Source organism: Magnolia sinica, chromosome 2, assembly GCF_029962835.1.
Source record: "Magnolia sinica isolate HGM2019 chromosome 2, MsV1, whole genome shotgun sequence".
In the NCBI taxonomy this organism is placed as follows: domain Eukaryota; kingdom Viridiplantae; phylum Streptophyta; class Magnoliopsida; order Magnoliales; family Magnoliaceae; genus Magnolia; species Magnolia sinica.
In genome coordinates, this window is record NC_080574.1 from 21,450,672 (window position 1) to 21,511,619 (window position 60,948).

The 60,948-nt window shown below is 39.2% G+C and overlaps 4 protein-coding genes across 13 annotated transcripts; 3 read left to right on the forward strand and 1 right to left on the reverse strand.

Moving 5' to 3' along the window:
* Window positions 1-10,646: 10,646 nt before the first annotated feature.
* Window positions 10,647-12,250, forward strand: LOC131227220 (1-aminocyclopropane-1-carboxylate oxidase-like). Its single transcript, XM_058222976.1, has 3 exons — window positions 10,647-10,748; window positions 11,130-11,365; window positions 11,662-12,250. Exons 1-3 carry the CDS (start codon window positions 10,647-10,649, stop codon window positions 12,248-12,250), a joined length of 927 nt encoding a protein of 308 aa, XP_058078959.1.
* Window positions 12,251-16,964: 4,714 nt separating this feature from the next.
* On the forward strand, window positions 16,965-23,041 carry LOC131236589 (tRNA-splicing endonuclease subunit Sen2-1-like). 9 transcript variants are annotated; one of them, XM_058233864.1, is made up of 4 exons: window positions 16,965-17,174; window positions 18,966-19,092; window positions 21,886-21,929; window positions 22,015-23,041. In XM_058233864.1, exons 2-4 carry the CDS (start codon window positions 18,993-18,995, stop codon window positions 22,648-22,650), a joined length of 780 nt encoding a protein of 259 aa, XP_058089847.1. In that variant the 5' UTR covers window positions 16,965-17,174; window positions 18,966-18,992; the 3' UTR covers window positions 22,651-23,041. The 9 variants fall into 9 exon arrangements, with proteins under 9 accessions (XP_058089847.1, XP_058089855.1, XP_058089850.1 ...); XM_058233869.1 differs by lacking the exon at window positions 16,965-17,174 and adding exons at window positions 19,661-19,705; window positions 19,880-19,996 and having other exon boundaries at window positions 18,969-19,092; window positions 21,886-23,041; XM_058233867.1 differs by lacking the exon at window positions 18,966-19,092 and adding an exon at window positions 19,875-19,996 and having other exon boundaries at window positions 16,980-17,174; window positions 21,886-23,041.
* Window positions 23,042-32,269: 9,228 nt separating this feature from the next.
* Window positions 32,270-38,877, forward strand: LOC131236592 (RNA polymerase II transcriptional coactivator KIWI-like). The gene is made up of 4 exons (XM_058233875.1): window positions 32,270-32,506; window positions 32,606-32,711; window positions 38,243-38,265; window positions 38,520-38,877. Exons 1-4 carry the CDS (start codon window positions 32,384-32,386, stop codon window positions 38,577-38,579), a joined length of 312 nt encoding a protein of 103 aa, XP_058089858.1. The 5' UTR covers window positions 32,270-32,383; the 3' UTR covers window positions 38,580-38,877.
* Window positions 38,878-39,988: 1,111 nt separating this feature from the next.
* LOC131236591 (NAD-dependent protein deacylase SRT2) lies at window positions 39,989-59,754 on the reverse strand. 2 transcript variants are annotated; one of them, XM_058233873.1, is made up of 11 exons: window positions 59,553-59,754; window positions 57,255-57,297; window positions 56,864-57,119; window positions 56,618-56,683; window positions 48,206-48,251; window positions 44,819-44,979; window positions 44,597-44,726; window positions 42,934-43,098; window positions 41,587-41,714; window positions 40,387-40,486; window positions 39,989-40,292 (listed from the first exon to the last, which is right to left on the reverse strand). In XM_058233873.1, the coding sequence occupies exons 1-11, from the start codon at window positions 59,592-59,594 to the stop codon at window positions 40,236-40,238; spliced, it is 1,194 nt and encodes a 397-aa protein (XP_058089856.1). In that variant the 5' UTR covers window positions 59,595-59,754; the 3' UTR covers window positions 39,989-40,235. The 2 variants fall into 2 exon arrangements, with proteins under 2 accessions (XP_058089856.1, XP_058089857.1); XM_058233874.1 differs by having other exon boundaries at window positions 57,255-57,320; window positions 59,553-59,748.
* Window positions 59,755-60,948: the final 1,194 nt, after the last annotated feature.

Here is a 60,948-nt window from a genome sequence, read left to right on the forward strand (position 1 = left end):
ATGTCGAAAGTCCGATAACCGCAAAACTATACTGTTATGACCGCATTACTGGACCTGACAACTCCCTCAGAAATCAAGTCTTAATTGTGTTTAGAAATGCACAACTTGAGCTCGGAGCAAAGTGTGTGAGAAACATGAATATCTTTATAAATAAAATTCGAATTTAAGTAAACTGAGTCGTGTCGCTTGCGGGCCAAATATAAGGATTCAGACCGTCAGAATCTGACCTAAATACACCTTCAGATCAAGAAAAATTTCCCATACATGGTAATGTACTTGTGACCCTGATCGAGTGACGTGACCGTTGGACTGAAACTGGTCCGCCACGGTCGATTTGTAAACCTGATCGGAGCGAAAACTCAGCCTGACTTAGATCCAATGTCAGGAAGCTTAAGTTCGTCCGCACGCAGAAAAGGGGGCTCCAGAAGTGATTCGTTGGATCGAAACAACCGATCTTTGGACATAACCTAAGTATACCATGGCCCTAGGGCCATTCCCATCAGTTATGGGCCTATATAAGGGCCTTAAACCCTCTTTCTTATATTCCATACGAATTTTAAACCCTAAGAAAGAGAGGAGAGGAAAATGAAAGGAAAGAGAGAAAGAGAGAGAGAGAGTTGGAGATTCATCCTGGGATTTGATCCCGTTGCTCCACGCACTTAGCCACCCTATTTGTATCACAAATTCGGCGTTTCCGACAAAGTACTTGGGTAAGAAAACCTAACCCTAATCTATTTTAGGATTTCAGATAGTGTAAGTTATGAAATATCTAACCTAATTCATGATATAGGTTGTCAATCCGTCATTGACAAAGACTAAGTGTCTAAAACGAATCCGTTACGTATTTATCGGGGTAAGGTGCAGACTATAAACGTATAGGTTATGGTTTTCAAGGCTTTCAATGTCGGTTAATGATTTATTACTAACGTGGGTGCTATTTCACATGCCAAATACGATGTTTGTTTCACGTTTCAGATATATATGAAGTATATTGAGTTTCGTGTATTTCATGTATTTGTAGAAAGGGTCGTATACGTATGGAATTTAAAAATGTGTTTACCATGATTAATTGCTGTGTGTTTATACTAGTTGTATGTGTAACAACTCCTTGGCAAAAGGATTTGCCCCAATACATGTTATGGCCAACATATGTCATGTATGGTAAAAAGTGTAGTCAAAGTGTTTGTAAAAATGTCCGAATGAACTAGTAGTTAGTAAATTATACCTTATATGATTGTTGAGATATGATTCTCAACTACTTTAATTATGTGTATGATTTCCTCCATGTATTTATACTATAGTGTCTGTTTAGGTATGGAATGTATATGTGTGAATTCATGTTTAAGTTGTATTTCTTAATATACTCAAATGATTGTATGAATTGAATTATTGATTCATTACTGCCTTAATCTTCTTGTATGATTATCTGCTGAAGTTGAATACGCTTGGGACTATGATATAGTCCAGGCAATCGGTAATAGGCCCTGATTTGGTGGCTGAGGTTGTTTTTGCCGCACAGAACGTGTTCGATGAGTCTGAGCCGTACTTCAGTTGTCGACAGTGGTTAGGCCACACGCAATGCTAGTGCACTTCATGTCGATCAATTCGATGTGCGCTCATACCAGTCGAGCTTGTTAAGTAACCCGATTGACCCGATTTATGTTCACCATGTATGGACGCTACTACTTGAACCTAAGGTACCAACTTACCACTGAAAATTCCATTAACCTTGATACCTCGATCCGCTAAGTCTCATGAGCCGGACATGGTGGTATGGGATACCGAGGTCGAGTTATCAGCCTACGCTGGGGTGACGAGCCTCCCCGTAGTGTCCAGTGAGCAACACAGTCTCGTGAGCTGAATACGGTGGTATGGGACACTGTATTCGAGCTGTCGGCCTACACTGATAAGGTGACGAGCCCTTTGTAGTAACATCGAGCATACTCTAAGACCGTGTAGAGGCGACGAGCCTTTACGTAACAACAAGAGTACATACTAGGCCTGCACTGATCAGGTGACGAGCCCTTTGCAGTGACCTAAAACTGTAACATCGTATGAGATTTACTAGGACTAACGACCCTAGAATGGATCATCGTTGGGAATTGATATGAGAGAGGTACCTTAGCTTGCCAATTTTGATGTACGAAGAAGGTCTAATAAGAACTTGGTAATTACGTTCATGCACCGCATTACGTGTGCGTTTGGCGTAGCAGGTCAAGCACTGAGGAAGGGTTGCATGCCGCGATCGTGAGATGAAGTCACTGAGGGAGAGTAGGCGAGGGCATGCATCATTATTTCATATCATTCTTGCATTAATCAGAGTATTTAGGGATGTTTGATTGTGCTGCTTTATCATTACTGCTTGACTGAATTGATAACATGTTAACCTTTGCTTTATAGCTCCACTGAGTTGATCACTCACTCCCACGTTACGGGACGGTGTTTTAAACACCAACTAGACCCTGTTGTAGTTTCAGGTGATGGCGCAGCCTGCGAGGCGGAGCTAGACTTTGAGGATGATGAGGAGGCATTCTCATACATGCAGTATTCAGGCGGGTTTACGTAGACCGTTCTGAATCGACGGGGCTTCAGGGCTGATACTTTGTAGTGGACCACCACATTTTGACATTTTGTATTTTGAAATAATACTTGTAACTATTCAACCTGGTAACATGATCATACTTGGAAGACTCACAATCACTTACATATTTTATATACTTATCACAGTCTTCCGCTTACGTAATATAACTATCTTCAGAGTATGATATGCTATTTTGGTATAATCCCATTCATATTAAATACACTAATACAGACAACATTTAATCATCATTATCCATGTTGCATAAGTGATGCGTTGGAACTTGGGAGTTGGGCCGATGCTCGACCCCCGATTTTCAGGGCGTTACACAGTGTCTCACAACAGTCAACATGCAACAACTATTACAGCACATGCAAAATGGTCAGAAACTGCCAATAACTGCTAGTTTCTCCCAACAGCCAGAAACAGTCAATTAGATTAATTTCCCTGGACCATAGCTCCCTGCCACCATTGCCTATATAAGCTGGGCCTGAATGGATTTCCAAACACCGCAACACACTCCAGCAGACCTATTCAAACCACATCTTCTCCTAGAGAACTAGAAGTTTCAGCAAGACAGTAAGGCTCATCTGAACCATTGCCTGAAGAAGAGACCAGCGGTGTGGTCTAGAATAGTTCATCTGAACCATTAGCTAAATAATTGACCAGTGTAGTGGTCTAATTCATGTTTCTTCTTCTCATTTTCTATCTGGGATTTTTCTTTTTATTTTTGCCAGAAATTATGTAACAGAGTTCCATTAGTGGGTTTTCATGTTTGCTGAATGCAGATCCACACCAGGCTCGTCGTATCCTAAGAGCAGTTTGCCTGTAACTTTTCAACATACTCAAATTACTTGAGGAGGGACAAATAACACTCTAAGGACAACATTCTATACGTGCTTCAGCCTCTCATGATTTCAGATTATTTTGGTTTCCCGCTTTCATATTTTACAAAAAATATCATTTCTGTATAATTTCTCAACAACAATAATAATAATGATAATAATACACCAACTTAAACAGACGACAGTCCATTGTAGCCAACCACTTTTTTTTTAAGTAGAAAGCTTATGTTAATAATTAATAATTATGATGTCTAATTATTTTAATAATTAATTATCATGGGTTGAAAAGTACTAAGTCTTTTAGTACAATTATTAATATTCTATCTTAGAGATCCAAAACCAAATGCTTGTGGATGCACTGCACACGGTTTTTCCTTTTTTTATTTAAAATATTAAGATGTGGGCCCATGAAAATAATTAACATCACCAAAGTAAACGGCTGACTTCTCTCATTCATCCTGATAAAGAAATTTTGTTGGTCCATCGCAATAGATTGCGTATGTTCCGTGGCCCATTTCAGGAATCCAGAACATTGGTTTATCGGGTCTCAGTTCTGGATTGTCCATGCCTGAAAATTTTCTCAGATAAGAAGATCCTGCCCATTAATTTTGGGACCTTTTCTTTCAGTTGAATGTGGAGAATGCTGTGATTGCTCTTAACCGCCTGTTCATATGCGACTGATCAAAAGGTTACTGTTATCTTGTCAAGGGGACTTGTGGGGCATGGTCCATCTACGGTGAGAGAAACCAGACCAGTGATCTCGTGGATCATATAATTCCCCGTTTGGGAAACCTCACCGATCAGGTGAAGATCTGTTAATTACATGGCTAGAATCATTCAACAAGCAAGAATTTTCTCTTGTAGGCCATCTAAAGTATGGATGATAAGATGGACGGTTTGGATGCAAGGGAATATGCTAAGGTGAGTTGCAATTAACTTGGTCAAAGTAAAACTACAATATTACACCAACCTTGTGAGGGGTAGACGTTACAAAACAGTTTCATTATGCTGCCCGAGAGGTACAATGATAGACCGTACCGGCTTCGGTGGATACCCGAATACATGGAGGTGGGTGGGATCCCTTACCATAGGCCCACCTTGATGTATGTCCCTCATATCTAAGCTGTTTATAAGTTTGGAAAACTGATTTTAGGGAATGATATAAAAAATGTAGTATATCCGAATCTTATGTGGACCAAGATACAGTAAACAGTGGTAATTGACGGCTAAAAGCTTCCTGTGGGTCACAACAGTTTCGGAACAAGATGACAATTGTATGATCTATTCAGCCAGGTCTTTGTGATCCTATCGATATCTTGGACGGAAAGTAACCCATGAAGCTTTTAATAGTAGGGATTCAATCACTGTTGCTTCTTGTGGTATGGTCCACTTAAGATTTGGATTTGCTTCATTTATGGAATCACTCCCTGCAATGAGCTTTAAAAATGGATGAACAATGTGGATGTAAGGCATATACATTATAGTGGACTGCACAATTAGAAATCCACTCGAACTGCGTCATGAAGAATTTGCAAATGAATATAAATTTGAAAATTAATTAAAATAATCTTCAATTATGATATAATAAAGGTGTTGACGCTAGATTTAAAATGCATATATGTTTTAAGTGTCTCGGTCACTTTTTGGTTTTTTAGGATGAAAATACTCCTCCATGAATCATCTTATCATTCTTCGGTAGCTTTTCACGGAAGTTAAGAGGATCTTTTGAGAATTGAGTGTGAGCCTTACTAAATCAACGATTGAGGCTACCTCTCGGCTAATTTAATTCGTTCACTTTAATCGGACATACATAAACCCGTAGTATTGTTATTTAATTTTTTAAAAATGGTGTTGTTTGTGGCCCACAAATACATTAATATTGTGCGTCCAGTGTGCCCCACACAAGATATGGGATGGCTTCAATGGGTGGGTCCCTTATATGGGAAGGCCATTTAGCATGTTCTTTTACTTTCTTTTTCTTTTTTTCTTTTTTTCACGTAAGGGGACCATTTTAGCCATTAGGACCATTGCAACTTCCATAGCACCCACTTTAGCAAGTTGTTCTTATCATTCTTTCTATTATAATGGCTTCTGAGTATTTTCTAAGATTTCTAGTTATATTCTTTGACGTAGAAGTTATGATTGCTAAAGATAGGTTTATGTTAAGATAATAGTAACTTTATTTTGTGTATTATTTTTTATGGGTATTAGTGGTGGAAGTTTGTCAAAAGGAGGAGGGTGTGGTGGTTCTCTTTATAAATGTTTTTTAATTTAAATTTTTTTTTTGAATGGCAAAAATTTATAAAAGAGGTGAATTTTGTAATAAAAGAATGTTGTAATAAATAAATTTTGAAATGAAAATATATTATAATTGATGAATGTTATAATAGATGAATAATATTGTAGTGAAAGAATGTTGAAATGGATAAACGGTCATAACTGTCATAATGACTGTTTTTGTTAAGATCAACGGTTCACAGTCCTTAATAAAATTTGAGCTCACTTTTGGCAATAAAATAATGTCCAAATGAGATGATTTCATAGTCATTTAAAAGTTCATTAAATTATCTTTTCAACAAGTACAAGATTACCAAAATCAGACATTTAACGAGGGAGTTATGACAGTTTTTATCGAATCAGTAATCCGTAATGTGTATTGGTGATCCATAGTGAATATCGACGATCTACAGTTAATATTGGCAATTCATAGTAAATATCGGTAATCCACAGTTAATATCAGCAATCTTTAATAAATATCGGTAATCCACAGTGAAAATCAACGATCCACGGTTAATATTGACGATCCTCATTGAATATTGACAATCCACAGTCAATATCGGCGATCCACCATACAACATTCTTCCATATCAAATTCTTTCACTGCAACATTCATCCATTTTAACATTCGTTACATTCATCTATTACAACATTTTTTTCATTTTAAAATTCATCCATTATAGTATTCTTCTATTACATAATTTACCCATTTCACAAACTCCCACCATTCATTAAAAAAAAAAATTTATAAAGAGAACCACCACACCCTCCTCCCTTTCAGAAACTCTCCCCATTGATACTTATATAAAAAAAATAACATACTAAAGCCACTATTATCCTAACTTAAACCTACATTTGGTGATCATAGTTTTTATGCCGGAGAGCGTGGCTGGAAATCTTCAAAAAAAAAAAAAAAAAAAACTCAGAAGCTCGTTAGAATGAAGGGAATGACGCCAGATGCACGTCATAAGCTCATCGGATGGGCATCATGGAGGTGGCAATGGTCTTAACGGCTATAATGGTCCCCTTCCGTAAAAAAAAAATGAAGAAGAAAGAGAAAGAAACAACTAAATTACTCTTACCTGGGTGGTAGACTCCCAGGAGTTTCAACACCGGGTCAAGGGTTCGAGTACCCACTAGTGGTGAAATCCCACAGCGTGCGTGTGTGGGGGGTGTGTGTGTGTGCGTGTGTAAAAAAGAAAAAGAAAAAAGCGTTCCTGTGCAAGGGACTCATCTATTAAACCATAGTATATCATTGTGGGCCCACTAGATTATCTTGTAGTAGATACAAGTCATACATATGAAATATGTTTTAATTTTATGTCATCTGCACAAGTTTAAGGATGAAACTCATCATAACAGAGGAAACAGTTCGGAATTAACTCACAACGTTAATACAGTTGTGGGCTATATACAACTCTTTTTTTAATAGCCCTATTTTAGGTATATAGTTATTTAATTAAAATGAATGGATTAAATCAATCGAGAGATAACTCCAATTATTGATTTACTAGGGCCCACACCCTATTCTCAAAAGTCCATCTTAACTTTCGCAAAAAGATCCGTTATACGAGGAAGCGGCGAGTAAAAGAGCATTTTTATTCGAAAAAAGCTAAAATGTGCCAGAAAACTAAAAAAATTTAAAAAATGTGGTGTGAGCGCTTTTATTACCTTATAATTGATGGTTATTTTAATTAATAACCTGTAGAAATCACTCTAAGGGTTTGATAGAATACAGGCTTGTGTATTGCAATACAGTACACTGAGGCTTTAGCCTTCGAATCTGGTTATCTTCTAATGATCCAAACCGTTTATGTACGGTGGAAATCCACACAAAGAAAGAGCTTTCAGTCGAAAAATTCAGCACTTCAATGGTTTAGCTCTTTTGCTTTGAATATGAACGGCCACTTTATCCTTTGTATAATCAAAGAGTCTAATCATTCGAAAGAGTTTTTCAATCATCTCCTATCCATGGTGAGCCGTATCAAATAAACGGTCTGGATCACCAAAAGAAACCCAGATCCAACGGCTAGAGTGCCAATGTATCTTGTTGCGATTGGTCGGCACGTATTCGAGCAAACCTCATCACGTAAACGCGTAACACGGATAATACTCAAAATCACCGTCCCCGGTCCCTTACCCGGAAATCCTGACATGGGGGAATGTATTGGCCACGTTGCCATGACAGCCTAACACTATAGTTACAGTGTTAGTTCACCACCACTTATTCAGTTACGGTCCCTCATCCACCGCGCGCTTGGCGCTCGTTCACGTCGCTTCAGACTGTCCAATTTGTAAGGCCCGTTGTCTATAAAGCACAGGACAGAAATCACACTCATTGAACAGTGATGATCGCAACCATCCAAATAAGATTGTTTTATTGGTATGAATTTCTGATGAGACCTGCAATTTGGACGGTTTGGATTTTTCTAATGTTACCGTCTGTGATGGTGGATGAGACACCACATATTAAGAAAGATGGATATGAACTAATTAAACCTAAGAAAGAGTGTGATGAACTGTTTCTGTAGCTTCGCGCAAACCAAAACGCTAATAAATTCTGGACGCGGATTGCCTGCCAAAGCTAGGTGGGGCCACCATGATGTTTGTGAGAAATCTACCCTGTCCATCCGTTTTTTTCCGATCATGTCAGGATATAGGTCAAAAAAATTGAAGAAGATCCAAAACTCAAGTAGACCACATGACAGGAAACAGTGAGGATTGAACATCCACCGTTGAAACATTTGTGGACCACACAAGTTCTGAATCAGGCTAATATTTTTGTCTTTCAAGTTCATCTTAGCAGGAATGAACTTATGAACGGTATGGATGGCATATAAACATCACAGTAGACCGGGAGGTTTCAATGCCATTTCCCTTCCTACTTTTTCCCATTGTTCGGCGCACTTGAATTTTGTATCTGCCTCATTTTTAGGCCCTAGCTTAACACGATATTAAAAAATGATGAACCGAGATGGATTTCTCAAAAACATCACGGTGGGCCCCACTAATATTTCTATCATAACTCAACCTCACAACCACACGTTTTTTATTTCGTCATCACACCTTCCAATGGGCGGCGACCCTTTGTTTTCTTATTTTATTTCACCATTTTTCAAATGGGCTAAACACCCTCCCAAGGGGTCGCCCTCCCCACTTGTTATTTCTTTTACATCCAGGGTTGACTACAAGTGGCAGCATGTGTATGGTAATCCGGGCCATTCATCCACTAGGTGGTCCATGGCCCAAAAACCACACCAATGCCAAGGACCCGAATCATCCCAGTGGCTTGCAAGTGATTGGGTAAACAGGCCAGATGTCAATGATGGGATGGGTACACAATTGTTTGATCAGTTCATGGTTGTGGTTCATCCATGGTGGGATCCACATGATGAACGGTCCAGATCGATGTAAAAAAGGCCACGTGTATGGTAGAGATATATAACCTAAAAAAGGAGTTGACTGACAGTGGAGAGTATTATATCAGGAAGAATGAAAGCTGCTTATCTCCAGACCAATTACTTAGACCTGAAATAACGCCTACGATTCAGTGATTGTTTTCTTTAGCAATATGAAAGCATGTTCATGTGGAAAGTCAAGGGATTAAACCACAAGTTATATCCAGCAGTCAATTCAAGTGGGCCACCAGGCAGATGTTTCCTAACTAACATGGTGGGCCACCAGGCAGATGGTTTCTAACTAACATGTACATATCAGCTGAAATTTTAAATAAGATAGCTATAACTAGTCAGGGGAATGGTCACATACTTTTGAACTTGTGGGTCTCACTGTGATGTATGAGTGCCATCCAACCCGTCCATTAAGCCTAGATCCCACAATCTAGCCTGATTCATATCTCATATGGCCCACAAAAAATGCAATGAGGGTGGCAATGGGGAGGGTGACACCCACCGTAGACACTACTAGATGAAATGTGGAGTCCACCATGTCGTTTATATTCCATCCAACCCATTCATCGAGTGTGTCACAATAGGATGAAGGGACACAAGAATACTCAGGCAATTAAAAAACTCAGATGGGCCACACCACTTGACTATTTAAATTTTAGGCATGATTGTACATAATCTCTCAGTGGTATTTTTCACCTTAGTTTTGGATCACGATGATTCTTGGGATGTGCAATGAACATGAAGGGGCTTATCAGATGCACGGTTTGGATTCCACATACACATCATTGATTGGGACATACATGTCAAACAAATGGTGATTACCATAAGTTTGAATTGTATGTGATCATTACCAACTAATCATTGTTTATGTGTTTCTTCTTGTGCATGTACATCCTCATGTAGACCATGGTGCATTATACTCCGGCACAAATCAACTATACACGTGGCATACATCGTTACCGATCCAAATTGCATGCCCCATCATTTACCTTGCGCATTAAACTCACTGATTGGACAACCCAACCATTTGATATTTCCTATTGAATCAGCAATCTTGATCATTTTCCTTTTAAAACAGTCGTTTGAAGGCAACCATTGATCATCTATATTCGTGCCCCATCATTTAGACGGTCTGGATCAATGTACGGTGGATATGTCCATGAGTATGATCTACCATAACAATTAAATGATAAGATAGCTTTAAGTGTGGTTTATGAGGTTCATCATCTCCTTCTCCTGTGCATGATTTACAGAAAGAAAATAGAGTACCAAAAGATCAAATCACCTGAAAGGCTAAGCTTATGTTGTGGGCTTCCACAAAGCCATTGACCTTGCATTTAAAAAAAATATATATATGAAATGACACCGTCCAAACAGCCAACCCTAACAACTTTCTTTATTCTACAAAACAAGGGTTGACATGCAAGATGGTTTGTGCTATAAATACCCCACACTCATACCATGGACAAACACCTCAACTAGTTTTTCTTCTCTCTACTAGTAGTAACAGTACCACCACTAATACCATTTTCTCCAATGGCGATTCCAGTTATCGACTTGTCGAAGATTGATGGTCCAGAGCGGGCCGAGACGATGGCCCGCATCGCAAATGGATGCGAGGAATGGGGATTCTTTCAGGTAATTTAGTGATCATTCTTTCATCCATGTCGTTGATATATATCGAAAGAAATGTAACGGCCACCTGCCCATCGTCTGATTCAGTGTCGATCATCAAGTGGGTCCCTCCCAGTCATGTACTGTGGCCCGAAAATTTGGCCGGCACAGTCATCTGGTGGACACTGGCCTGTATATTGGTCCATGTAACTCACCAGGTGGGACCCATGTGACGGAAGGGGCCTCGCTGCCAGTGGCCGGGGTGAGTTGGATCTTGAGGGTAGTTAAGAGCATTCCTCTTAGATTAATGCTCTCATGTGGAAGATTTTTTTCTTGTTCTTCTTCCTTTGTTTTACTAAGCACTCATCTGATAAGAAAATGAATTGTTTTGCCTTGTTGTTGCAGCTCGTAAACCATGGAATTCCAATGGAGCTTCTTGAAAGAGTGAAGAAAGTCTGTGCTGAGTGCTTCAAGTTGGAAAGAGAGGAACGATTCAAGGACTCAAATGCTGTCCATTTGCTGAATGGCTTGTTGGAAGGAAAGAAGGACGAAGCGGGCCATCGATTGGAAAACATCGACTGGGAGGATGTGTTTACTCTTCAAGACGATAACGAATGGCCATCCGAACCAGTGGAATTCAAGTAAGTAGTAGTACCCTATGGTATGCAGCATTCCAATATTTGCTTAGTATAAAAAAGTGTATTAATATACTGCAATCACTAGTAGTGAATTTTTTATGCAAGCAACCATTACAAACCATACAATAATTGGATGGTTGTCCAACTTCTTTGGGTGTGGGACCCACCAAATCACAATAGTGTTTGTATAGAGCTTTGAGTTTCTTTTCATATATGTAGACATGTGCATGAATGTATAGAACTTTGAGTTTCTTTTCATGGATATGTTTTGATTTAAAAGACTATTTCACTTCTAATAGGGTAACAATGAAGGAGTACCGAAGAGAATTGAAGAAACTTGCTGAGAAGATCATGGAAATCATGGATGAGAACTTGGGTTTGGAGAAGGGATACATAAAGAAAGCATTCAGCGGCGGTGATGGACTAGAACACCAGCCATTCTTCGGCACCAAAGTGAGCCACTACCCACCATGCCCCCACCCAGATCGAGTGATCGGCCTCCGGGCCCACACCGATGCAGGTGGGGTCATCCTACTCTTCCAGGACGACAAAGTGGGCGGTCTCCAGATCCTCAAGGACGGCCAATGGATCAACGTCCAGCCATTAGCCAACGCAATCGTGATCAACACCGGCGATCAGATAGAGGCCCTCAGCAATGGTCAGTACAAGAGCGTGTGGCACCGCGTGTTGGTGACCGATGACGGGAACCGGAGATCGATCGCGTCTTTCTACAACCCTTCACTCAATGCCACCATTGCACCTGCACCACTGCTGGTGGGGGATGAACAAGCATACCCAAAGTATGTGTTTGGTGATTACATGTCAGTTTATGTTAAGGAAAAGTTCCTCCCTAAGGAGCCTAGGTTCCAAGCTGTGGGGTCCATGTGAAAGGTGATGAATTGGACGACATTTTATGCGATGATGTAGCTGTTTGTGTGATTCTATCTATGTAGATTTGAGTGTCCAAACCACCCCCAAAAAGGCATCAGATGGTTGGATTCCTTCTCTTGTCATTAGGAAAGGAGGGTGAGTTTTATTTGTAGTTTGTGATATGCATGAGATTGGTGTTTGTACTTTGCAGTAGCTTGTAGTATTGACTATCCAAATATTTTGATTGAACCTTTGCTTTGTAACCTAATTTTTATGTGGGTGTGTTGAAGTGTAATGGATAATTAATTCTACCCTTTTTATCTGAAGGATTTCTTGTGATTTTTACCGTCCCACAAAATTACCAGTTTGGATTGTCTGTTTTCAGGGGACAGGGATTCTTATTGGGCCACCTCTCCTTTATGCTGATGTCAATACAGTAAATTTTAAAAAATAATAATAAATAAATAAAAGAAAATGGTTTTCCCTCACTGATGCCAACACAATTTTAAAAAATAATAATACATAAATAAATAAAAATGGTTTTCCCTCACTGATGCCAACACAACTACTCTCTCATTTTACTATGGATTTCATCTCCAGCACTGGTGATTGGCGTTGAAATCCTTTTACATTTTCATTCCTTCATCTCTGCGGCTGAGATACTAGGCGTACGTTGGGAAAAAAAAAAACACCTTACCTTAGCTCTTTGCCTGCAATCCGCTCTCTTCTCAAACAATGTTCCTCTAAATCCTTGAATGCACATGAGTTTTCCATGTCAACCCTAATTTTTCTTCTACACATTCGTTGTCATGGAGCAAATTTCGATTGAAGCTTTAAATCTGCATCCATCCCTGCCATGCTAACATGTTTTTCTTCTTCTTCTTCTTCTTCTTCTTCTTTTTATTTATTATTATTTTTAATTATTATTTTTAATACACATACCCAAGCAGACCACATTGGTATTGTACTCAAGCCCATCACCTCAGTGTTGAAACCCACAGGGTCATCACTGAGCCATGAGTAGGGACCCACAGATTAGGTGCGACTCGATCTAGCCATGCTGGTGCAGCACTGACCGTGGGGCCCACCTTGATGTATGTGTTGTATATCCATGTTGTGCATCAATTTTCCTAGCTCATTTTAGGGCATGGTCCAAAAAAATGAAGCAGTACAAATCTTAGGTGGACCACACTACAGGGATTTAATTCCCATAATTAAAAACTTCTTAGGAGCCACCAAAGTTTCGGATCAAGCTGCTATTTATGTTTTCCCTCCATCGAAGTCTTCGTGACCTTATCAACAGATTGGATGACTTATAAACATTATGGTAGATTTTGTTTGTGCAATTCAATCAAATACAAGGTCACATATGTTAGTGAAGGCTCATATTCGGTCATCGTATATGATTAAGATAGTGTTGGCGTGTTAAAGTCGTACTTGACTCAAGTTCGATTAAACATGTTCCCCGTGTTGAGATAAACTGATTAAGACCAAATCTATGGGATTGACTGTCTTTTCAGCCACCGATGGTTATAGCAATCAAGTGATCTTAAAATGTAGATGTGTAGTCCTTCTGAATGGATTCTTTTTACCTTGTGTTAAGTACTTTTTTCTTCACCAATGACAGTAAGCTTTGTGTTTTTTAATAGAACAAAGATGAATAAAAGATTTAAACTAAAGGCTAAAAATGCCGATTTTATTGATGTGTATATGGAGCTCAGTACAATCAGCAAATAAAACAAATAAGCAAAGAAATAAACGAAAGATAAATACATGTAATCGCTTGTTTAGACAAACAATCAAGACAAATTGGCCAGTAGGATAGGACAGGGGTGTGATCTTCCAAACAAGGACTCGGTTGAACAGAGGATCCAGCGATAGTGAGTCGTGGATATTTATATTACTCATAAGCGTACTATGATGGTGCTGGATAGTAGCGATCTTAGCTTACCTAAGCTTTGAACGTTCGGAAGTGTTGCTGAACAAAAGTGAAAGAACTAAAAACTAAGATAAAGCAATGTAGCATTGTATAGATTGATTGCTTTTGGTGTAGGCCTGGAGCTCTTTATCGCATGCCTTATATAACTTTGAGAAGTGGCAAAATCTTTGTTGAGTTTCCTTATTGGTCTAGGATTCTTGACAATCACGATGCACAATTGTTTTTCTATCATCCCTAACTTGATTAAAGAGATCTTCGCAGATTAAAAATATTTTCAAATCTCTTTGCCAGTGTGACTGCATGCAGAGATCCGTGGATCTTACAGGATTAGTTTTACTGGACAAAAATTCCTCACGGTGTCTTTGGTTTCCATTCACTCTAAGAAAAATCCTCTTCTCGAACCTTCATAATCATCGCGAGAGTACCGATTGTCCTTAGGATGATCTCCTATTTTATAAGGATTGTATGAGACAGTCTTGCCGAGCATATTCAGATTTGCGATAATATCCCTTTCTTGACAGGTCTTTATAGACTTGTCGACCACACTACCTTGATCACACGTGCCACTCATACTAGGAATATGTGTCATTTGTCATAGTGTCTTTTTTACAAACATGTATATGACCCTATGTTGTTTTACTTTTAGCAGGTGACGCACCATCAAAAGATATAGGCAAAAGATATCCTTAGTACGTGAGTAGGATTTTATCCATCATTTACCGCATATTATCAACACATGGTGGTATCTACTCATTAGTCTAAGTGGATGCACCAAAACAAGTGTAAATAGACTCTAAGAAGTTTTTAATTTTTTGGCATTAATGACTACCATTTCCTGCCGTGTGGTGCACTTGAGATTTGTGTCTACTTTATTTTTTAAGACCATGCCCTAAAATGAGCTAGCAAAATTGATTGGCATCATGGATATGCAACACATACATGGAGGTGAGTCCTCTCATCATCACCACACCCACCAGTTGAATCTCAATCACACTTAATTCGGAAAGTAAGGGATGGGGATTGGGTACTTCCTCCATCCTTAGTTAGGAACATACATGGGTTATAAGGGGCCCTTGTGATGTATGGGTTTTATCAACATCATCTATCCATTTTGCATCAGCATATCATTTTAGGCTACAAACCCAAAACTAAGCATTTTCCAACGCTCAAGTGGATCACATAGTGGGGATTAAACACCCACAGAAGTTTTAGATCAAGATGATAACTGTGTTTTCCCTTAATTTCTTTAGGCTTATGTGAGAAAAAAATCGAAATCAAATAAGTAGAAATTAAATCTAAATTTTTAATTTAATAATAATATAAAATATAATAAGAATTAATAGAATAATAATATAAATCACTCAAATTTTCCCTTTATTCAAGTCCATGTGACCTTTTGAACAAGTTGCATGGCAATTAAGCATCATAGTGGGCCTAGGAAAGTTTCAACGGTGGGTACCATTACCGATACTACTTTTTGTGGTGTGGTCCACTTGAGCTTGGATCTCTTTTATTTTTGGGCTTTTACTCAAGAATGATATGAAAAAAAAGAAAAAAAAGAAAAAAAGAATGGACAGTGTGGATAAAACCCATCAAGTTAGCCCTTAGAACCCCTATCCATAGCTAACTAGAGATGGGTCGGGTAGTCCCCAATCCGGGTCGAAAGTAAGTTATGAAAAGGCAACGGGATTCGGTGAGGTGGGCCTGACATTTTTTAGGGCCAGTTTGGCCAGGCAGATTGGAAGGGATTGGATGTTATTGGAAGGGATTGGAAGTTAAATCCCGAGATTGGCCAGGCGTGCCAAATAGACTGGGTGATCTGATCCCAGGATATAGCAATCCCATGGATCTTAAGACAATCCACCGACAACACCATCATTACCTTTAAATCCCATCCAATCCACCCTAATCCGTTCAAATTTGCCTAGGACATGTTTGGTCCGCGGGATTGGAAGGGATGGGAAGGTTTAATCCCGGGATTGGCCGGGCTTGCCAAACAGACTCGTTATAGCAATCCCGGGAAATAGCAATCCCATGGATCTTAAGACAATCCACTGACAACACCATCATTACCTTGAAATCCATGCCATCCACCCTAATACCATTCAATCCCTTCCAATCCACCCGGCCAAACGGGCCCTTAGTTCCCATAGACCCAGACGGTACGTGAGATCGCACGTGCAGATGTCAGGGGCAACGGCATTTGCACTGGACACGGATTGGGTCCTGCCCTTGCCAGGACCTAGCCAGAGACGGACTAAACAGGGGCTCCGTGAGTTCCTCCATGATGTATGTGCTATATTGAGGCTGTCTATCCATTTTAAAAAGATCATTTCAAGGCATGAGCCCAAAAAAGAGACAAATTAAAGGCTTGAGTGAACCACCGGCAGCAGGTATGACAGTGACCCATTGTTGAAACCTTCTTAGGGCCCACTGTGATATTTATTTGCCATCCAATCTGTGCATAAGGTCACACAGACATGGATGAAGGGTAAATCTAAATAGCAGATTGATCCAAAACTTTTGTGGCCCTCGAGAGGTTTTCAACCCGGCGTCCAATCTCCACTGTTTCCAATGGTGTGGTTCATTTGAGCCCTCAATCTATGTATTTTTTATGATCATGCTCTAAACTAATCTGTCAAAATAAATGGACAGTGTAGATAAAACACATACATTGAGGTGGGCCCACAGAGCCATGCCCGGACTGTCCACCTCTAGCCAGGGGTAATCCCGGTGCGCCGGGAGACAGGGCTGTCAATGAGCCGGGCATGGCCGCATGGTGTAGGTCTCGACCTAGATTTTAAACTGTTTAGGACCAGGCCGTCGGGCTAGCCCTACTCAAAATCCTGAATTTTCAGGCCTGAGCCCGGCCCATTGACCTCCCCCGTCTCACTCTCTCTCTCTCTCTATCTCTCTCTCTCCACAATAACGACATAGCCGGTTCCACTTCCACAACGTCTTTAGCGAGCTGCGACAGCGAACAGCCCTCTCGAATCACCTCAGGTATCTCTCTCTTCAACGTTGAATGTAATTTGGGGATTTTTTATTTTTCAATCCCTAAGTAGGGTTGTGTAATGGTGAATGTTAATGGGGATTTGTTTATTTTCGAATACCTAATTGGAGATTTTCGGTGTTGAATTTCGAAACCCTACTTAGGGTTTTGCGATGGTGAATCTAATTGGGAAATTTCAATTTTCAATCCCTAATTAGGGTATTGCAGTGTCGAATCCGTAATTAGGGATTTGCATTTTTCAATCCCTAATAGAGCCTTGCTTCTCATTTTAATTGGATTTCTCTAATGTATTTGGTTTTCCTTTTCTCAATTCTTATGATCATATAAACCTAATTAACAAAACTGCTGATTCATTTTTTCTAATTGCAGCTTACATTTCTTTCAAATCCAACTTGAAATTAATGTAATTGCAATTTAGAACCCTGACCCTTGATGTGAATGCTAAGGAAGGAACTTGCAATTCAACTCAATACTGCATCTAATTCCAAGCACATCCTCAAAATTGCTTCTTTGAAAACGGCAACCTCACCTCAAGGGTGCAATTAGATGTTTCACTAATAATCAAATCCGGAACATCATGACATGAGTCAGGATTGCATCCATACAAAAAAGGTTTTAGGGGCCTATTTGGTAGACGCCTAAAAGTGAGTTCATCTAATTTTATTTAACCATAATTATTTATTAGAGACGATGATTGTATTATCAAGATTATTTTAATCCCTACCAAAATGAAATATGATCCCTAATACATAATCAGGATGAACTCATTTTTAGGTATCTAGCAAACAAGCCACAAGTGTTCTAAACATAATCATGGACTAATATTTGTTAAAAGCTAGAAAAATTTCACTAAATCAAGTGCTACAAAATACGAATATAAGAGTTAGGGGTTTTCCTCTGTAGTTTATTCAATCTGAAGATTCTGTCTTTTTTTTTTTTTTTTGCTTGGGTAAATGAAGACTTCTTCACTAAGGTAATTTTGTATTATCATGGCAACAATCCAAGGGAGGCTTTGCAAGAGTGGAGGAATACTATTTGCGGGCCATTCTCTCGGGACTGGGCTGTGGTGAGATCTTGTCATGTTAATCGTATCATAGAAATGGTTACTAAACCAGGCACAATGGGGTCCATTTTGTTGGCATTATTTTCTTTCTAACCGGCCACTTGCAGACTGTTATTGGGTGTTTAGGATCGAGTTGATTTTGAGTTTATTTTGAATTTCTACCCTTCTGGTATTGTTTGATCTTTTAGATTTGGAAACCATGTTGTCTTTTTTAGTTTGCATGTTGAGACAAATACATGTGCAGTATTTAGGTGGTTAATCATGCGTGCAAACAGTGAGTGGGGCACATGTGTCCAATAAATGGGCAGCTAAGGACAACCAACAGCCAACATTCAACATACATGCATAGCCCACCAAAAGAACTGACAGATTTTCAGACTTGTGGCACTCTGAAGCCTGTTTGGTACATGTATTTGGTGTTTGAAGATGTACTTGCAATTAGCATTTCTCCCCTCATATCCAATGGAAGTTTTTAAAATACCAAAACCAGATGTGTTGTAAGTAGTCTACCATCTGCTTCTACTTTGTGTATCCATATAATCACAGCAATATTGTGTGTGTGTGTGTGGAGTGTGAATGTTATTTTTTATACTTTCCTATTTTGTTGTATACGTTTTATAGGCATTATCTTCTGTATTTATACCCATTCATTCTGAATGGAAATACATATAGCCTCCATCTCCATCTTTCTGTATTTTAACCCACTTGTGGGGCCCAGATTGTAGCGGACGTGGCTCTCTGGAGAATGGATGGCCCAGATATGAGGCAAGTGGGTGGACGGGAAAGTTCGGGTTGTGACAACAGTCACGAAGATTCAAACGGTCCAAATCAGGTTCTGATACCATGTAAGAAATCTTCCTCACTCTGTCTCCCACACATCTTCCTTGTTCTTGTCTCTTCCTTACTTCCTCAGATCATTGCCTCCGGTTAAACCGCCGGATTTTTTGCTGGGATCCACCCCGAATATGATGTCATTCTCGCCTTATAGCGAGCCTTAAACAAGCGCACCTCTCTCAGTCTCATCAGATAAACACTCGGGTTCAGGCCCAACATAAAAAACTTTGGGCTGTACTATTATGGCCTGTCAAGGGCCTGGGCTGGACTCATGCTTGTGTTGAACAATGTGGGCCGGGCTTGGATATAGCTTGGCCCGGCCCGTTGACACCCCTAACTACTCTTTCAGATTGATTTAAGCATTTTCCCAACTGGGAAAGTTTCATAAAGGATTCCTCAAAAGGATGTTTTAGATATGTGGATTTCAATTTGCATATTGGGTGGACTTAAATAAATTTGTCATTTTTTAAAGTTGTTGTATCCCACTTATACATAGCGTATGTTCAAAACAAACTGGACCATCTATCTCATGGACCCCATTGTGTGGAAGGACTGATCTTCTTCCCTTTTCTTCCAAAGGCTTTTCTAGTGGTTTCCTCCGTCTTAGAGCTATATAAAGTGAGAGTGAGTCTTTCTTTCTTTATATTTTTTTATTTGCCTATGAGAGAATGCTCCTCTTCTATTTGCTTTGGTAGCCTTTTTTAAGAGACGTAAGGTGTTGTAGCCCAGCAGCATGCATGCTTTCTGTTTGCTGGTTGAGACGTGGGTTTAGTGTACTAATGCAGTGTGGCAGACCAGGTTTTTCGATTGAATGTACCATAGAGTTTTGGAAGTGGAAGTTGTAGCAACATCAGGATTCTCGTAGTATTCATATTGATGGCCTGGTTCACTTCCTCATTATGAAGTCTAAATAAGGTGATAAAGTGTTTTTTTTTTTTTTTTTTTTTAACATTTTCCTTCCACATTGAACTAAGTATTGCAATTCAATATGATATTTGCATCGAAACGCATCCTAACTTCTTTGTTTTGGATTAAAGAAGGGAGTTTGACTTGTTTGGGGTGTCTTGCTATGCATGTAGTCGCCATGTGAATTTAGCTTAGCTTTGTTTTATGGTTGTGAATTGGTTTAAGCTTTCTATTTAGTCAATGTTGTGATTATATGGCTAGAGAAAGTAGAAGCAGATCATCGACTATTCACTACATCTGGTTTTGGTATTTTAACAATTTCCATTGATATGGGGAGGGAAATGCTGCTTGCGAGTACATCTTCAAACGCCAAATGCAAGTGCCTCACAGGTTCCAACGTGCCACACACATCTGAAATTCTGTCGAGCTCTGTGGGCCCCACCGTGTTGTGTGACCGACATCCATCCCATTAATCAGATGCACCCTTCCATGCTGAGCCAGTAATGGATTGGCCTGATTTTCCCTTAAACCATCAATCTTGAAGGAAGGCAAACAACTATGCTTTACTAGATTCAAACAAGAGATATCGTGCAATCTGAAGATATCTTTGGCGCATGGTCCATCCAGAGCGAGACCCATCAAGTCAGCACTATGGATGGAGTAGTGGAGCCTGACCAATGAGGAATGAAAATGTCCAAAACCTCCTCAAATGTGAACTGATAACCATCTTTGTTTCCATTGTTTGTTGCAAGCCATTGGTCGGATGGTTTCAATTGTCATGCAATTTTGGGTCACAGCCATCCATGGGTCAATCATTAAATGAGCAATTCAGCCTGCCACTTTATCTAATACAATCACCCATACCACCATCCAGTCACCCATATCATACAGCCTACAATTACGATATCTTTGTTGAGGAGTTATTGGTGTCTTAGTTTGCTGCAGTGTCATAGTAAGGGCCCGTGCAGTCCAAATTGAAAGATCTTAATGGTCCCCATTCAACAGGTTCAAAATTCTTCCTAGAAGACCATTACGATTATGGTGTGCCCGGCGGGCTGTTCCAAGTGTTTTACATCCGTTCTCATCATTGTTCTATGTTTAATGGTACCTTCTTTTATTGGTTAGGTTTATTTTTTTCTTTGTTAGCTAGGGTTTAAAATCTCATTAGGAGGCATTGCAAAAGGCTTTCTTTGAAAACTACAGCTCTCCCTATAGGCCATCGATGGTGAAGCGTACCCTACCAGAAGAATTTATGGGTTGATGCACACCATCCCAGATATGAGGCCAGGATATCACATTTTTCCTTGTAAAATGCTGTTCTTATGCTGTGATTTCTCATTAAATTACCAAGTACTAAAATTATGTTAGTTATGCGGTTTGCATATCGGTGCATGAGTGTGTGGAATGAAGAAAAGTTATAAAAATTCTCCTCTGGGCACCATACAATTAACATGGCCATCCAACTTGTCGACCTAAAAGCTGCACCAACCAGATGATAACAACACTGTAATCAATTGATATGTTCCCAGCTTCAGGCCATAGTCCATCCATGTTGGTGCACATAATTTGTGTGGTCCAATCATCGTGAACATGCCATATGTCTGGTGCATACTGAACGATCAACCATTCTTGGCCATAGGGTCATATAATTCCTCTTTAGCAAAAAAAATAGCTTATTTGAACTTTTCTTTCTTTTATCACTTCTTATTTGATTTCAAACGACTCATGGGATTAATCTTTCTTCAGTAATCCTATTTCCTAACTTTAATTGTCTCGTGCGCTTCAGAAAGTTTTTCTTTTTCGTCCAACTCAGATTGAACAATTTTGATTGATCATTAGCATTTGGAGTTTTTCTGAGAACTAACCTCATCTAACCAAATGTCTTATGATTTCTCAAGGTTTGGCCCAAGTTTCCTTGCACAATGGAGTTAACTGGACCAAGGTGGAAGGGAAAATGTTCAGCAGCAATTGCCCTTTCAGATCCCATGTCAAATATAGTCTCACAACTTCAATCTTCTCTACTGCAGTCGGTATCAACTGTGATACTCTCCGGGTGCAATGTTATTCTCGAAGCTGGACCAGAACAAGTGGAGCTACTTAATCGTGCATGCTTTGGCCAACCCATTGTCACAGCGGAGAAAGATAAGCAATGGTTTCAGTTGGGTTTCGAGGAATCCTTTTACATGTTCCATGAGCTCAAATGTATTGTGATTTTAGGTGAAGACAAACATCCCAAGAACATAGAAGAGATATGGGAGTATATGAAATCAAAGAGAGAGATTTTCCCTGATTTATACAAGGCTTATTCTCATCTCAGAAGGAAGAATTGGGTGGTTCGCCCAGGATCTCAGTATGGTGTTGACTTTGTAGTTTACCGTCACCACCCTGCCATTGTACATTCCGAGTACGCGGTGCTTGTTCTCTCAGAAGGAAATGGAGGGGCAAATGATCGATTGAGGGTATGGTCTGATTTAAACTGCTCACTTCGACTCTGCGGTAGTGTTGCAAAGACATTGTTAGTTCTTACCATCAGGAAGAACGGGGACAAAGTGGCCTCTTCCTCGTGTTTGGAACAATATAGTATTGAAGAGCGCACCATTGCTAGATGGAGGCCAGAGCAGTGTCGAGAAGATCAAATGGTAGTTAGAACAAGAAATGAGTAAAAACATTGTTTTTTCCCATTTTAAGTTGGATTCTCATAGTAGTCACTGTGTGATCATCTGACCAGTGAGTTTTATTTCCTAGAAATAATTGTTTTGGATGAAAGCGTTTACCTGTGTAACGTGGACATGGACATGTGTATTGATGTCGGTTGGACATGAGCTACCCTGGATATGGGCATGGGCACTAGCTATTGTATAGGTTTATCCACCTAGTGGATTCTGCCGTGTCTTTGGTTCAAAAGCAATACGGCTTGGTCAATCCTAGCCATCTCTTTTCCACGCTTTTTCCAGCTGAATGGTGATGATTGACCATTTTTGCTTTCTTGAATCCATATGAAGGCCACCAATCGGACATCCATGAACATTCAATTTGTTGGATTTTTTGGTAATCCATTATGGTGGGAACCACTAGGTGAATGTTCAGGAACAATCAGCAACTTCGTCACATGTAAAGTGGGAAGTACATTACTGATGTTGAATTTCAGTTGTATCCATCCATTCGAATGACAATCGTGGAAGCAACCACTTGTGTTGTGTTCTCATACAATTGCATTTAGATCCTAGTTTTGGTTTTCTTGTTTTGATTTTGCCTTTTGTGTTTTTAAAGAAATAGTATGAGAAAACCATTTCCCTTGTTGGATATGTTCTGTTCTAGTTTCTTGTTTAAATGTCATGTTAAATATGGGTCCTTACTCGTGACTCAGTGGTAGACTCACAAGAGTTTCAACAAAGAGGTCATGGTTTTGAGTGCCCATTGTGGTGTGTATGGGCATGAGTGCGCGTTAAAAAAAATAAAATGTCATGTTACATATGTCATTAATGCAAAGTAGAGAATTTTAGAGAAAGCTAGAAGTACATTAGTACATAGATCTTTAAAAATGTTCTGAAGTTGAGCACAGAGCCTAGAGATTTAGGGCCTGTTTGGGAGCTTGGATTTGGAACCCCCTAGATTTGAAATCCTCTAATGTGTTTGGCACCTTGGATTTAGAATCAACTTTAATCTTAAAGTAGCTATGTATATTATATTTACAGGAGTTTGAATTTAATTACTAAATTAACTTTAATATCTCTTATTAGTGAACTTATGTAATGTTTGACACAATGGTTATAATAAGCCCGCTGAAATTAGAATCAACTTTAATCTTAAAGTAGCTATATATATTATATTTACAGGGGTTTGAATTTAATTACTAAATTAACTTTAATATCTCTTATTAGTGAACTTATGTAATGTTTGACACAATGGTTATAATAAGCCCGCTGAAATATATATTTTGCTCGAAATGGTAAAATGTCAAGTCTCGGATGGGCCACAAGCACAAGATCATGTCCGAGTGACTAACCAACAATTTTTAACCGTTGAGCTGATCATCGTATTAAAGTAATTATAGCGATGCAGTTGATAATCTAATTATTTTGGGATATCATTAGTGGACCATGTGTCCAATAAATTAATAGTCTAGTGACAGACATGTTACACATGCAACTCTATGAAGGATTTTTGATTTAAAACCCTCTATTTAAGGGGATTTGAAACCCCTAATTACTTTATGGCGCCAAACAACTAGGGGAATTGAAATCCCCCCAAATCCATGGCGCCAAACGACCCTTAGGATATTCATAGTTGTTGGAACCTTTAATACAAAGTAGCTGGTAACTTCCCAAGCCCACACAATGCAAATATCTTCATTCATGCTCTCTTGCATCCTCTTTTGTACGGTATGAATATTACCCTTGGGTGGTTGGCCGACTCTTTTACAAAGAGGTTGTGAGTATGACAAAAAGATAAAATAAATAATAACCTTGGTAGTATTAGAAATTTCAAGTATTAGTAATGTATCACTAAGTATCAAAAATTTCAAGTATCGGCAATGTATCATTAAGTATCGCTATACACATTGTAAAATGTTATGTGCCATTAACCATATTAAGCTCCTTATATGTTTCACCACTTTGTATAGGTGTTTGAGGATCAAAGAAACGTACGAATAATCTCAGACATCATGACTTGTATAGTTTATTTAAAATAGCGAGTGTGAGACACATGGGCAGTGGATTATCGGTATAGCTCTATGCCCAGGATTATAGGATATTTTTTTCCTGCTAAATTTGAATTACTCTCATTTTTGTCGGTATAGCTATTGACGGCTTTAGTAGCTATCTTGCTAGTGAGGTGATGTCACCAAGGTTTATGAGCTCCAAGCTGATGTAGGTATTATATTCACGTTGTCTATTAATTCGAAGGATTAATTTAAAACATGATCTTAAATATACAAATATGTGTATTTTAGCATGTTCTTAAGTTTCACTGAAAAGTTCCACCGATTTCCCCATGTTTCCCCAATGTTTCTCTGCATTTCTAGTTATCGACATTATTATCGACAAAATCGATATTGTTTCCAAAACTCCGACAAACAAAACTTGTAGTGATATCGATACTTTTAACAATGTGTAGAGGTTTATGCACTATTCTACATTATTCCTTGTAGTATGGCCCAATGCACCGACATTCAATTGGACTCGAGTCAAGTATGACTCTAGCATACTTGTGTTGGCGTGAGTTATCAAATCGATCAATGAGTTGTCAATTAAGAGAAAATCAGAAAGATTATATTCGTGATTGTATAATATTTATCTATAGCCAAGAATAAGGTTGTTAATTTCCTTATATATTTGTACAATCTCTATAAAGAAAGTATGAAAGAAATACGATAATAGAAATTCTGACATGGTATCAAAGCTAGTCGATTTCTGACTCTTGGTTTACGTCTAACCCTTGTTCATAGCCTTCTTCTACCACCACCTTCACATATGGGAGACACCGAAACCCCCAACGAAGTCCGGTGACTCCTCCGTCAACCATAATACGCTCCTCTCTAAAATATTCACCACAAAAATGGTCAAAGCTCTGTCCAAAGCTCAGGCCCCGACCATGCTTTCTGAACCTGCGGTTGTCCCGATCAACATCAAGTTGGATGGTTCCAATTATGCTTTATGGTTCCAAGTTGTCAAGATGTACATCTCCGGCAAAGACAAGTTGGGCTACATCAATGGCGATTTACTTCAGCCATCTTCGGCCAATCTGTCCTTCCGTAAATGGCGTACTGACAACGCCATTGTCCAAGGATGGCTGATTAACTCCATGGATCCGGCGTTAATCGGCAATTTCATTCATGATCTCCAACGCCGCGTCTCATGTCTTCGCCAAGCGGGTGGCTCCCTGAAAAAATACTACACTGATTTGCAAGGCCTCTGGCATGAGTTTGATTTTCGACGTCCCAATCCGATGGAGTGCCCTGCCGATATTCAACGTTATAATAACCTTCTCCAAGAAGATTGGGTCTATATATTCTTGGATGGTCTTGATGACAGGTTGGATAGTATTCGCAGCAACGTGTTACAGATGCACCTGTTTCCCACCGTGGAGCAAGCATATGCCCATGTCCATAGGGAGGCTCTTCGTCAGGTGGTGATGAACGCCAGCGACCACGAACCACCTCCAGGGGCAATGCTTGCTTCGAAAGGCCTAAAGCTTGGACTGTCTGGATCGACTTCTTAGCATACTGGAAAATCTTCCTCTAAAGCCCGTACCTCATCCGATGGTCTCAAATGCTCTCATTGTGGCAATACAAAGCATACACGTGAAAACTGCTTCCAGTTGTATAGGTACCCCGATTGGTGGCACGAGCTTCAAGCCAGAAAAAAATGAGACGGTATGGCTGAAGGCGCGGAAAAGGCTGTTGTGGCAGCAGCCGAACCTTATCTCTCTCTCATCCCGCCCACTGCCTCACCTAAATTGGACTTCTCTCCTGCGAATCCAGATAACCTCTGTTATACCTTGCTTAGTCATCGCCACGATGTGGACAGTAGTGATTGGCTCCTCGACTCTGGGACCACGAATTATATGACGTTTGATCCCATGGATTTCTCCCATTACTCACCTCCAAGGTGCACTAACATTGCGAATGCTAATGGAGTGACCTCACCTGTTACAGGGGTCGGATTTGTAACCCTATCACCCTCTCTTCATTTACCCAACACTCTGCTTGTTCCCTCTTTATCTCACAAACTATTATCTGTTAGCCAAGTTACTACAGATCTAAATTGTGTGGTGCTAATGTTTTTCGATTTTTGTCTTATTCAGGATATTCTCACCAAGGAGATAATTGGGCGTGGTACTAAGAGGGGGGGATTATACTACATGGAAGATTTCAGTTTGGGTCGTGTGCATCACATGTCTTCTACACTTGGTTCCAAGGCTCGACAGATTTGGCTGTGGCATCGTCATTTGGGACATTCGTCATTTGGGTATTTACGACATTTATTTCATAATTTATTCTCTAATGTGGAGACTTCTAAATTTCACTGTGATATTTGCATTTTAGCTAAAAGTCATCATGCTATTTATCCATTAAGTATGAATAAAAGTGATACATCTTTTGCTTTAATTCATTCTGATGTATGGGGACCCTCTCCTTTATCTACTAAATCTGGTATACGGTGGTTTGTAATATTTGTTGATGATTGCACCTGAATGACCTGACTATATTTGATGAAACATAAGGATGAAGTGTTTCGTATCTTTCAGTCATTTCATGTTATGGTTCAGACCCAGTTTTCCGCTCAGATTCGGATTCTCCGCTCTGACAATGGTGGTGAATATGTTAATCACCACTTTCATTCCTATTTTCAACAACATGGTCTTATTCACGAGACCTCATGTCCTCAGACCTCTCAGCAAAATGGAGTCGCTGAACGGAAGAATCGGCATATTCTTGAGACTGCCCGGGCTCTCCTTCTAGGCGCTCATGTTCCCACACGACATTGGCCCGATGCTATTACCACTACCGTACATTTAATCAATCGCCTTCCTTCCAAAATATTAAATTTTAAGACCCCATTACAGTCTCTGTCAGCCTCGGTCTCTCTACCTATGGCCCTAATGCTCCCTCCTCGCATATTTGGGTGTGTGGCGTATGTGCACCTCCCTAAGAACCAGCGCACCAAACTTGACCCATGTGCCCTTCAGTGCCTCTTCTTGAGATATGCTACACATCAAAAAGGCTACTGCTGCTATAATCCTGCTACCAAGCGTACTGCTGTGACTATGGATGTCACCTTTCATATCTTTCAGTCATTTCATATTATGGTTCAGACCCAGTTTTCCACTCAGATTCAGATTCTCCGCTCTGACAATGGTGGTAAATATGTTAATCACCAATTTCATTTCTATTTTCAACAACATGGTCTTATTCACGAAACTTCATGTCCTCAGAGCCCTCAGCAAAATAGAGTCACTGAATAAAAGAATCGACATATTCTTGAGACTGCTCGAGCTCTCCTTTCTAGGCGCTCATGTTCCCACACGACATTTATTAATAACATAGCTATGTCTGATGGGTATACCTTACCTTTTAGACATAACAATGGCAAGCCACCATACAAATACTCTCCAAACATTGAGGAAAGAAGGTTGAGATATCCAATTGCCAACTATGTTTCCACCAAAAAGCTACCTGAACCTCTCAAGACATTCTCACACGAGCTGTCCACATGTCATATTCCCACTACAGTTCAAGAAGCTTTAGTTGATCCCAAGTGGACACAGGCAATAGAGGAAGAAATGGGAGCACTACTAAAGAATCAAACATGGACCTTGGTTCCATTGTCCAAAGGAAAAAAAAACAGTTGGGTGCAAATGGGTCTTCTCTGTTAAACACAAGGTAGATGGATCTATAAAATGATACAAGGCAAGGCTAGTCGCAAAGGGATACACTCAGACATATGGCGTAGATTATCAAGAAACTTTTTCGCCGGTAGCCAAGTTAAATACAGTCAGGGTCCTGTTATCTCTCGCAGCCAACTTGGACTGGCCATTGCACCAGTTTGATGTAAAGAACGCATTTCTCCATGGTGATCTTGAAGAGGAAGTCTACATGGATACTCCTCCAGGCTACACAACATCTTCAAAAGCTGAAGTTGTGTGCAAATTACAGCGAGCACTGTATGGATTAAAACAATCACCTCGAGCATGGTTTGGGAGGTTCAGTCTGGCAATGAAGAAGTATGGCTTCCACCAAAGTAATTCAGATCATACATTATTTCTGAAGCACCAACGGGGCAAGGTAACAACTTTAATTGTATATGTCGATGATATGATCATCACAGGGGATGATAAGGAGGAAATCACTAAGCTTCAGAAACAATTGGCGGCCGAGTTCGAGATGAAAAATCTAGGAGGACTCAAATATTTCCTGGGAATAGAGGTTGCTAGATCAAGGCGAGGTATATTTCTTTCTCAGCGAAAATATATATTAGACTTACTATGTGAGGTTGGAATGTTGGATTGTAAGCCAGCAGACACTCCAATCATTCAGAACCACAAGCTCGGAGAATATCCAAGCCAAATGCCAACGGACAAAGGAAGGTACCAGAGATTAGTTGGTAAACTTATTTACCTCTCCCATACTCGTCCAGATATTGCCTACGCAGTGAGTGTAGTAAGTCAATTCATGCATCAACCTAGTAAGGATCATATGGAGGCGGTGATCCGGATTTTACGATACTTAAAATCCTCTCCGGGAAAAGGGCTTATGTTTTCGAAAAATAACCATCTCAGAGTTAATGGTTATACAGACGCAGATTGGGCGGGGAATACCACAGACAGAAGATCCACCTCAGGATACTTCATGTTTGTTGGAGGGAATCTTGTTACATGGAGAAGTAAGAAGCAAAAAGTGGTGGCATTATCAAGTGCTGAAGCAGAGTTTCGTGGAATGGCTAAAGGACTTTGTGAACTTCTATGGCTCAAAAGACTTCTAACTGAAATTGGGTTTGCTCCTACATCCGAGATGGACCTCTTTTGTGATAACAAGGCAGCTATCGCCATTGCTCACAATCCGATCCAGCATGATCGTACCAAACACGTGGAGGTTGACAGACACTTTATCAAAGAGAATCTCGAAGCTAAAATAATTCGGTTTCCATTCGTGAAGTCCGAAGACCAACTGGCGGATATTCTTACAAAGGTCGTATCAAGCAAGGATTTCTACAACTCACTAAACAAGTTGCGCATTGAAGATTTGGATGCTTTCACTTGAGGGGGAGTGTTGGCGTGAGTTGTCAAATCAATCAATGAGTTGTCAATTAAGAGAAAATCAGAAAGATTATATTTGTGATTGTACAACTCATTGATTGATTGTACAATATCTATGTATAGCCAAGAATAGGGTTGCTAATCTCCCTATATATTTGTACAATATCTCTGTAAAGAAAGTATGAAAGAAATACGATAATAGAAAATTTAACATGGTATCAAAGCCAGTCGATTTCTGGCTCTTGGTTTCCGTCTAACCCTTATTCATAGCCTTCTTCCACCACCACCTTCACATATGGGAGACACTGAAAAGTGTTTGGTGGGTTGGACTGGCCCATTGACAACCATATCTTATACTTCTACGTTTATAGATTGCATGTACTAAATACGCGAGTTCGCACGAAACTCGTGCGAACTTTTAAGAACTCATTATACGTGATGTGAATCCAAAATCTGAACAGTCCACGTGAAGAAGCACATCATTAAACCACTCCCAAATTTTACTTTGATCCAAATCTTTGGTGGGCCATGAAAAATGAAAATAGTTTCCTTCCTTGATTTATATTTCCCTTTGTTATAGCCCACCAGAATTTTAAATCAGGGTGAAAATTTGTTCCTTGGAGTTTCATGGGATTCCGTATCACATGGACCGTTCGGATTAGACTACTATGACACGTGTGCAAAGGTACGCACATGCATAGGTGCACAGGTGAGCATGGCTCTCTCTCTCTCTCTCTCTCTCTCTCTCTCTCTCTCTCTCTCTCTCTCTCTCTCTCTCTCTCTCTCTCTCTCTCTCATATATATATATATATATATATATATATATATATATATATATATATATATTCTCTTAGGTTTTGGTGGGCAAAGTATTATACCAAGTTTAGAAAGAGTCTCAAGGGAGATTGAGTACGATTGCTTGATCAGTTAAGTATTTTGACTAAATGGTATGCTTCTAATGAACTAGGTTGTGGAGTCTCGAAGCGGGAACATTAGTGGAGTTTTCTAGTTGTCCCTTATACAGGGTTGTACAAACCATAAGCTGTTCCAAGTAGACAATTCGCATGTAGTTTGTTAAAATCATTTTTACATATTAATAGAGGAAAATGAGTTTAGAATGCATTCAAAATTGACCCATGGCGGGGATGCTCTATACTTACTAAAAAGGTTGGGTAAATATGAGAAAAGCGTATCCCATGTAGTGTAAGAGTGTATTCCCATTAATTTCCATTGACCTTTTAAAAAAATAGTGAGAAACGCTTATCCGTAGAGTATGGTGCCTCCAAAGGCATATTATTCTATAGATCACATTACTTACATGTGTAATTATTTATGTTTAAGCAGCCACAACCTTCCTCCCATCTTCAATGAAGTAAATTGCACTTTCTAGCACCTGAAATAATATGTGCCATTAACCATATTAAGCTCCTTATATGTTTCACCACTTTGTATAGGTGTTTGAGGATCAAAGAAACGTACGAATAATCTCAGACATCATGACTTGTATAGTTTATTTAAAATAGCGAGTGTGAGACACATGGGCAGTGGATTATCGGTATAGCTCTATGCCCAGGATTATAGGATATTTTTTTCCTGCTAAATTTGAATTACTCTCATTTTTGTCGGTATAGCTATTGACGGCTTTAGTAGCTATCTTGCTAGTGAGGTGATGTCACCAAGGTTTATGAGCTCCAAGCTGATGTAGGTATTATATTCACGTTGTCTATTAATTCGAAGGATTAATTTAAAACATGAGCCAAAGAATGAGACAAATCCCAAGTTTAAATGGACCCAACAATGAAAATAGTGTAGATTGAACTTGAACACTGTCCATTAAAAACTTCTTTAGGGGCCATGGGAGTTTTTGATCAAGTTGATATTCCTGCTTTTCCTTCTTCCATGTATGAACTTGTAAATAGATTGGATTCAAATAAACATCACGGTGGGCCCTAGGAAGGTTTCAACGGTGGTGTCATATCCCCACTGCTTTATGTGGTGTGTCCACTTAAACTTTAAAATCGCCTGTATATTTTTGGCTCGTTTTCTAAAATGATCTCCGTGAATTTTAAAATACCTGAGTATCAGAGATTTCCCATCTCTGCACACGAAGAGGTCCCAAATACAGCCGGTTGGACCATAATTTTCAGTCCACTTAGAAAATAACTTTCGACCTTTCATGTGTGTATCAAATCCAACCTCTATAATAGGCTGGAACAATCATTAGATTATCATTCAAGAAAATTAGCTAGACCAACTCACTGAGTTGACCACACCTATATTTTCTATCTCTAAACAGTTAAACACTGTTTCCATAATGTGTCCCACCTAAAGAGTAGATGTGGCTGATTTTTACAAAAAGAGATCTTCGTGGTTTTATAAACTTATTTGAATGGTTGGATTTCACACAAACATGATAGTTTCGAAGTTATTAGCTGGGTGGATTGTAAATCAAGGTACAACCGGTTGGACTATATGATTTCTGTTTTTGTTTGAAAAGGTGGGAAGTGAGAAAGGCGCCCTACCTGTCGCTATTCTTGATTCTCGAGCGCGGTGTCTTGATACACCTGACCCTCTTCTCTCTCTCTCTTCAGCAAAACCCTATTTCTTTCGGCAGCAGCAGAAGAAGAAGCAGAAGAGATGTGGAGAAAGGGAAAGAGAAAGAGCGAAGAGGAGCGGTTTGCCGGCGATGGAGAATCCAAGCCTCCCAATAAATTTTTCAAGAAAGATGATCTTGACGCCGACGATATCACTATCTGCGACGTAGCTCCTTCTTCTTCTCTATCCGTCTATCTATTGTTTTCTTTTTCTTTTTTCTTTCTTGAAAGCCTACCTTCTTGGGGTTTTGTTCTGGATTTGCAGATATCGAAGAATCGGAGGGTTTCAGTCCGAACTTTTCAGGGGAAGGTCATGGTCGACATCCGCGAGTTTTACATGAAAGATGGGAAACAAATGCCTGGAAAGAAAGGTTGTCTCTCTCTCTCTCTCTCTCTCATGTCAGATATATTCAAATATTTGATGATTTCTATTGCATTTCCATTTTTTTTTCTAGTGTTCTGTGAGTTAGTCGTCATTTGGGGCCTGTTTCTGGAATACAACTGTAATTCGGTTGTTTGTTTTAGAGTGTTGATTTCCATGAAAATGTTAAAAGGTCAATGCGTGAACAGCCAGGGCTGTGTCTCCTAACTATGAAATTTTATATGTTTTCTGGAAGAAATTGATATCCATTTTTTTACGACAACCTTAGAAATGGAAATCGATTTCCAGGCCTGGTTTTTTCCCTTTCTCAAATAGGGGAAAAGTAGATTTCCATTGGAACTCGATTTCTTTTACATGGTTTTCCACCTACCCAAGGAGTACCTAGAGGGCAGAGGAAAAATGGGAACGGTCTATCTGGATCAAAAGGGGAAGTTTGTGCAGTAATTGCAGTTAGAAAAGGAATAGATATATGGGCTGATGGGAATTATTGAGACAGTGTCCAATATAGTATTGAGACCTGCGGTGCAATCATGCAAAAGGTTTTTGTAATTCCAGCTGCGCAAGCTGGTATACATTGGGGGGTTAATTTTGTAGTCATTGTCTTGTCACACACACAAAACCCAAAAAATAAAAAAATAAATAAAAAAATAAAAATCTCAGCTTTCCTTGTGAATTATAGGCTGTGTTATGTGGAGCCTATGTTTGACTCTACCATGTTAGGGCTTTAGCTAATTTGTTGCTGCTGGTGAATTTTTTTGAGTGGTTAGAAATGGGATATAGTTATCTGTGTAAGGTTCCATTTGGTTTGGTTCATAATTGTGAAAATATATCACATTAACTGTCACAATGTGACTGTCATGTCAGCTTTTCTTTGGCATTTTCTCTGCTTTCCTAATTTTGAAAAAAAAAAAACCTTTGCCTTCCTCCATTTTATCCCGACTATTTGGGGTTGGCTACATGAATCCTGTTCCACCATTCCACTCTATCAAGGAGTATATCTTCAGTTAAACCATAGGTCAAGTCTTTTCTTACTACCTCCAGCAATGTCCTTTTGTACCTTCCTCTTGCCCTGTTAGAGCCTTGAACTTGAACCAATTCACTTCTAATCGATGCAATTCTTGGTCTTCGTTGCACATGGCCATACCATCTAAGTTTACTTACCCTTATCTTATTACCTATTGATGCTACTCGTAAGTTCTTGTAAGGCGTGTTTAGAAACATGGAATCCAAAGTAAAATAAAGGAAAAACCAATAATTATCTAATGATGAGTTCTATGAGAAGTATTGAAACACGGATTCCAATTTTGAGTTCTTGTTTGGGTAGCACGTGAAAATCATTTCCCTCTCAAAATACTCACCCAGTTTCTTGTGGTAGGAATCCAAATTATGGAAAAGTGCTAATGATTGCTTGGTGGAATCCACCATTTTCTTTGCTATCCAAATAACGAAAATCATCACATCGAAGGAAAACCCTTTTCATTTTCCGCTTTTTGGCATGGAATCCATGGTTTCTGAACATGATCTTAAATGCATTCATTCCTAACTGTGCGTCCTTGTCTTGCCGCTTGTTCATTGAATAGAAAGAAAGACGGAGAGAGAGAGAGAGAGAGAGAGAGAGAGAGAGAGAGAGAGAGAGAGAGCTACTAGGATCCACGCCTCTCCTCCATTTTATTATTAGGGCACTATAATGTAATGTTAAATTACAATTATACCCCAGCATTTAAGTATGCTCCATAAACCATAACCTTAACCTACAAGGAACATAAGAAAACTTGTTGAATGCTCTTAACCGTCTCAACATTGTTGACGAACAAAGTGGGCCATATGATCATCATCGTCCATCACAGTCCATCAGTAGTGGGCCATACATGATCACCATCATCCATCACGGTCCATCAATGCCACTAGTCCATGCCAACATCCTCATTTAGCTATGCTCAACCTGCAAACACGTTGTTCCTAAACTACCTAACATTTTGCCCCATAAAGTATGGCTGGTCTTATAGCTATTGTATAAAATCTTCCCTTCAGTTTGATTGGCATGCAGTGATCACATAAAATTCCGAAGGCACAAGTTCACTTCATCATCCAACTCTAATTCTATGAGCATCACCCCTCCCAATCTCTCCTCTTTCATGAATTATTCGCCCCAGATATTGAAAATGCTCATTTTGGGGTACTTCGTGATCAACAATCTTAAGTAATTTCTCATTTCCTAATCCCATTGCTTTGATATGCTCGAACTCTAGCTGACTTATTTTAATTTGTTTAGATTCTGAAGTATCCCTACATAGTTATAGCTTTGCATTTATCCTATTCCTCATCTCATCATCAAAACTGTCATTTTCGAACAACATACACCAAGGGACCTCTTCCTCCAAATGCTTCGTTAACTCATTTATAACCAGTGCAAAGCTATATGTGCTCTATGCCAACCCCTAGTGCAAGCCTAGAGTAAAACTTGGTTCTCTCTGCTGGTGGTTCTCACATTTGTTACCATTCCCTCATGTCACATGGAGACCCTCCTCTCCCTATTTTATCCATGAGCTGTAGAAGTAGGTAAATAGCTTCAATGGTTGACCCTCCAGTCATACACTCAAAACTGATTTTCTAATACATTCATCCCATGCCTTAACATTTGCTTAATCACTCTCTTATAAAGTTTTACCCTATGATTCATTAACTTCAGTCTTAATTGCATGATCCTTGTAACCAGTTCCCACTCCTGCTACCGGTCATGCTTTAGACTCGCACTTCTACTCTCTGCTCCGCCTTCGAGCTATTTATACTTGCTAACATTTCGAAGCTCACGCGTCCTTGCTCCTGCACCTGAATCTGTTGCTACTTTGGCTTCATTCTTTATGCAACTGCAAGTTTTATCTCATGATAGTTGGTGCAGCTCCATATTTTCTCCTTACTTATAATGGGAAAAGTATTCAGCTTAGAAAATGCAATAATATTAGGAGAAAATATTAGACTCCCACGATAAACATTGGGTAAAGTGAGGAAAACGTCAAAAGCATAGCCGATGTGGTGGTCATCTCACAATGGTGTCAGAATATTTTTCATTGTGAAATATTTCACTGACTATGAACAAAACAAATCATAATGCGGACTCCTAAATTGTCTTATTCCCATTTTGAACTCTCTTTTTTTTGTCTTTCTTGGTGAATAGCATCGAATCTTATTGAATGAAAGAAACAAAACTAACAGAAAAATGCAAGCTCTAGAGATGCAAAATGCAACTGTTAAACCATGATTTGAATTTTATTTATTTTTTTTGTCTTTCTTGGTGAATAGCATCGAATCTTATTGAATAAAAGAAACAAAACTAACAGAAAAATGCAAGCTCTAGAGATGCAAAATACAACTGTTAAACCATGATGACTCCCCACCAACAAAACAAACCCACCAGAATATTTCTGAAACTTTCATTCTTAAAGAGAATGAATGTCACCTACCCTACGTTTATATTTTAGAATTAGCTAATATTACTCATGAGATATAGGGGCTGTTTAGATGCAAGCAAAGTTATGTTACACAAACGCTGTCTTCGATAAGCTATTTGGGTCATGCTATCTCGGACTAGCTGTGTTGTTCCTTGTCTGTCAAACATCTGATACAAGGAGTAAAGATGGATGTGGAACATATAGGATCTTAAGATGGTTGGTGCCATATGTAGCATTTATGGCTCATGTGCAGATTGATACTTGGCACAACCAAGGAGCTTAAAGATTGATGGTAGCACATGTGGGTAATTAAACATGGATATTCGCATATGTGACGTAATTGGCACATGTGATTCATGTGCATGAAACATTTTGTTATAGCATGCATTATATTGAGGATAAGATTTTCTCACAATTATCACATTTTTAGCAAAGTATAAACTATGCTTGGTAGCGGTCAAATTTTCAGTATATGGTAGACTTATCTCATTATGTACAAGCTGTCTACCTGAAACAACCAGTGGGAACACAGCTTTTCTTGCATCCAAACGGCCCCATAGGGTTCATCTACGGTAGGATGATAGCCCCTTGAGCTTGAAGTATAGCTCTTTTATAGGCTTTCTCTAAAGGGGTTATAGAGATTTTGAGGTTTTTGGTGGGCAAGGTATTATCCCAAGTTTAGAGGAGTATCAAGGGAAGTTGAGTATGATTGCTTGATTTGTTAAGTAGTTGAATAAACAATATGTTTCTAAAGAACTGGATTGTAGAGTCTCAAAGCGCGAATGCTAGTGAGTTTCCTAGTTGTTCCTTATACAAAGTTGTGAAACTTGTATATAGTTTATCAAAATCATTTTTGACACTAATTGAGGAAAATAAGTTTAATATGTACTCAAGGTTGACCATTAGCAAGGATAGTGTATACTTGCTAAAAAGGTTGGATAGGGGTGAGAAAAGCTTATCTCTCGAGTATGGTGCATTTAAGAACACAATGTTCTGTAGATGCATCACATGTTTCACATGTAAGACCATCTATGTTCAAGCACCCACATGTGTTGCCATCAATCTCTAGGGTTAATGTGCACATGCGCCATAAATGCTACATGTGCTACCAACCATCTTAAGTTCCCCACATGTTCCGCTATTCTCTATTCTTAGGTGTTTGGCAATTAGGGAATGGTACAAGTAATCCTAGACAACATACCTTGGATAGCTTATCCAAAATAGCACACTGCGAGACAGCTTGTGCTGAACTTTGCATGCATCCAAATGGCCCCTTAGGTTAGTAGTAGCCTAGTAGGATTCCCTATACCACTCGTAGTTCATGCAAGGCATCCCAAAGTTATTTCATTTTGTTGGATAATGAGAGACATTATCATCTACAACATTGTGAAATGTAAATTCTTATGTGCCCGGAAGCTGAGTTAGTCAACCATTCTTGTGTTGGAGTTGTTTGTATTTTTTTGGGTGCTGTCAGCTTATATTGGGGCCCACCATTGTGTTTGCATTGCATGCCATCTATCCAATAGGTTCACCACTCATAAAAATAAGACACCCCAAAATCAGGTTGATCCAACTATCAAGTAGGCCACCACGTGAATTTGGTGGTTCTTGGGCGATTGGCCAATGTTTTCCATGGTTTTGCCCACTTGATTGGATCAACCTGATGCTTGGTCCTTTCCATTTTTCGGTTGGGCTCACGCCATTGTGTATTAAACTCCTTGAGTTTCACCATTATAAAATATTTGAATGATGTAGAGATCCTTGCATTATTTAGATGTCATTAGATGAAAGGATAGGAATGGAGAGTGGTCTTATTGAGTTGAGAGCTTCATGGTCTTTGGGAGGAAAAATTGAAAAGAGGATAATCTGCCTTGAGGGAATGGTTAGACACAAATTACTGTTAAGGTTGTTAATATCTGGTTTGGTAAGCTCTTCATGTATTGTTTTCCGTTTTACCTTGTGCTCCTTTCAGATCACATTTAAAATGGTATAAGATCAACTGATAATATGGTTTTGATCCATTTTTGTAAATTTAAAGAACTCACAGTTTCTTCTCTTTTCTTATTTTCAGGGATCTCACTTGGTCTGGATCAGGTACTTGTATTTCCTGAATTTTCTTGCGCTGCATTTGGGTAAGAGATCCTGCAAAATCCGGATTAAGCCTAATCTGGATTTTAGCGGCACCATACATGGAATACCCTCCATGTCAGATTCACGTTGAAGAAGCGGTGCTTGCTTCTGCTTTTTGAGCTCTGCTTAACCACAATTTTCCCAAACAGAGCCTTAAAAATCTCTAACAAATTGCTTTTCTGCATTTTTGCTCACCCATTCTTTTTCATACAATGAAGTGGAATATACTGCGGGATCATCTGGATGAGATTGACAAGGCGGTTGCTGAAAATGCATAGGTTGCAGTAGAGAAGGTTGGTGTAGATAGTACCCGAAAAAATAGACATTCTGCATTTTGTGGGGAGTGCCTGGATGGATGGCTTCAAGGTTGATCATGTGGATTTTTTTTGCATAGGAGGTGATGCATGATTGAAAACCGTTTAACTAGTTGTCAGATGTGCAATGCCTCATGCTGTGGATGTAAAGGATTCCTTTTGAATGATAGTAGGGCAGCACATCATGTGATGTGGGTTTTGTTTTGTATGGAAGCAGTTAGCTGCTTTATGAAGGAGCCGTCACTGCTTGTGTTCTTCTGTATTGTGTTTTGCTTGATGCTTTGTTTCTCACCTTATGAATTTGCTTTCTAATCAAGCATATCTGCGTTGAAGAACACGCCGGAAGGTTAGGATTGTCCCATTTATGTAATCTATTTTCTGGCCTGTATTTTTGTAACCCACCCTACTGATGTTCCAGTTGATTCAACTCTGCATCCATGCTTATGGTAGTGATAGGCGCATAGTGCATCCTTGTTAGGCTGACCTCTAAATTTTGAACTGTGGCTTTGAATAATCAGTTGTAGCATGCATACATGGTCTGGCAAGTTGTAGTGTTGATCATTGCCCATAAATCCATGGGGCCCATCAGAAGTGCATTCCATAGACCCCACTTTTGATGGGCATTGGCTTCAAAAAATCAGGTTGATCAAGAACTGTCACTTGTGCCATTTATGAGCCACAATCATTTGTTTTAAATTTCAGCTGTCCAAGGGCTCGCCATCAATTGGATGGTATGGTTTTGGTATTGTTGGACCATTGGAGGAATGTCTTGATTATCAGTGGTGATGGTAATTGTGGCCTTGCAAACTCAACCATCGGAATAATTTGGCCCTTTCTGAGAAGGTGCAGTAGAGCATCAGGGGTGGATTGGATTATTTTACAGGCAACCTGCAGCTTTGGTGTTGTTCGAGAACATAGCATTAGCGTAATACATTGTAGCATACATTATATGCAACTTGCGACTTTGCTTATTGCATGCCAAATTTCAATTAGGATAAGTGATGCCCATGGATCAGTAATCCGGACCATTCATCCATTGCATCCCAGTGGACAGATCATGCCCTGAGATTCCCCTGGATTTGAAGATCCTTTTAGCAACAAATCTGGGACTTTTCTCAATCGGAACTTACCACCTACAGGCACCTATACTGCTATCTGCAGTACAAGGCATGTAAAAAAGCTTTTCTTTTCTTTTCTTTTTCCATTTTGTGGCTGAACACCTGTACGGAAAATTGTGGTAGATGTGCCTGGAGGTTATCAGCTCTCTTTTTCAATTCAATGAAAGAAAGGAATTGCCCATCATCTTTCTTATTGTAGGCAGTGGGTAATCATATCTTACAATTTTCAAATCAACTGCCCAAAAACATTGAAAAGAAAAAAAACGTTTACATCATGTTTCCTTTTTATAGTTGGATTCCTCAAATCCAATGGTGTTGGAATCACACATGGTTATCTTTTGGAAACAAAAATATCATACACCTCCCAAACAGAATCCCACTTGTGAAAGCATTGGGAGAAAAACAGCCTTTGAGACCTTGTTTTTTTTTTTTTTTGAATCAGTAGAATCTTCATCATGGCACACTGATTCATCTGCTAGTTGAAGTGGGGTCAAGTTCTTCTTCATTGGACTGTGGCAGGTATGGCAAGGCATCCCATATCAAGCAATCTGGGCAGTATCTGGAAAATCCAAGATTCCCAAAGATCAAAGGAGCTTATATGTGTGTAATACCTATGCAATGACTAATTTCACCTTGGGGTGCAATTTTCATACCTCCCCACACCGAGCATTAACTTTTAAGGGTACAATGTCATCAGCACGTGTCTTTCCTATATTGACGATTGCAACAGTGGCACCTGCCTCAGAAGCAGCTCTGCATAGTTGGATGAAATTTGAAGTGGTCAGAAAATGGACACAAGGCACGAGAAGAAGAGGCATTAGTGGATTACCAATCCAAGAGGGCGGGAGTCAAAATAACAGTTTCGGGTAGGTTTTGACCCAAAGAGAGAAACTAGACCGATGCATACCTGAAAGCTTTAATAAAGCATTGATTTGAAACCAAATAGACGATCCAAGGGTGGGAGGGAGGGAGGGAGAGAGTCAATAACAGTTTCTAGCGGCAGGAAGGATAGGTTTTGACCCGAAGAGAGAGACCAATGCATACTTGAAAGCTTTAAAAAAGCATTGATTTGAAACCAAATAGACAATCCCTACTATTTGGTGAAAAAGAAATGGAAATATATATATATATATATATATATATATATATATATATATATGACTCATTTAATCAGAGAGCTTGTGTGGTAAATATTAGTTTTTTTTTTTTTTTAAACCTTTCATGCGAGGTATCCGTCTCCCCCAACTACTCAGTGGTTTCCCAAATATTCACATTCTGATTTAGAAATTATATATAGAAGTTCTTGAGTTAAGAACTACCCAAGCATGTGGCCCTGGGCTTGGAACTATAGATTCCTAATAATGTCCAAATGTTGTAGATACTGAGCTTATCGTAAAGCAGACCAACTGGTGATACTCTCTACCTACATGTGGCATGGGTGTATGAGATCTGGACCATTCAGCTGCTGGGTGCTGCCACAGACAGGCCATGCGACCAAAATTCCAATTGCCACACCAATTGGATCCTACGGCTATATTCCAATTGTCACACCAGTCGGATGGATATGGTCATCAAATGGAGGGTTTTGAGGATTAGAAATGGATAGTTAAATGACAAGTTCAACAAATGGTTAGAACTACGTCCTCCAATCAGTGACTAGAATCATTCGACCAATTTTGGGGTATGGCCATCCACAATAGGATCCATCAGATGAACGATTTATATCCGAATACGTGTACCACATATATCAGAGTAGGGTACTTCATAACTAACTTAGATATAAACATTGAACCCTTTTCCTATTTTAAGAACTAAACCTGAAATTTGGTGATCAATGTACAGACAAATGTTACCTCACAAGTCGGAAAGCAGACATGGTCATTAAAGATGAACCCAGCACAAGCAACGCATCACATCCTCTTGCAGCTTCCATTGCTTTGTCAGCTCTATCCTTGGGGATGTTATCGCCAAAAAAGACAACCTTCAAAGATTCAAACACATGTAACAATAAGAAAATCAATAATCGCCCTCGCATTAATTTATATGATTGCTCTCCTCAAATTACCACCGTCTCAAACATCTCCATAAACACAATCAGCTAAGGGATGATCTATTGATTGAAAGTTTAAAGCATAAATGAATAGGAGCACACAAACCAAACACCCTCATCTAAAGTAATAAAGAAGAACCTAAATAAAACACTAACAATCATACATATTACACATGAAGAGAGAAGAAAGAATTTGAATTAGGTGCACTTCTCTACACTTGCATTGATTCTCATATTCAAATTTGTTTCACTACAAAGATACGCATGTAGAAACCATAGTTCAAAAACCCAAAAGTCGACTCAACTTGATATCCAGCCGGGTCAGATCGACTCGAAGACTCAATAGGGGTGCAATTGACTCAACCTGATATTTGATAAATAAAAAATTTAGATAATCAACACATACTTAAAATTTTTACATGATAATAGAAATAAAACAGCAAATTTTAACAGATGTCTTCCTCTGGAGTGGAGATCTTGGGTTCAAATTCCTCTGCCCACCCCCTCTTTTATTATATGGAAACCAACTTGGCCCAGCGAGTGAATTGGCCAAGCCAGAGCTCAAAAGACTTGACAAGTCTTGTTGCATTGGGGGTGAATCAATCTTATAGCCGAGTTTCTCATAGACTTGGCTCAAAATCTCACCAAGTCGAGATGACTCGGTCGAGTTTCGAGTCAAGTGAGCTAGTTTTAGAATATGGTACAAACAGGAAAGTCCTTCGGTTAAAATGCACGCTACTAGCTTATAAAGTTAGGCATTGCACATTTCAAGTGTCCCTATAAGCCAAGCTGAGTACCCAAACCCGAGCTCAGAATCTAAACAAGGGCAGCATATGCTTTATCAAGGCCGCTCCTGCTGTGATTCATGCAAATCCACAACGGAAAATTGAAGATCCATGTTCAACATTCATCACTTCTATCTGCATGTTACAATTAGAATAACATGACTAGAACCTTTCTCTAGATTATGAGCTGAGAACCGATAGAAAGGGAGCAATATAATAGTTATCCATTTTCATCCAATCAAAAAGCAAGATTAATGAAACTGGTGAAGAAAATGCTCCAACTATAACTATTGATATGGAATGTTGATATTGGTTATGTTCTTTATACACGAAAACTACTATATCTATTAAAACTCGAGTCTCACATCAGGCTTCAGCAATCCATCGCAGTGCTGGCAGTTGGGGATATGGAAATCTTCCAACCAAAATTTCTCATCAATCTCAATATCACCATCAGGCCTTTGTTGCATGCCGAAGCTCTTGTCTGAACCAGGAGTTCCACTCTCCAAGCTTTCAATTGCTAAAGCCCACTGCAAAAAACAATGTTCTTTTTAATGTATCCATTCACATGTCAAATAAAGATGCTGAATGGAACATATAAGACAATGACCTCACTACTTATGGTTTCATGAAGTGAATATACAAATGAAATGATGTGTATTGAGACCAAGGACTCCTTATGATCAGGTGGCAGATTTACTTGTGAAGGGAACTGGTGTAAGCATCATTTTCAGTACCTTGTTAGCAAGCTGGGGAGGACCAACATTCATCCTCCAGCTTGAGTGTGAGGTTGAAGTTACACACTACACACACGAATGCACGCGCATCCAGACAGACACACAACATCCATCCTTCAGTCTGAGGGAGAGTATGAGATTGTAGAGTTGCGCACACAAATGTGTGCTTGCGCGCGCACACATAGACACACAACATTCATTCTCCAGCTTGAGGGAGAATGTGAGGTCGTAGAAGTTGCACACTACACATGAGCGAACACGTGCTCGCGCCCGCACAGACACATAGACACAACATTTGACCTCCAACTTGAGGGAGAGTGTGAGGTCGTAGAAGTTGCACACTACACATGAGCGAACGCGCGCTCGGGCACACACACAGACACAAGATTTGACCTCCAACTTGAGGGAGAGTGTGAGGCTATAAAAGTTGCACACGGTGGGGAATTGCACGCTATGGCTATTCACACATGTGCATCTAAATAAGATTCTAATTAAAGCTATACAATGTACTCCTTATGAGTTATGGACAGGAAGAAAACCTGACATAAGTAACCTTAGAATATGGGGATCAGTGGCACATGTATTAGTGCCTTAACACCTTAGAAACAAATTGGAACCCAGGATTGATGGGTGTAACTTTATAGGTTACCCTAGTGAATTAAAAGGACGGAGGTTTTATCATAGAGAAAAGAAATTAGTAGAAAGTAGAGATGTTGAGTTTCTAAAAAATCTCAATGAAACTGATAAAGTAGATGATACTGAGCCTCTTAGGCTGATAGGTGAGGATGATCAACCACCTATGCCAAAGTTAGGAAGAAGGTTCTTACCATGGACAACCCGTGCAAGAGAAAGATGATAATCACCAATGCTTGCCCTCTGTGCTTATGGGATAAGGAGACAATCAACCATCTTTTCCTTCATTGTCCCTTTGCAAGCGAGCTTTAGAATCAAATCTTGCTTGGATAATTCCAAAGTCGATCGAAGGGTTCTTGCTCACTTCTTGAGAGAGAGAGAGAGGGAGGGGAGGGGGATATTCAAACATGCGCTATATGAACCTATACAAAGGTCTCATTCTTCTAATTACCAATCCAAAAGTTCTCAAAAGGAAATCAAAGGAAACCCATGTTTTTACAAACATTACCACCATCTCAGCCTACTAATTCTTTTGCATACTCAAGAAGAAATAAAAACTTTATTCGACTAATCAGCTCATCACTACACAAGGTTTCAAGCATCAGAACACACCACAGACAAACAGTAACAAGATACTTTTTAAGTGCAGAAGACTCACCTTTGGATTAAGGGCCTTTACTTGGTCCTGAAATAAACTCCGGCTGAAGGAAAAACCACATTTTAAACAAATTACGGTATAAACGGTCCCATGTAATTCAAGTGGGTCACTTCCAGCACGATGATGCAACCTAAAACAATAATTTGCCACTTTGTATCATGAAACTGAATAAAAAGGCTTCTTCAAAATCCTCAAATAGAGGATATGTGATAGAGCTTCTACCTGTCCACATTTTGTGTAACCATAAAATTTATTCGACCGACTTTTTCTAGAGACGCTAGAGCAGTATGAGTTGCACCTGGCTGTGCTGCAGTGAACCTTCTCCATCCAGCATAGCTTCTAGCCCAGTATCGCTTGCGGGATCGGCTTGAGCGTACAAACTCCTGTATATGGATGAGGATCACAAGAATAGAAGTTAGAGATGACGAACCTAAGCTGCCGATAAGGAAAACAAACAAATCATTACTTAATAATGTTGCTGGCTTGCCACAGCAATTGCTCAATTGGGCCAGATTTTGGCAAGTAACCAGTCATACAGGTTATTAGAACACCCACCCACACACACACACAGGGAGAGAGAGAGAGAGAGAGAGAGAGAGAGCGCGCACCCATGACGATAAATTAGAAAAATAAAACACTACATTTGATGGCAGAGACTTATTGATGTGACCTACATTGTGACAAGAAAGAAGCCAAACATACATCCTATAATCCAGTTCTGTCATGAAAGAACTAGGAATATTCAGGTTGAATACAATTCTACAAGAGAGAATGTGACAGATGAATAGATGTGCACACCTTATCCATTCCTTACAAGAGAGAGAGAGAGAGAGAGAGAGAGAGAGAGAGAGAGAGAGAGAGAGAGAACACCCATGAGAGAGGACAGTTTAGTCCTTTCTACATTTCTGTACTTAGAAATTTCATAAGATTAGTACTCTTTTAATTTCCTTTTTTCTGGCCATTGCCTGAAGTGTATATAAGGCTAAGAGAATATCTGTAATATTTCAATTAATTGATTGAGATACATTGGTAATGCAACCCTGGTCTTATGTGCTCCAATGCATCACCGATGCTAGAACACTACCAACTCAAATTCCTTTCTTGAGTTTTAGCAGATGAAGTCGAAAGATCAATTAGCCAACAGGTTCACCAAAGATGTGAGGAAAGAACAAGAAGAGCATGGACAATATCTCTGCTCCAAGTTTAAGGGGGCCAGTTGTAATGTATTCCAATATTGACAGCTAATTTAGTGATGCAGGGATATGTGATGACTTAATCCTAGATGTATGTATAATCAGGTTAAAGAATGTTCAAATAAATACACGAATCAACTAATTGTTTCCTATCAAAGGGATTAGGCAAGTTTCAATACAAAGATGAGGTCATTCCGTCAGGATCATGCCCCTTAGCATAAAATCGTGTAAACAGTAAAAAGGGAGGACCTAGGGATATGAGGATATCCCAGATCTAGCATAAGTCGGTCCACGGTCAAGTTTGGATCTGATTCTACTGACTAACCATCCCTCTTTTCCGTTCAAACTAGAAAGGGGATATCCAAAGAGGAACGAAAAGGGTGAAGATTGAAAGGTTCGAAATGAAGAAAATACAGGTCCTTTTGTCGTCAAAAGAAAAGGAGGATGATTCTTACCTTTTCCTGCACCTCGAAGATCCAAAAAGAATGAAACCTGAAATCGGGGTGGAATTCCCAACACCCAAGGGCCAATCTGGAAACCCTAATCTCTTGAAAAAAAGTAGAAGAAAAGATACGAATTTCTATTCATTCAATAATAATAAAAATAAGGTTTCTCACAACGTATATATAAGCTATGGAAAAAGTAAATGTGCACTAAAGCTCCTGAAAACAAGAAAAATAACGAAAAGACGAAAAAAATAAAGAAAGTGTAATAAAGCCCCTGAAACAAGAAAAAAGAACAAAAACGCCTAAAACTAAAACATCCGTGTGGTAGGGTGTGGAATCCAACCCATGGATTTATGGTCAGGGTGCGGTCATGCCGCTCTTACACTCGTAGCGTGTCAGAAAACGGGTCCGATGGACCCAACATCCATCCACATCAACTCCTCCACTCCGGTACTCTGTCGGCGACGCCTCCTCCTCTGGTACACTCTAAAGGGTGCACCACTGATGTCCACATCATTTAGTCATTGAAATTCTTACATATTTGTAATGTTCATATCAAAGTGAGGTTATCTTCTATTTTAGTTCTAAGAGAATAGAGAAACCCAAAATGGGCTGTAAGATTTTCATCATTCAATAAGGCAATCTAGTCAACCAAATTCCTTTTTGAGTACTAGCATACCAAGTCAGAAGATCAGTTGTCCAACATGTTCACCGAAGCTATTGGGAGGACTGAGCAAGATGAGCATGGATGATATTTTTCCTTTTTCTTTTAGTGGCAACAGAAATTTAATTTCAAAGAAGAAGAGCTACAAAAACGATAAAGAAAAGAAATGATGAGCAATCATCTCCAAAGCAAAACCCCCATACTCAAAGAACAACCAAAACAAATCTCAGCCCATTCTCCAATAGAGAATTGCAGGAAGATAGGGGATCAGGAAATGAAACCCCTTTAAATATTGTACCGGATACGACCCACTTCAAAATTGAGAACTGGGTTTTCTTCTTTAGAGACCCCACTGGAGCCCGTCTGCCTTCAAAATTTCTGTTTCTCCTCTCTTTCCATAATACCCACATAACTTCATAGGGAATCGCCACCACCCTAGCATGGATGTTATCTCCGTTCCAGTTTGAGGCGAAGTGTTGTAATCTATTTCAACATTATGGAGCACAATTTACTCATTAGAATTCTTTTCTTACATCTTTGCAATATGCATATCGAAGGGAGGTCATTTTGTCTTTCTATAGTAATTGTTCTGATAAAGAAGAGAAACCTGAAATGAGTTGTATGATTTTCTTTTATCCTCTCTCACATCTTGAATGTAAACAGTGACTCTGGACAGCTATAACAAAATAGGACGAACGACACCATAACGTCAACAGTACGCACATTACTAACCTAATGTAGAAAATAGAAAACTCAAAATAACTCCCTTATTTTCTCCCAATAAAAATAGAATCAAGGTCTCATGTCGCAGCTATTTTGCTTTTGTATTTTTCATATATTCTGGTTACCATTGGTGGGAAAAAAAAAAAAAAAACTGTTATATATGTCTTGATTTTCAGTGCAAGCTCTAAAGATTGGATGAGTGTCCTAATAACAATTCAGTATGAGAGACTAGTACAATGTCTACATAAGGTTCTTTCTATTAGGCGGAAGTATTTTTAAACAAGTGCAATTAACCATCTTTACTTGTTGTTATGGCATATTTTATCGCATGGTTTTTAAGTTACTGTTTTACGAGCTTCAGTTACCTTTTTTTTTTCTAAATTTTCTGTCAAGAGCGTCATACTGTTGACATGAAACGTGAAGGAAAACAAAATCTGTACTAGAAATTAATCCAATATGGCCGTTTTTAACTTTCTTACTAGAGGGTCAACTCTAGAAATGGATTCTTCATAACAAAAATAGTTCACCTCTGGTTCAAAAGAATGCAGAAATTACAGTACGTCAGCACATACACTCAGATCACCTGATGAGTAATTGGTTTGAAACCTGTACTATAAGCTCCATTAGGACTGCCACAAAACACAACTATTACAATAAGTAAAACAGAAAAAAATAAAAAAAATGAAGAAAGAAAATTGTACAAATAATAATAATAATATCATAGCTTTTCAATGTAAATGAAACAAAATCTTTTGTAATCACTTGTTATTCTGTCAATTTAGAGAATAAGAAATAAATAGGGATTTTTTTTCCTGAACATTTCTCAAAAATTAGGAATTTACCAAATAATGCCTCTAGGAACCGAAATTCCCAGGCAGTGCTTTCTTAATGGGTGAAATTACATAGATGCCTTTTCCCCCCTTAGAAGTAGTTAGTGGAGAATTAATTGACAGGCCCATTTGGTATGTGTCTGACATCCAAGCCCTCCAGCAGATGCAACCCACCACGACAATCGGACAAGCCGAAAGTTTTGCGTACCCAATCATAAGATAGGCCAAACCATAGAAAATAATATACACCACTCAAAAACATCCAAATTCACATGTAGCCCAACTGATGATTCAATCGGCCAAAATTTTGGTCCATGTGAGTACCATGGTGGGTGTATATGTTGGAGGGGTTAGATGTTATGCGCATAGCATGTGGCCCCACAATTCTCGACTTCACTACTTATTGAACAAAAGAATAAATTAGGGCATTCAGGTAATTTAATCCCTCTAAAAGCATCTCCCTGGAATTTTGATTCGGGCAGGCACCATTTGGTAAAAATGCTATTTCCTGAGGAATTTTGTGGTAAAAAATCCCAAATAAATAAATAAAACCTCCCCTAAGTCATGGTAACATGCCTTCAGTAAATACAACATAGCACGTAAATATCCTACATTTTCAATTGAAAGAAAGCAATGCTTAGAGTGACAGTTGAAACAATAAAAACACAGTCATACTCAGAAATAAAGGAGTAATGAAATAAAAGCCAACCATACATATAACCCAACACATCCCAATTTGTAAAATTAAATAATCCCAAATAAATAAATAAAACCTCCCCTAAATCATGGTAACATGTCTTCAGTAAATACAACACAGCTCCTAAATATCCTACATTTTCAATTGAAAGAAAGCAATGCTTAGAGTGACAGTTGAAACAATAAAAACACAGTCATACTCCTCAGAGATAAATAAGTAATGACATAAAAGCCAACCATACATAACCCAACACATCCCTATTTGTAAAATTACACAATATAGAATACTTAAGGTATATTTTAAATGAAATTACCACAGATTCATATTTATAGGAGGCCTAAAGGCTGTTTGGTAGATGCCTGAAAATGGGTTCATCTCATTTTAGTTAATCATAATTGTGTAGTAAAGATCTTTATCTCGAGTACAAAATTATGATGAACTAAATGGAATTATGTATTAGAGATATGATCTCTAATACATAATTATAATTAACTAAAATGAGATGAATTCATTTTCAGGCATCCAGCCCTAACCCTAAATTCACCTTGTTGTCTCAAAAAAAAAGAAAAAAAAAAAGTGCCATTATTATCATAAAATTCTAATAGTGGTTCGTAAAACATCCCAGCTAGGCCCAGCCAATTCGGTTCATGCCTGCTGAAACTCTTTTAAGTTCATGAAATTGGGGCTTAGAATAAAAAGGCCCCTATCAAAGTAATTGGTGGTGAAACCGTCAAAATAGAAAACTACTAAATACAAATAAAATCATGCCAAACTTGTGTGATAACTCTAGCATAATGGCCTTAGACAAAACATATACATATCTATTTATTAAAATATTCGTAATTCTAAATCAACCAAAAATTTTCTTTCAATGTGACAAAATCTGAGAAAACAGCCCCCAACCGTTCATGCAGGTACCAGCCTGATAACTCTAATACACCATTGATCAACATAAAATAATATAAATATGTAGCAAGGTTATCAATCAAATCAGGCACAATAAAGTATCAAGGGAGTCTCAACTCTTGAGCCAAAACCATGCGACAAGGAAGTAAACTGATAAAGAAGAATAACATAGGTGCATAATGTTGAAATCGGATGCCTTTAATCGATGCTGAACAAGAATTTTCGATAGGATCGACACCCCGTTCAATTCGATCGAGAAATTCTGGATTTTTCCCAATTGCTCGCTGGACTGTTTTGTTCATGTTAAATTCGATTGAAGAGGCTTTCGATTTGATGAAGAAAATCCAAAAATGTAAGTTTGCTCTCTGGACAATTTTGAGTACTTTCAATTCGATCGAAAGTGTGGTCGATTCGATCGATGGCCCTCGATTGGAGTCGATCCTATCGAAGGTCCTATCGATAATTTGCACAATTTTGCATAATTGCGCTGTTTTTTGTTTCTAATTTTGGATCCGGGTTATATATATGGGTGTAATACGAGGTTAGGGTGTTCTAAGGGGATTGGAAGCTTGTTGGAGGAAGGGGATCTAGGGTTTTCAACAATAGGGTTTGCATGTAAGTTGATTCCATCTCTTGTAATTTCATTTTCATAGTAGATTGCTCATTGATTTGTGCCGTGGTTTTTTCCCAAAAGGGTTTTTCCACATAAATCGTTGTGTTCTTTGTGCCTGTTTGATTCACGTCTGGGTGACGCTTCCGTGCCCAACACATAACTCTCAACCTTCTAAATACACAACATATTAAATAAATCCAATATCCTATCTCGTGTTTTAGTTTTACACAAAAAATACTTACAATACATTCAGACTACACAGTAATATGAAGGGTACAAATGACAATGTGCCAGTCAGAAACAAGATGTAGATCGATAATGCACCTATGATTTCATTCTCTTCAAATTCATAAAAATAAAGTAGTCAATAACTTGCACATTGCAATAGCTTTTCATAATCAACTGTGATTGTTGAGAGAAACAACCTCCTAACTAGTGGAATGATGGGGTCAGATCTCTAAGTATGATGTGTTAAAATTTGAGCTTGCCGATAGATGAAATACATGAATCTCCAAGATTCTACTGCCAGAGGGAAAAATGTGGTTCAATGCTATTGCATCATTGGTTGTTAGCAAGTGAATGGATCAACTTGGCAGCAATAAATCATCGAAGGAAAGAGAAAAGAAGAAGAAGAAGAAGAAGCTAGAATAATTACTAAGTAGAGCTTTGCTACGTGCACGTGTGCGTGATAAGCTCACGTACAACCACACATGTTCCAACATGGCACATAGGTGCGAGATATAATCTATCCATCAGGTTGGTTTGACCTTCTACACGTTTTCTAAAAAATAAATCTGGTCCTTGAAGGAGCACTATATGTCTTACATCAGATCTTTCCCTGTCATCAGTTTTGTATATTCCAAAGTTCCTGCTGAGCCTATTATCTGAAAGTAAACAAACCAAATCCCTAAATTACTCTGTCAAATTTTTTCCCTCTTATTGTGAGTTTCAGAATCTAAAGACGGGGAGGATGATTGGTGGAGGGATTGAATCTAATGGACTCTACCATCTCAAAAGTGAAACGACTAAAGCTGGAGCTGCATTGCAAGCTAACATCTCTCCACACCAGTGGCATTCCAGGCTTGAGCACCCATCCATAGCTAATTTGAAGAGTCTCTCTCCACGCCAGTGGCATTCCAGGTTTGAGCACCCATCCTTAGCTAATTTGAAGAGTCTTGTCCCGTCTTTGTCCTATGTATCTAAGTTAGAATGTGAAGCTTGTAAGTTAAGCAAGCATCACGAAGTGTCTTTTCTTTCTCGTAAAGATAAAGTTAGTGATAAACCATTTTATTTAATACATTCAAATGTTTGGGGACCCGTTCATATTTTTAGTTTATTTGACTTTAAATATTTTGTCATTTTGTGGATGATTGCTCTAAAATAACATGGTTGTGTTTGATGAAAAATCATTCTGACGTGTTTATGTGTTTTAAAGAATTTCATGCTCAAATCCAAACTCAATTTGATGCTAAAGTATGTGTTCTAAGATCAGATAATACCAAGGAGTACATATCAAATCTTTTTCACTCCTATCGTTATCTCATGGCGTCATTCATCAAACATTTTGTGCACACACACCGCAACAAAATGGAATTGTTGAGCGTAAAAACCGTCATTTGCTTGAAGTAGCTAGGCCGCTAGGGCATTATTATTAGACATGAAGCTTCCAAAGAGTTTTTGGGGTGATGCCATTTTAGCTGCATGTTATCTTATAAATCAGATGCCCTCGTCAATATTAGGAGGTTAAAATCCTTTGTCTGTCGTATATCCCCAGGGTCCTTCATTTTCTCTTCCTCTGAAAATCTTTGGATGCGTATGTTTTGTACATCAATTTGATCATGTTTTCGATAAGTTTGAACCCAAAGTTGTAAAGTGTGTATTTCTGTGATACTCAAATACTCAGCATGGCTACAAATGCTATAATCCTATCACCCGTAGACAATGTGTCCATGGATGTCACTTTTTTTATTATTTTATTTTAACTACTCCATATTTCTCAGATGATGGGAAAACATTGCAATATTCCAAAAACTCGACCACCCTTCCTGTATTGACGGACACAAATTTACTTGGAAAGCAAGCCACAGAGTCACATCCAAATCCTCCACCATTGTAGGTCAACTCTAGACATTCCAAGAGAGGTACTGAAGCACCTAGTAGTGTGCTCTCCACTAGTTCTACCAATCTATTCGCCTAGTAACAGGCCTCCACCATACTTGTTGAATCAAGCTGATCAACCTATTGCTATTCAAAAGCGTTTACATTCTATTTCCAATTTCATTTCCTTGAATGGTCTATCACCTTCATTTCGACAATTTTCTTTGTCATTGTCGTCTGTGTCTGTCCCTCGATCGTTTCAGAAGACTTTACGTTTTGATGGGTGGAAAAGAGCTATGGAAGAAGAAATGGTTGCGCTTCATCAAATTCAAGCTTGGACTTTGGCTAAGTTGCCTGCAAGAAAATGTGCAGTGGGATGCAGATGGGTATATACCATGAAGTACAAGTTTGATGGCACCGTGGATCATTTAAAGGCCTGTTTGGTGGCGAAAGGATATACTCAAACTTTTGGAGTTGACTACTCTAAAACCTTTTCTCTAGTGGCCAACCTTCATTCAATTCGTGTGGTGATCTCTATTGCTGCAAACTTGAATTGACCCCTATATCAACTGGATGTAAAAAATGTGTTTCTCCATGGTGATTTACTTAAAAAAGTGTACATGGAGCAACCGCCTGGCTTTGTTACTCAGGGGGAGTCTAATAAAGTTTGTTGGCTAAGAAAATCAATTTATGGGTTAAAGCATTCTCTATTTGTGTGGTTTGACAAATTTAATAAAGTGATAATGCAGTTTGAGATGAAACGCGGTCATGTTGATCACTCAGTCTTAGTTAGGTAGAGTGAGACAGGCACTCTGGTTCTTGTTGTTTATGTGGACGACATCATCATTACTGGAAATGATAATGACGGCATATCTGAGTTTAAGAAGTTCTTGCAGCAACACTTCTGTACAAAGGATTTAGGCCATCTTTGATACTTTGTGGGTATTGAGGTAGCTCGATCAAAGTTGGGAATTAATTTGTTGCAAAGGTAGAAATGCAATTATCTTTCTCCTGGGGGCCGTCTCACTTTGATTAAAGCGGCGCTTTCAAACCTCCCCTTATACTCCATGTCCCTATACAGATGTCCGGCAAAGATTTTAAATATTCTCGAGAAGCTCAGACAGGATTTCCTCTGGCATGGTAATGACAACAAAAAGAAGTTTCATTTGGTTGCTTGGAAAGATGTCTGCAATCATTTTCAAGACGGGGGTGCGGGAATTAGAAATCTCAAAGACATGAATCATGCCCTCCTTGGCAAATGGTGGTGGAGACTTGGAGAAGAAGAAGGGACCCTATGGAACAGGTTCATCAAATGTAAATATGGGAAATTGGCTGAAGGCTGGTGGACAAAGGACGTGTCAAATAGCAACGCTTCTACTGTTTGGAGAGGAATTATATCATGCCATACAGAGGTGCAGAGTCAATGCCGTTTCTCCATGGGGAAAGGGGATATAATTCGTTTTTGGGAGGATATTTGGGCGGGTTCCCAAGCGTTAAAGGAGGAATTTCCAGACATCTATAGGCTAGCCCCAAACCCGCTCCTCTCTGTAGCCGATTGCTATTCCTTCCAAGGAAATGATGTGGTCTGGACTCCTCCCTGCAGGAGAAATCTTTTCAACTAGGAAGTTGATTCCTATATAAACCTTCTTCAGCGGTTAAGGAACTGCCATCCTAATCCGGATCAGCAAGACAAGCTCGTGTGGGCCCTTGACAGTAAAGGTCTGTTATCGGTTAAATCTCTGTACCGTTTTCTTCATAAGAAGACAGATAACTCAGAGGAGGCGATTACTGCAAAGGTCTGGAAGTACAGTGTTCCTCCAAAGATCTCAGTCTTTGGGTGGCTGGTTGGTAAGAGAAAAGTGCTAACAATAGATAACCTGAGGAAAAGAGGAATGTTAATAGCGAATATCTGCATCTGTTGCCTATCAAACGAGGAAACGATGAACCACCTGTTTGTGCATTGTCCTTACTTCAGTACGGTCTGGTCGACCATCCTGTCCAATTTCAACATTTCCTGGTCTTTCCCTAAATCTACAAACAGCGTCCTTGCGGCATGGCACAGAGTCTCCCTGGGAAAGAATAGATCCGCGGCTTGGAGAACCACTCTTCTTGCTGTTTGGTGGGCTATTTGGGAAGAAAGAAATTGTCGTTGTTTTAGAGACGCGTCCCACTCGGTCGTCTATGTGATCAAGAATTCAGCATTTCCTTTCTGAGTGGGCTTGCTTTTCCCCAAACTTCAGCCACCCTTCTCTTCTTACCGGCATTCATCTCAGCGCCACGTAGCTGCGTTTTTTTCTTTCCTCTGTTGTGGGGCTTTCCTCTGTTTGGGTTTTGTTTCTCTTTTTCCTGTTTCTGTTTTCTGTTTTCTTTTTTGTTTCTCTTTGTTGTTTTGGTAGTTCTCAGTTCGCTATCTCAGCGGTTTGTTTTCTTCCTTTCTTATTAATGATTTTTCGCTACCTTTCAAAAAAAATTTGTTGCAAAGGAAATATGTTATGAACTTATTAGAAGAGACAGGTTTACTGGGGGCTAAGCTAGTTACAACTCCCATGGAAGCAAACTCTAAGTTAAGTGCAGGTGAAAGAGACATGTTTGATGATCCAGGGAGATATCGCTAGTTAGTTGGTAAATTGATCTATTTAACTATTACACGACTAGATATTACTTATCTAGTTAGTGTAATTAGTCAATTTATGCAAACCCCTCGTGTATCTCATATGGAAGTTGTGGTCCGCATACATAAATATTTAACGGGTGTCCTAGGCCATGGAATTCTCTACAAGCGAAATGGACATCTTAGAGTGGAAGGATTCTCTAATGCAGACTGGGCTAGATCTCCTTCAGATGAGTGATCCACCACAGGTTAATGTACTTTTGTAGGAGGTAATCTTTTTAACTGGAGAAGCAAGAAGCAACAAGTCACTGCCCATTCTAGTGCAAGAGTATAGAGCCATGGCCCATACCACATGTGAACTTGTGTGGCTGAAGATGTTAATGTATGAGTTAGGTTTTGTGGTTGATAGTTGATGCTACCATGAATCTATATTGTGATAATTAAGCTCTGTCACATATCGCCAATAATCCAGTTCATCATGAGAGGACCAAGCATATTGAAGTAGATTGCCATTTCATCATAAAGAAGGTTGCAAATAAGGAAATATCCACACCGTTCATCAAATTTGAAGATCAAGTTGCTGACATGTTCATAAAAGCTTTAAGTCGAGCTCATCTAGACAGGTTTTTGGACAAGCTGGGCATTTATGATATATATGCTCCAACTTGAGGGAGAGTGTTAGAATGGTCACACGTGTGACGTGATCACACATGTGGACACATGTTACGTGTCCACACGTCTGACATGGTCACACGTGTGGTCATCCTATTGGAGTTTAATCCTTATGCGTTTGGGTTGAGTGTACACAAGTCTTTAGTAGTGTGTTTCTTTATGTTTCTTTCTATAAGGGTATTCTTGTAATTTCAACTTTTAAGTGAAAGCTCTAGTAATAAAACAAAAGAGGGTGGGCATGTGGAGCTTCTTATGCTCTCCACTCTCTCTTCTCCTTCTTCCATTCTTTCTTTCTTCTAGATCAACAACAGGGTAAATAGACAATCCACCTGATTATTGGGCTAGGACATCCATAAAGTGGTTCCTTTCTAATAGATGGATTGGTTCTTGGACCGATCATTCCATGCCAGCAATCGTATGGCATGTTGATAAGCTTTATTGCACATGGATGTGACCTTCGCAAAGCTCTACTAATTATACTCGAATTACATTGACATGTCAGACTCTAGTCATTATTTCCAGCTTAGTGTACACCATACAAGATATATGAAAAATAGAGAAATAAAAACCTTCTGTAATCAGGAATCCCAGCCTCCGTGCTTATCCCCGCTCCAGTCAAAACCATGAGCTGACGACTGCAAACATAATCAGTAGGGAATAACTAATCAGTATTTGCCACCTCAAAAAACAGTAAGGATGCAAGATACCTTTAGCTGCTATCATCTTCCCCATTGTCATTCAGTGAAAAGCTTTATGCTACTTGTAATCATATGGAACTATGGAACAGGATCATAGGGAGTTATTTGAAAGCGGACCTATGATCAATAAATTGATGCAGAAGGTCAACATCTTTGCTACTGGGTGGATCTGAGTGAGGCACTATCTTCTTGTCCCTCAAGAAGTCCAAAGAAGCTTTATCTTGCTGTTTCAATGGTATCTCCAGATTAGAGTGTTCGCATGCTGTCCGCACATGCCTCACTGAGCACTGAAGAGAAAGGACTTTTGTTGATTGGTTGTTAAATAGACCATGCTTCATCCCCAACCAAGCAGGAGCCTTGTGAAGATAATTCCCTGATGAATTAACAAATCTACAACGATGAGCCGCTGATATTGGAATATAAATAATGTTAAAAGTAAAGGAGATAAAATTATGCACAAATTATTCCATGCAGAGAATTACAAGTAAAACATAGTAAGCAGACTTGCCTTTGGCTACAGTACCAAGCACTCTGTTGCCACTTCGGAGAAGCTGCATGTTTGAACAAGCACGGTCTGTTAGTAGTGATGAGAAGCCATCATTAGAGACAGCTAACTCGTGGCACCAAAATTGTCACCATTACATGTCAGATAATACATAAATTTTCTGAGAATCAGACAACCTTTACAAATCTAGTATATTTTTGCATCACAATGTAGGAAATAAGGAAACATCCCCAACATGATTCTAAATATTGTCTGCTATGACTCAGATTCACCTATAGTTGCACAAAGTGCAAGCAAACCAACAACGGCTTCAGTTGCGGGAGTATGGAAGCGTTTATTTCAAAATGCTAGCAAGTATAAACAGCTATGAAGCAGGAGCACATCTGAAGTGCAACTCGAAGTGGGGACTACACCTAGTTAGAAGGATCATGCAACTAAGGCTCATATTGGCTCCAGTCAGAGATCGGGATGAGTCACCAGACCAAAGGGGGGTCATGTGACAGAATTAGACAGGGTGGGTCATCCTGGTTTCCGTCTACAGCCGAGTTGCACTCTGGAACTGCTATTTAAAATCAAGATCACCAATGCATACTATCTTAGAATATACCTTCTTTTTTTTCTTCTTTTTTTCTTCTTTTTTTGTGAAAAGTTGGCATAAAATAGTTTTATCTCCATCTGTAAAGAGTGTGAAGCGTGAGCCACGAGCCATGAACTCCTCACCATATGTGGTTTCCATCGATTGAACTTGCACAATAGAATTATTCTTTGCATTCTCCTGTTTATACAAAGATTTAAGCTGCTTGTAAATGCAGTTTTGGACTACAGCTTCCCTCAGCAACTTATCCAAAATTTGGCATGGTACCACAGATCATGTTCGAATTTCAAAAGATGTATGCAGGTACTCGTGCTAGAGAGCTTTTATCTGCCGGAAGCATACTATTCATTTAACAACCACAAGCAGTTACTAGTTAGAAGCGGTATCAATTAGTCCGTATTAATGCATTCATAACTCAACTACACCTATTGCATGCTGCTGTAAGCTTGAAAGGAATGTCTTATATCTTCAGTCACAGCTTGTCGTTATGAACCAATTTCCATCCATATCCATTTTAGAAATATTATATAGAACTTCAACTCCATATACAGAATCTGCTTTGAGTCTCAAGAGCCTATATTAATCAGTTTTTCAGGGCAAAGTTAATGTTTTGGATTTGAATTGGATTCATGAGGCAGCTTATGTAGAAGACACTTGGAAGATCAATGCATCCCAGACCCAATAGTCGATTTTCTTAAAAGGGGGATGGTACAACTCATCATCATGTAAAATGGCATTAATAAAGCTTCATCAACCTCAAGTGCCTGGTTTCATTTGGTGGTAATGTTGGAATTTCATGCCGCGGTGGTCCCATCTTCCCACTTCATAGGAAATCTGTCGATGGAGCTCATGGCAAGCAATACTAGGAAGGAGCAAAGTGAGGTAATCCGAATTGGATTGGGTGTTTTTGGGTGCCATTGATAATAAGGTTTTAACGGCTTTTTCTCCTGACAGGACTGTTAGCAACTGTCAGAATCATACCATGGCTGGATTTAAACTTACGATTGGACCCACTCAGGTGTGCAATAGGCCTGAAATTTCATCCAAGTGGGTTTCCCATGATGTCGAGTTTGATAAACGGTTTAAATTTTCCGACACACAGAACATACAGACATTTGTGCGAGAAAGTCAATCCCCACCTCATTAAACTCATTTTTCGAAAAACAGGGCAACAGCAACTTCCCGACAATTGCCAGTCTGAATATTTCATAAGAAATTTAAAATGGGTGGCATTCAAACAGACCCTTTGCATTCATTCAGCGGTGATTTGGGTGTCACCGATGTGCACGCGGTCCGCACCTAGGGTTTTGGCACCCAAATTGGGTCGGATCCATGTTTATCTCTAGCAGCTCCATGAGAGGAGACAAGTAAAAAAACAAACGCATATTATAGGTGCGTTTGGTTGAGCCAAATATCATGATATTTCATGATTAGTCAGTCTAAATTGTTGCGACACCTCATGATATTTCATGAAATTTGGCTAACCAAACATACCCTACAATTAAAATCACCTCTTTTATTACATTCAATTGATGTAACTAGCTCCTTGTAAGCTGCTTGTAATTTAATCTGCTGAGTAGAAACCTAAGAATCCTAGCTTGTCTTTCTGTTAGTATGAATTATCAATTTCCAAGAAATCAGTTTCCATGTGAAAATCTCAACCAATAAAGAAGCAGATGCAACATATAAAAGGAGAGCTAACTTACGTTTGTGAGGAAAGGGTGGGTAGACAAAGATATCACCATCATAGCCGTTGGTTGGGGCAGGCAAGCTATGATTGGCAGCTGCAACACGCCCAGGGAGAGAAAGATCGGCAACTCCGATCTCTTCGTGATTTTCGAAATGTCTGGATAATTAAATACAACATCTCCCTCTTTCTCTCTCTCTCTCTCTCTCCCGTTTGTTTCCCTGATGACGACCGGCCGTCGTTTGCCCACGTCGAGCAAATGAAGTGATATTTGATTTGATTTGGGGCACTTTGCACGGTACACACGCTGTTCAAATTCTGGTAACTGGGACAGTTGGTTTGCTACTCTGGACTGTTGGTCAGATGTTCCCCAATTTTGATGGACTAGACATAAAAAATTTATAGTTGATAAAATACGATTGGCCTTTTCATTACTGGAGAACAAATAGACGTCTGAGAAGAGAAGTAAAAGGTTGTGATATTTATCAGATGGATCATTTTGTAGATTTCGGGGTGGGGAGAGTACACGTCCGGATTTAGGAGACTGGTTGTCTTGATTGCTGAAAATCGACCACACTTGTCAGAATTGAAATCATGTGCATACGGTGGTAAATGAGACCAAGTTCGATAATTCATATACGGAGAATATGCGATGGGGAAGCTCCAGCGAGTTGAGTGGCATGGGGAGGGACACGCCACATGCGTGCCGAATGGCATACGTCTGGGAGATGAGGGAAATTCACTTGGTGGGGCTTACTTCAACATATATCGTAGTCGGTTTCTTACTCATGTCTCAGTTATATTCACAAGACTTTCAAGTTCGAGCATCCATTGTGGTGAGAACTGAGAACCTACTGTGTGGTGAGTGCATAGGTGTGTAGACTGCGAGTGCGCGTAAAAAATAAAAAGAATAAGAACAAAACACACCCTAGTCAGGTAGCCTGCCAATCACATGAGCCACAGGTGCAAGTCAGTCAGATGGGTTGCGCCGGGCAGACTTTGGCCTCGAACGTTCACCTTGGCCCACCAAATAAACGGCTCAGATCTCATACACGTGCTACTCTGGTACTTGTGCATCCAGTGGCATATGTGCCATTAGCAGAGCTATTGATTTGTAACTGAGATTCCCGATACTCGTTCTTTGGTATAATGGCCTATAAGCTTGGCTCTTAGCAGTAAATTTTCAAGAGTAAATATGCATATTTTGCGTGTGTAAAGATGTCTTTTTAATTATGATTTCTAATCTCCACTGAAGCCTTAAAAACTTTAAAAAATAGTAATTGTAAAGTGTTTAGCACGTAAAAAAAGGGTATCCACATCACATAAAACTTTGAACTTAAATTCTACCAAAATTTTTAAATCATGTAAAAAAAAAATTATTATTTTTTTAAAGACCTAAGAAAGTATTAACACAT

Excerpts from the sequence above, each read along its gene's own strand:
- LOC131227220 (XM_058222976.1), top strand. The coding sequence starts at position 10,647 with ATGGCGATTCCAGTTATCGACTTGTCGAAGATTGATGGTCCAGAGCGG. Across the intron at positions 10,749-11,129 it reads AGGAATGGGGATTCTTTCAG|CTCGTAAACCATGGAATTCC; the intron begins GTAATTTAGTGA and ends TTGTTGTTGCAG. Across the intron at positions 11,366-11,661 it reads TCCGAACCAGTGGAATTCAA|GGTAACAATGAAGGAGTACC; the intron begins GTAAGTAGTAGT and ends CACTTCTAATAG.
- LOC131236589 (XM_058233864.1), top strand. The coding sequence starts at position 18,993 with ATGGATGGCCCAGATATGAGGCAAGTGGGTGGACGGGAAAGTTCGGGT. Across the intron at positions 19,093-21,885 it reads AAATCAGGTTCTGATACCAT|GTTTGGCCCAAGTTTCCTTG; the intron begins GTAAGAAATCTT and ends TGATTTCTCAAG. Across the intron at positions 21,930-22,014 it reads ATGGAGTTAACTGGACCAAG|TCGGTATCAACTGTGATACT; the intron begins GTGGAAGGGAAA and ends TCTCTACTGCAG.
- LOC131236592 (XM_058233875.1), top strand. The coding sequence starts at position 32,384 with ATGTGGAGAAAGGGAAAGAGAAAGAGCGAAGAGGAGCGGTTTGCCGGC. Across the intron at positions 32,712-38,242 it reads ACAAATGCCTGGAAAGAAAG|GGATCTCACTTGGTCTGGAT; the intron begins GTTGTCTCTCTC and ends TCTTATTTTCAG. Across the intron at positions 38,266-38,519 it reads TCTCACTTGGTCTGGATCAG|TGGAATATACTGCGGGATCA; the intron begins GTACTTGTATTT and ends CATACAATGAAG.
- LOC131236591 (XM_058233873.1), bottom strand. The coding sequence starts at position 59,594 with ATGATGGTGATATCTTTGTCTACCCACCCTTTCCTCACAAAC. Across the intron at positions 57,120-57,254 it reads GCTTGGTACTGTAGCCAAAG|GGAATTATCTTCACAAGGCT; the intron begins GCAAGTCTGCTT and ends TTAATTCATCAG. Across the intron at positions 48,252-56,617 it reads GGGATTCCTGATTACAGAAG|TCCTAATGGAGCTTATAGTA; the intron begins GTTTTTATTTCT and ends GTTTTGTGGCAG.